Source organism: Abramis brama (assembly GCF_963993115.1).
Source record: "Abramis brama genome assembly, chromosome: 16".
Classification (NCBI taxonomy): domain Eukaryota; kingdom Metazoa; phylum Chordata; class Actinopteri; order Cypriniformes; family Leuciscidae; genus Abramis; species Abramis brama.
Genome location: NC_139978.1, coordinates 34,973,263 through 35,042,571, shown reverse-complemented (window position 1 = coordinate 35,042,571; position 69,309 = coordinate 34,973,263). Strand labels below are relative to the sequence as shown.

At 37.5% G+C, this 69,309-nt stretch overlaps 1 protein-coding gene across 2 annotated transcripts; it reads left to right on the top strand.

The window, feature by feature from the left end:
* The first annotated feature begins 9,053 nt into the window (after positions 1–9,053).
* Positions 9,054–45,866, top strand: crb2b (crumbs cell polarity complex component 2b). 2 transcript variants are annotated; one of them, XM_084087194.1, is made up of 13 exons: positions 9,054–9,263; positions 18,005–18,700; positions 20,820–21,015; positions 21,870–22,009; positions 24,104–24,286; positions 24,360–24,473; positions 30,737–31,660; positions 34,049–34,599; positions 35,385–35,550; positions 36,999–37,869; positions 39,943–40,047; positions 41,627–41,753; positions 42,988–45,866. In XM_084087194.1, exons 1-13 carry the CDS (start codon positions 9,197–9,199, stop codon positions 43,207–43,209), a joined length of 4,362 nt encoding a protein of 1,453 aa, XP_083943320.1. In that variant the 5' UTR covers positions 9,054–9,196; the 3' UTR covers positions 43,210–45,866. The 2 variants fall into 2 exon arrangements, with proteins under 2 accessions (XP_083943320.1, XP_083943321.1); XM_084087195.1 differs by lacking the exon at positions 39,943–40,047.
* The last annotated feature ends 23,443 nt before the right edge of the window (positions 45,867–69,309 follow it).

The following is a 69,309-nucleotide window of genomic DNA, read 5'->3' as shown; positions in this document are numbered from 1 at the left end:
TGTGACTGACAGTTACCAATAGAGGGCGCTAATAGCTGACAGATTAATGCAACAGGGAAACAATAATAGACATGGTTTGATAAGAGTTGGAGTGCATGATATGAGGTCACTGTCTGCTTTCCTTCTGTGGGCAAAAGGCAGCATGAAGGTTTGGCTAAAGATTTGTTTTCCACAGTGGAAAGTCTGTCGAATGCTTTCAGAACAACATGAGGGTCAGTAAATGACAGATTATCCAGGTCATTGTTCCAGTGCAATTTGTTATTCTGTCTTTTTTTCTTAAAGTTAAGTAAAAAAAAAAAAAGGTTTTAAAGTGGATTATGTTAAAAAATATTCTTTACTGAATAAAAGTACATAACAACAACGTCAAGCGATTATTTTAGTCTGTTTCAACGCTTTTAACAGTTTCAAAGCAGCTTCATGGTAATAAACAGGTTTGTTTTGTAAAATTAATCAATTGTAAATCAAATTCAGCTGTATGGTAGATCTACAGAAGATAAGTGTTATTGTTCAGCTCACTTTAGTTCAGTATTTGTTTCAATTCAAATGCAAAGTTAGTCTTTATCCAGCAGCTCAACTGCAGTTCTCATCCAGTATAGTGTCAATGCAGTCTAACTGATAATATTTCTGAAGATTAATTGTCATTTAAATCCCTTTGCACCCTCAGAGCTCTGTGAGAATCTGAGTCTTTTTATTGCCCTTTTTAGTTTTATAAATGATGGATTATTTGAAAGCTTAAGCACTCGAAATTCATCCTATGAAACGTTTTTGAAATTGTACATGGAAATTGTCAGTTTTTGTGATTTTTTTTTTTTTTTTTTTTTTTTTTTTACTGATAAACTATTTAATTCATAAAATGTATGAATTAAAACTAATGATGGAACTCCTAAAAGAAGCAGCTGACAGGAATATTTAAAGGGAAATTCTGTCATCATTTACTCCCTCAAGTTGTTCCAAACCTTTACACTGTGTCCTAACTACACGCGCCGTGACGCCGCGACACACGATACTTTTCCATGTTAATCAGAGTGTTTGTCCTAACCAGGCACGACGGCGACGATTCTATTTTAGAAACGGTTTCTATTTTTCTGCGACGTTGCGCTGGAACAACAAACACAAAGTGTGGCGATGATAATCTCAGGTACTGTTTATGTGCTTTATTTAATGTTAAAAGCGTGTAATGTGACTTTGAATATCATTTAGTGCTCCAGCTTTGTAGCTGTAAAAGCAACAGTGGATAATTCACCTCAGATCTTGAAATTAAACAAATGGAAACAAGAACGTTCTGTGAACAAACAAGTGTATTCTTTAACAAAGATTGTTTTAGTAACTCAGTAGCCTATGTATTTTTAATAATGTTTAAATGGTGTAATATTTGTGAATTTGATTATGTAGCTACTTATCCATTTTCTTGCGAGTGCCGTCAGGATTACTCTCTGGTGCCATGCACTTGCCGCGAGACTCCGCCCACACGCTGTTCTGATTGGCTGACTCCGCCCACACGCTGTTCTGATTGGCTGTGGGTTTTGATTGATTTTGACGCATCTCGCAGTCGCGTCGCGTATAGTGTGGACAGACAAATTATTTGTCGCTGGAATTTTACCGCATCGCGTCTGGTTAGGACACGGTGGAATGACTTTATTACTATTTACTTTATTACTATTATTACTATCGATGACTATTTCGAAGAATATGTGTAATTAAACATGTGATAGTCCCCATTGACTATTCTATAGAAGTCTATGGGGTCCGCCAACTGTTAAGGTTATAAACATTCTTCAAAATATCTTCTTTTGTGTTCAGCTGAAGAAACAAATTCATACAGGTTTGAAACAACTTGAGGGAGTAAATGATTAACTTTTGGGTGAACTGTCCCTTTAAAGGATCCGAGTGTGTAAGAACACGATGGGCCCTATCATCCCACCCACCCTATCTTACCGACTTTTCCCTCCACAGACGCACGTCGGTAAATTAGGGAATGAACTTGCGCTCCCGGGGCGGTTCAGCGAAAAGAGGAGGCGTGTTCCGGCGCAAACGTTCCCTGATGCTATTTTGCAGTTTCAGAAAACAATTCCACCACAGACCAGGAAAAACAGTCTAAAGTCAGTGGCGCGTTTTCAGTGGCGTGTCCAGATGCTATTTTAAGGACGCATGCACTTTGCTTCTCTCATCTACACAGACGCAGCAGTTGCCATTTTTGCAAACCATACATAATTACAAGGAAAAATATTCCACACAAGGGAAATCATTGTTGTGTCCATGAAGATAGGCATAAAAAGATAGGCATAAATCTAGCTTACACATTTACCCAAATTATCATACGCCTGTTTAACCGAAGCTAATCTGGGTGTGTTTCTCCATCCCCAATGTCACTTCTCTGTGTTTTACGGCCCTGACGAGAACGTCGGTCTCCTCGGCTGTGAACCGCTCCTGGCAAATCCGCTGTTATAATAGCAATCCGCCATGGAACAAGCGCGCCTGCTCTTAAAGGGAATGTGAGATGACGCTCTGATTGGTTTATTTCACGTTACGCCCAAACCACACCTATGAGTAATGAAGCTACTTCAGACCAACACATTTTAGATTTGCGAGATCCGCCCACAAAGTTATTTGTGTTTTGCGTTTGATACTTGCGTTTCAGATCGTTAAAATAGGGCCCAAGCTCTTTCAGAAGCTGATTTCCTCTGATCTCCAGGTTTCTGAGTGAGTGTCCGTATCGAACACCATCTGACTCAGAGATAACTAAACCACTGCTACAGCATATGATCTCTAAACACTCACCGTGACACATCATGAGTCAGTTCAGCTCCTCATTTTACCTTGAAATTCACACACAATCTCCATCTCTGTGAAACTGCTGTTCATTATGAACGGATGATTCGGCTCCTTTTTGTTGCTCTTTGAGTTAATCATGCCAGTGAAACCTCTTTTTGTGGACTTCTTCACAACAACTAAAGCCTATAAGCAGATTCATTCATTTCCCCTGTTATTAAACCAGACCTTTACTGTAAAAATACAGTCACAACATTTAGGTTTAACGAATTTAACTTATATATATTAATATGTTAATAACTACCGTACTACTAAAATCAGTTTTTCACCTTTATAATGTGCTGACAACCACCATAATAACACATGTGGTAAAGAGCAAGTCACATGATGAATCAAAGTAGCTGTTTTCACAAACTGAGATTAATATTAATATGTAGAAGGTGCAGTGTCATAAACACAAAACACCATCATGGGAACAAACACTGCAAAATGATGCTCTTTCTCAGAGTTTTTCTCTTGTTTTAATATCTAAACATTCTTAAAATCAAGATGCATTTACTGGAGAAGCAGAATGACTGAAGATATTAAGTCTTGTTTACTGAGAAATGTGTCAAAATGAAGTGAGTTTTTGCTTAAAACAAGAATTTTTTTTTTTTGCCAATGGGGTCAAAAATAAACTTAATTCAAAGGGTAAACTGTGTATTTTTCTGACCCCATTGGCAGATATTTGTTCATGTTTTAAGCATGAACTCACTTCATTTAGATTTTTTCTTCTTCCAGAAATACAATATGCTTCTCCAGTAAATGTATTTTGATTTAAGAATATTTCGATATTTGTACTGAAATGCAAGACAAAAATACTGAATACGAAAATCTTATTTGCAGCGCATGACACCAAAATAATGCAAAAAACATTCAAGATGTTACATAAAAAAAAACCCTACTGATATGAAAAAAAAAACATCTAAAATTATAAATGAATTATAAAACGGCTTGTTCTTTTTCACATCTAAAAACTGTATTTTAACAGTATTTTATTAAAATGTCTTATTAGTTTGTTTTTCACTTAATATAGTGAACCAATTAACAGGTTTTCACTGTATTCCTACAGTCTTTCACTGTTGAAAGTACATGTACATTGGCTGTTTTACCTCATATGTTGATGCAACGGAGATTCAGTAGATGCAAACGTCGAGTTTGACATCTCGTCTCAGGCAGTGATTCTGCTTTGTGATCAACAAAGGCTGTATAATATAAGAAGTTGGAGTGCAAAGCTCCAGAGATGATTAATGAGGTGAAAGATCCCTGCTGGAATTCCTTCAGAGTGACGTTCATGTGGGATGAGATTGTGTCGTTACATTCGGAGGTTAAGAAACATCATCAATCTGTGAGCAGGAGAGCGGATAAGAGAGTTTTCACTGCGAGGAAACATGTTTCATTGTTGCGTTGTTCTGACCACAGATTATTGGGAGTATGTTTTGCAAAACGAAAAAATAGTTCAGTCTTTACATAAGAAACTGAACTTTATTATAAAGTCTTACAGAGGAAATCTATTGAAAATGGCCTGAAATAGTCACTTATAGTAACTATAGAAATATAGAAATATAGTAACATATTTATTTATATACATTAAGCATTTTTTTTGCCAAAATATATAATTATATTCAAAAAGTTTATAGTCTTCTTTGTTAACCACTGAAACTGATTGAGTCTTTGCTATACTTTAAAATTTTCACATTTTTACTTTCTATTTAATTATTTGTCAAATTAACTAGTAATTTCTTGAGAATTGTTGCACAGGAAAATTTTCTTTCAGTGTATAAAGTGCATATCTTTCTACGATGATCTCTGAGACGCTGTATGATTTTATTCATGTCTCAAACCTTTATAAAATCATGTTTAACCATATAAAACTGCTGTATCAGGCCTTCCATCTAATCCCGTCCGAATAGGGCTTAAGACATTATTAGCAGATATAGAGTAGGCCTAACGACTGATATTAATATGCATTTTATGTAAGAAGTCTGTTATACTGAGATAAAGATCTCTGTGATTTACATTACAAGCATCAGAATTTCATCGCCGTATAAATATCAGTGTAACGATCAGCAGTGAGAGTGATAACCATCAGAGGCACTCCAACCCGGACAATCACCACACAGCCACAAACTACATTTCCCATAATCCTTTGCCCAGACTAATCAGCCATGATCACATTCACCTGTATGTCATTGCCTTGTTTAGCTCACCCCATATAAGCCTGGTTTTCACACTCATTCCCTGCGAAGTCTTGTTTAGTGTCTCTACTGCAATTCCGAGCTTTCTCTCTGTTCTTCCCGTGTTCTTCCCTTGTTCTTCCCGTGTTCTTCCCTTGTTCTTCCCGTGTTCTTCCCCTGTTCTTCTCTTGTTCTTCCCGTGTTCTTCTCTTGTTCTTCCCGTGTTCTTCCCGTGTTCTTCCCGTGTTCTTCTCTTGTTCTTCCCGTGTTCTTCTCTTGTTCTTCCCGTGTTCTTCCCGTGTTCTTCTCTTGTTCTTCCCGTGTTCTTCTCTTGTTCTTCCCGTGTTCTTCTCTTGTTCTTCTCTTGTTCTTCCCGTGTTCTTCCCGTGTTCTTCCCTTGTTCTTCCCGTGTTCTTCCCGTGTTCTTCTCTTGTTCTTCCCGTGTTCTTCTCTTGTTCTTCCCGTGTTCTTCCCGTGTTCTTCTCTTGTTCTTCCCGTGTTCTTCTCTTGTTCTTCCCGTGTTCTTCCCGTGTTCTTCTCTTGTTCTTCCCGTGTTCTTCTCTTGTTCTTCTCTTGTTCTTCCCGTGTTCTTCCCGTGTTCTTCCCGTGTTCTTCCAGTGTTCTTCTCTTGTTCTTCCCGTGTTCTTCTCTTGTTCTTCCCGTGTTCTTCCCGTGTTCTTCTCTTGTTCTTCCCGTGTTCTTCTCGTGTTCTTCCCGTGTTCTTCCCGTGTTCTTCCCGTGTTCTTCTCTTGTTCTTCCCGTGTTCTTCTCTTGTTCTTCCCGTGTTCTTCCCTTGTTCTTCCCGTGTTCTTCCCGTGTTCTTCCCGTGTTCTTCTCTTGTTCTTCCCGTGTTCTCTTGTTCTTCCCGTGTTCTTCTCTTGTTCTTCCCATGTTCTTCCCGTGTTCTTCCCATGTTCTCCCCGTGTTCTTCCCATGTTCTCCCCGTGTTCTCCCCGTGTTCTCCCAGTGTTCTTCCCGTGTTCTTCCCGTGTTCTTCCCGTGTTCTTCCCGTGTTCTTCCCTTGTTCTTCCCGTGTTCTTCCCGTGTTCTTCTCTTGTTCTTCCCGTGTTCTCTTGTTCTTCCCGTGTTCTTCCCGTGTTCTTCTCTTGTTCTTCCCATGTTCTTCCCGTGTTCTTCTCTTGTTCTTCCCGTGTTCTTCCCGTGTTCTTCCCGTGTTCTTCTCTTGTTCTTCCCGTGTTCTCTTGTTCTTCCCGTGTTCTTCTCTTGTTCTTCCCATGTTCTTCCCGTGTTCTTCCCTTGTTCTTCCCGCGTTCTCCCCGTGTTCTCCCCGTGTTCTCCCCGTGTTCTTCCCGTGTTCTTCCCGTGTTCTTCCCGTGTTCTTCTCTTGTTCTTCCCGTGTTCTCTTGTTCTTCCCGTGTTCTTCCCGTGTTCTTCTCTTGTTCTTCCCATGTTCTTCCCGTGTTCTTCTCTTGTTCTTCCCATGTTCTTCCCGTGTTCTTCTCTTGTTCTTCCCATGTTCTTCCCGTGTTCTTCTCTTGTTCTTCCCTTGTTCTTCCAGTGTTCTTCCCATGTTCTTCCCGTGTTCTTCTCTTGTTCTTCCCGTGTTCTTCCCATGTTCTCCCCGTGTTCTTCCCGTGTTCTTCCCGTGTTCTTGGTTTTTGATATTTGCCCGTTTCTTGGATTCCCCTTTTTGCTTGTGTCCCTTGCCTTTTTGTTTGTTTGTTTGTTTGTTTGTTTGGACTGCTTACTTTGTGTTTATGACCTCTTGCCTGTTTTCTGGATTATGTCTTTGGATTACCCTTTCAAATTAAACTGCATTTGGATCCTCAACCTGTTGTGTCTCAGAGCAGTTTGTGACAATCAGCATCTGCACCAAATTTCATATTTTTGCTCTGTTTGAGCCTCTGAAGAAAATTTAGCTGTTTTTCCACTATAACATGAATGGTTAGTTGATGTATTTATGTAGCTTATGTGTAGTTATCTTATTAGTGTAGTTACATTATGTAGTTACATTATTTCATATGTCAGGCTTTACAAGGTTATAGATTAGAGACAGGCTGCTGACAGAGTGATTGTTGCTGATGAGCTGAAAGATGTCTAATTCTGTCAAATTTGAAGAAGAGGATGAGAAAATCCTGACGGCACAATCTCAGTCTTTCTGTGGTCACTCCTAACAGTGATCCGGTCAAGTGTGTATGTGTGTGTGTGTTTTCACTCATCTTCATTATCTGCTGACTGCTGTTTTATCCTTTAATTAAAGTTCATGCTGTAATAATACTGATATTAGTCAGATGTAGAGCTGAGTGAGACGGGGATTCTTCCAACACACGTCATCCTGCCAGTCACACAGGACTGCTTCCTTAAAGCGGCCTTATTATGCTTATATTCTATTAAATGATATTTAATCATTTAATATCCCCCATATATAATGTTATATATATATTATTATTATTATTATTATTATTATTATAAGTGTGAACAGCACAAACCACATGGAATCTGATCTTTTCGATTCTGATGTGTTCCACTTCCATATGTCAGAGACAGGTCTGATGTTTTGCAATGGGACCTCAGTCTTAACAGTCTTATAGGACTCATAATTCAACATTAATAATTCATATGGTTTTTATGCTGTATAGGAACAAACATTGGGTCCATTTTACAACTTTTCAAGCCGGTTGATTTGAAGTGAAACACCTTACACAAGAATGTGTTGTAAAGCTCTTAATCTCCCTCATTTGAATAAAATGTCTGGAACTTTTCCAGGCCGTTTAGACGGATCCTGAAGAGGAAAACCCCGCTGGGATTAATGTGTGTCCCGTCAGGAATGCAGACTGGAGTTGTTGAATGAAGATACCTGTGTTTACACCATCAGCAGAAGTCGTTCATGAACCAGCATGAGTGTTTATGAGATCAGATCTGTATTAATGTCAGAGCCGATCAGAGTAAAGACAGCTGACGGCAGCCGTGTTCACAATCATGTGCACAATATATATTCCATCATATATATATATATATTTGTTTATGCTGTTAAACTATATTTTAAATGTATGTGAAAATAATAATAAAAGTTTAAAATAATATATTTATTTTTTGACTATATTACTAGCATGTTAACTGAGTAAAGATAAGTGGTTTATCTAGGAGATAAAGATATAAAAAATACATTATTTAACGTTAAAATGTGTGTTTTTTTTACTCTTAACCAGGGATATTAAAGTTAACTAAAACTAAAGCCATACTTTTTTTTACTTTACTTAAAATAATATACATATACTGTATATATACACTAATTATTTTGTTTAAATTGATTGAAATAACTAAAACTGAAATAAATTAAAAATAAAACACTAAAGTAACAACAACAAAATTACAACAAAATTACTGAGCAAATTAACTAAACTAAAAATATTCAAATAAAAAACTAATTCAAAATATTAATAGCATCTTAATGATAACAACACTGCTCTTAATATTTGAGATTTTGGTTCAAAAATTTACTTAATCTGAAACTACTTTAAGCAACTTTTTCTGTTTATTATTGTTATTATTATGCATGCAGTTTTGTTATTATTCATGCATTTCATATTGAGAGACGAAATGATTTAAAAGAAATTGTGAACAATTGCAACATTTTGTCTCTCTCTCTCTCTCTCTCTTTCTTTCTCTCTCTCTCTTTCTTTCTTTCTCTCTCTCTCCCTCCCTCCCTCTCTAGGCTATTTACTATGTTCTTTCTTCCCATTTCTGTCAGGTTTAACAGCGGAATTAGCTTAAACTAACACTCATTTGTTATGAAGGTCATGTAAAAGTGGTCAGAGGTAATGGCCATCTGCTCCTAGAGAGAGAGAGAGAGACACACACACACACACACACACACACAGAGAGAAAGAGGGAGAGAGAGAGAGAGAGAGGGAGGGAGGGAGGAGTTCTTCAGTGACAATCATAGTGAGTGAGAGCGAGAGATACACACACACACACAGAGAGAGAGAGAGAGAGGAGCGACAGAGATGAAGATTTGACAGATTGTGCTCCTCCATCCAGCAGAAGAGAGTTTGATAGGAGCAGGATAAAGGATAAACTTCCACGCTGTGTTTTCCATCATCCCAGAGAGAGAGAGAGTGAAGGAGTTGAACTGATCGAGACTCAGAGAACACACAGAGCTTCCCTCAGGATGAAAACACGATGATCTGGGAATATTTCCACAAGTGTCCGCAGGTTTAGAGGCTGGAAGTCAAGCATCACTTCAGGACATGGAGTTTGGACGGATTTATGTACGATATAAAAGAGCAGTCCTGCTGTCGTTCATGTTCAAGCTGGGTAAGAGACACGTCTTTATGATTATGAGTTCATATTTTACTTATTTCTAAAGCGCATTTGAGCAATGAAAAACCTGTGTGAAGGGTTTAGTTAGATTTATTTATTTTTAATCAAAAGTGACAGACTAAAGACATTTATAATGTTTCAGAAGATTTATTTTTCAAATAAATGCTGTTCTTTTGAACTTTCTATCTAAAAAAATATATTTTTTAAATCATGGTTTCCACAAAATATGAAGCAGCACAACATTGATAATAATCATAAATGTTTCTTGAGCAGTAAATCATCATATTAGAGTGATTTCTGAAGGATCATGTGACACTGAAGACTGGAGTAATGATGCTGAAAATTCAGCTTTGATCACAGGAATAAATTACAGTTTAGGCTACAATATATTCACATAGAAATTTGTATCAACTTTCCCCCGAACTTTTGTACAGTAGAATAGAGCTTATAGTAGAAAACAGTTCATGTATAACATGTCCATAACATTTGTATATAGAAGAATTAACAAATACAGCAATAAATATTGAATAGCATGTCACACTACAAGACACCGTTGTGACGCACATTATTATATTATTATTAGACTTTATATATAGTCTGTGTTTTGTTTGGATTCTCTAAATCCTGTAATTAAAGGATTCAGTGCAACAAGTGTCTCAGTGAAGAGTTCTGCATTATGAGGCTGAGCATCTGCAGTTGACAGGTTGTTTTGTCCTGTAAGCAGATGCGTTTACTGAGTGTGTGTGTGTGTGTGTGAGAGAGAGAGAGAGAGAGAGAGTAGTGGCACCATCTGCGGTGGGGTGTCCTAAGAGAAGAGGTGCAGTAATTGGGAATTAGCGCATGTAGAGGACGAGTGCAGCCAGCTGGCCGTCAGATCCTTCAGAATGAGTGAGAATCAGAAACACACACACACACACACACACTCCTTCAGCTGCTGCTGGGCTCCTGAGGGGGAAACTAGCATGAAAACATGAGTTTGGGTGTAAACTCGAATGCATCCTTTAAAGGAGAAGTTCACTTTTAAAATGAAAATTCTGTCATCATATAATCACCCTCATGTTGTTTCAAACCTGTATGAATTTCTTTCTTCTGCTGAACAGAAAGGAAGATATTTAGAAGAATATCAGTAACCAGGCAGTTTTTGGGTCCCATTGACTTCCATAGTAGGAAAAAAATATACTATGGAAGTCAATGGGACCCAAAAACTGTCTGGTTACTGACATTCTTCTAAATATCTTCCTTTCTGTTCAGCAGAAGAAAGAAATTCATACAGGTTTGAAACAACATGAGGGTGATTATATGATGACAGAATTTTCATTTTAAAAGTGAACTTCTCCTTTAATTGGAGTCAGTGTAAAGCTGCGCGACTAATCGTTAAAAGATTGTGATTTCGATTCAAAAACTCACGCGATCTGATTACTAAATGACAATGATTAAAGGGATCGCTATTGATTGCTAGGGCATTGCTAGGCTGTTTCTAGGTTGTTGTGGATGATTGCTAGCATTGCTTGGTGGTTTATAGGGTGTTGTTGGTGGCTGCTAGGGCGTTGTTAGGCTGTTTCTAGGGTGTTGTGTTTGCTAGGGCATTGCTAGGCTGTTTCTAGGTTGTCGTGGGTGGTTGCTTGAGCATTGCTGGGGTGTTTCTAGGATGTTGTGGATGATTGCTTGGGATTGCTTGGTGGTTTATAGGGTGTTGTTGGTGGTTGCTAGGGCGTCGTTAGGCTGTTTCTAGGATGTTGTGGATGATTGCTAGGGCGTTGTTAGGCTGTTTCTAGGGTGTTGTGTGTGATTGCTAGGTTATTGCTTTGTGGTTGCTAGGGCATTGCTTGGTGGTTTATAGGGTGTTGTTCGGCATTGCTAGGCTGTTTCTAGGGTGTTGGTGGTTGCTAGGGTGTTGCTAGGCTGTTTCTAGGGTGTTGTGTGTGATTGCTAGGGTGTTGCTTGGTTGCTAGGGCATTGCTTGGCTGTTTCTAGGATGTTGTGGGTGATTGCTAAGGTGTTGCTTGGTTGCTAGGGCATTGCTTGGCTGTTTCTAGGATGTTGTGGGTGGTTGCTAGGGTGTTGCTAGGCTGTTTCTAGGGTGTTGTGGGTGGTTGCTAGGGCATTGCTGTGCTGTTTCTAGGATGTTGTGGGTGGTTGCTAGGACGTTGTTTGGTGGTTTATAGGGTGTTGGTGGTGGTTGCTAGGGTGTCGTTAGGCTGTTTCTAGGGTGTTGTGGGTGGTTGCTAGAGCATTGCTGTGCTGTTTCTAGGATGTTGTGGGTGGTTGCTAGGACGTTGTTTGGTGGTTTATAGGGTGTTGGTGGTGGTTGCTAGGGTGTCGTTAGGCTGTTTCTAGGGTGTTGTGGGTGGTTGCTAGAGCATTGCTGTGCTGTTTCTAGGATGTTGTGGGTGGTTGCTAGGATGTTGCTTGGTGGTTTATAGGGTGTTGGTGGTGGTTGCTAGGGTGTTGCTAGGCTGTTCCTCCTTTAATGTGCATCTGTGGCATTTTTCCACCTGTTTTCTGGTCCAGCAGGTGAAAATAGTGCATCTAATCATTTAGTAAAATAGCAGCACATTCTCCTCAACAATACATGATTTGAGGAATCATTCAGGACTGGATGATTCACACTCCGTTAGCTTGAGCAATAGTAAACTTGATGCTTGCAACTAATGAGCTGTTTATCACAGTTCATCATTAGCTTATGAATGAAACAGTAGTGTGTCATCATGCCATTCGGATGAGTGTGTCTCTCATTGTTCTGGTGGGAGTTTCAGTGCAAGTGATTTCGGGAGCTCCACCCTAATGAAGCCGTGACCTATTTCTGCACTTGCGGGAAGCCTGAATTCTGGGTACTTTTGGGCAGATTGAAAGCGCAGGGCAAGATGTGCAACATAGTTGACCATCGCCATGGAAACCCCGCTGGAGAGCGCTGCCACTTCACTCTTTGTGTTTAAGTGGAATAGCAGCTCACAGTTGTTTTGACTGAATGTATTTTTAAGCTGTGATGAAGCCGTGACCATGACTGGAGGAACTTAGTTTGTGTTTGAAAACAACACGTAAAATTCTTTCTCCAGGGAGTTATTGTTGTTTTCCAAGGATTTAGTTACATTAAACCCATGATCTCCAGAAAAGTGTTTGTGTTTTCCAGTATAGAGGGATGTTTTCTGGAATTGCATCAGAACAGCACAGAGACACTTATCTCAGATGGATGAAGTGAGACTCAAAACACATAGTTTAGAGTATATATATATATATATATATATATATATATATATATATATATATATATATATATATATATATATAAAAGAGCAAAAGAGAAAAAACCTGAAAAAATAAATAAAAAATAAATAAAATGTATATATATATTCTCTTTTGCTCTTTTTGGTTTAAAAATCAAATATATATTTTATTTTATTTTAATTAAAACATTTTTAATATGGTTTTACCAAAAATAATGGATCAATTTAATGCATCCTTTCTCAATAAAAATATTAATTTCATTAATTTATTCATTAATTGAATTTAAAAAACAAGTCATAATGACTCCTTTTGAACGGTTTTGTGTGTGTGTGTGTGTGTGTGTGTGTAAGAGTGTGAGGGAGTGTGTGAGAGTGAGAGTGTCAGTCTGTGAGTGTGTGTGTGTGTGTGTGTGAGAGAGAGAGTGAGGGAGTGTGTGTGTGTGAGTGTTTCCCCCCTGCTCTCTGCTGTTGGTGTGAGTCTGTACCAGGCTCAGGATTCCTCCGTCTCTCTGGAGATCTTCATCTGTCGGACACACAGATGTCAGAGGGCGTCGGGTCACACACACTAATGTGTGTTGTGTCATGTTTCTCCAGTCATAATGAGTGTTTGATGAAGTCCAGGACCAGCACTCCTTCAAACATTATTCCTTTATCTTTACAAACCAGATCAAATATGTCATATATCAAATATGTAATTTTAGGTCCCACTTTATATTAAGTGGCTTTAAGTACAATGTACTTATTGTGTTCAGATTGTATTGTAAAACACATTGCTGCTACTGAGGTGTGATACGGGTAAGGTTAGGGACAGGTGTGTGTGGTATGGGTGGGTGTAAGGAAAGGGTCAACAGTGTAATTACAAATGTAATTACATAAATTAATTACAGCTTAATTACACGTAGGTATTTTCAAAATATAAGTACAATGTAAAAACATATATATATATATATATATATATATATATATATATATATATATATATATATATATATATATATTTGCACAAATGTAAACTGTATTATCGCACAACTCTATATGCATACATACAGTAAACTCAAACAAATCAAAACAGAAATTCTCAACTGGCCGATTTTTATTTTGTAAAATTATACAATATTATCGTTTAGCAGTTGGATATATAAGTACGTACAACTTTATCCGAATACATATAGTACACTCAAGTAAAGTGATATATATACTTTAGCAAATCTTAACTGCATAATTGCTTGTATCATAGCATTATATTATAACTATATTATCGCCCAGCTCCAGTGAAGATATTAGGATATTATAAACATTAACATCATGATTTTCTGTAAAGCTGCTTTAAAACTGTGTGTATTACATAAAAATAACTTCAATGTCTTTTGAAGATTCTAAAATGTTGAACATGGAGCCACATATTTGATTCTCATTTGTTCAGGAGTTGGTAATAACAGCAGTTGGTTGAAATATGCAATATATTTTTGACTGGCTATGACAAAGAAAACATGACAGAAACAGCCTGAGAATGAAATGCCTTTAAGCGAGAGACTGTACCTGTGTGTTCATTACGGCCGCTTTAGAGTTTCATCAAAACAGGATTTGGGGAAACTTAAGCTCAGGGCTGTTAGTGTGCCGTTATCTGTGTGGATTGTGGTTTTAGGGTCACTTATACTTCACTTTTCTAATGGCTCTTTATTGCTCTGCTGTAGTTTAAATGCAGACGATCGCAGACAGAACACAATTCAGTAACCGTAAAATATGATTACAAGGACATATGTTTGTAAGGTTAGAAAAATAACATTGTTTTCCCAATTTTTTCTTGTTTTAAGTACAAACTCACTTAAGTTTGATGATTGTTTTTCAGTAATTTTGCTTGTCAAGTAAATTTATCTTGATTTAAGATTTTTTTGTGTGGTATTTTTTATGGAAGACAAGACAAAAATACTAAGCAAAAAAGCTATTGCTGTCATATCGGTTAATCGCAATTAATCGCATCTGACATAAAAGTTTGTAAATATATATATATATGTGTGTGCGCGTGTGTGTGTTCATATATATATATATATATATATATATATATATATATATATATATATATACATACATATATATATATATATATACATATATATATAGAGATATACAGATATATAGATATAGCCTATATTTTTACAAACTTTTATGTTCGATGCGATTAATCACAATTTTTCCAGTTTATGCATGTGAAAGGTTGAGTTTGCTGATTAGACACACTGGCTTGTAGAGAAGCAAATAATATTGAATGGTATGTGTTTATTAAAGGATCTATAGTGGTTTTGCTCGGGACGGGGGTCTGAGACAGTCTTCTGTCCTGAGGGTTCATACCACACGTCTCTTTGAGGGGGTTTGAGGACTCTTCTGCTGCTCTGAGATGTTTTTCACTTGACTTTATTGTAAAGTGAAGCTTCTGAAGCCCATCGTAAGCTCTGCCTGCCCCGTCTAGACTTCAGATCTACGCTTTTATTTCAACAACAACATCAAAATCTATTCTTTTTATTGATGATCAGTGTTCAAGTCTCTTTCTAAAGCTCATCCCCCCCCCCCCGTCTCCCAGAGCAGATGATCCTGGATTAGAGAGACTGTAGGTCATTCACAGTCACTAGACCTCTTGACACAGTTTCTCTCTCTGCTCTTGTTTACTGAAAGTGTGAAGGCTTACGTTTAAAGACTAATGTTTAAATGTGTCCTTCACTTCTTATTCAGTATTTTTGCCTTGTTTTCCTGCAAAACAACTTCCAAAAATCCTTAAACAAAATTGCACAGGTGTGCCTTAGGCTAGCCACAATAAAAGGCCACTCTAAAATGTGCAGTTTTATCACACAGCACAATGCCACAGATGTCGCAAGTTTTGAGGGACTGTGCAATTGGCATGCTGACTGCAGGAATGCCCACCAGAGCTGTTGCCCGTGAATTGAATGTTCATTTCTCTACCATAAGCCGTCTCCAAAGGCGTTTCAGAGAATTTGGCAGTACATCCAACCGGCCTCACAACCAAAACCACGTGTAACCACACCAGCCCAGGACCTCCACATCCAGCATCTTCACCTCCAAGATCGTCTGAGACCAGCCACCCGGACAACTGCTGCAACAATCAGTTTGCATAACCAAAGAATTTCTGCACAAACTGTCAGAAACCGTCTCAGGGAAGCTCATCTGCATGCTCGTCGTCCTCATCGGGGTCTCGACCTGACTGCAGTTCGTCGTCGTAACCGACTTGAGTGGGCAAATGCTCGCATTCGATGGCGTCTGGCACTTTGGAGAGGTATTCTCTTCACGGATGAATCCCGGTTTTCACTGTAGAGGGCAGATGGCAGACAGCGTGTATGGCGTCGTGTGGGTGAGCGGTTTGCTGATGTCAACGTTGTGGATCGAGTGGCCCATGGTGGCGGTGGGGTTATGGTATGGACAGGCGTATGTTATGGACAACGAACACAGGTGCATTTTAATGATGGCATTTTGAATGCACAGAGATACCGTGATGAGATCCTGAGGCCCATTGTTGTGCCATTCATCCATCATTTTCGGACGACCCCCCCCGGACCCCCCCAATACAGTAAAACTACACATTTTAGAGTGGCCTTTTATTGTAGCCAGCCTAAGGCACACCTGTGCAATAATCATGCTGTCTAATAAATATCCTGATATGCCACACCTGTGAGGTGGATGGATAATCTCAGCAAAGGAGAAGTGCTCACTAACACAGATTTAGACAGATTTGTGAACAATATTTGAGAGAAATAGGCCTTTTGTGTACATAGAAAAAGTCTTAGATCTTTGAGTTCAGCTCATGAAAAATGGAGGTAAAAGCCAAAGTGTTGCGTTTATAATTTTGTTCAGTGTAAATGGTAAAAAGCAGACATAAAGAGCTTTACAAAATTTACAATCAGGAAACCGTAATAAATCAACCACAAAATACACCATAAAGCATAAAATCCAAAAACTTTTCACAGTTTATATACAAATACTTCCATTTATTATTAGTTAACTACATTAACTAACAATGATAAATACTTTAAAAGCATTTATTAATCTTAGTTAATGTTCATTTCAGCATGTGTATGTTAATGTTGTTTAATGGACCTGAGTTGACATGAACTAACAGTGTATTTTTATTGACTAATGTTACCAAAGATTAATAAATACTGTTAATGCAATAACCAACATGAACTAATTTAGACTATTCCATAAATCTAAAATTGACTGATTCTCGAAATAACAAAAACAAATAGTGGGATACAAAAATGGTTTAAGTATAACATTTGCAGTGATTTCTCAAATGTAGTCACCGGTAACCAGCATGGAGCAGTTATTGGGGGTTTGCAGGCTTTGTGATTGACACAGGTATATTTAGCATCACGTATGTGAGGACGGATTAGTCTCGGTGACTGGTGGTCGGTCAAGCTGACACAATCCATTGACGGAGCATCTGGTGGAGGTTAAGTCAGTGTGTGTAAGTGTGTGAGTGTGTAAGACGGTTACGCCGCTCGCCCATCTGCCGGTGGAGGTGCTAGTGAGGACCAAAACCCCTTTATCCCAATTCAATCCCAGTCTAAATCTGCAGTTTCCAGCCCGATGTGTGTGTGTGTTCAGGACTGCTATCACACAACACACTTGTCCTGAATGTCGTTTTAAAGGCTCTTGCAACTCTCATCTGAGATCTCGGTGACATTAAAGGGTTAGTTCATCCAAATATGAGAATTCTGTCAGTAATTACTCTCCCTCATGTTGTTCCAACCCCGTAAGACTTTCGTCCATCTTCAGAACACAAATTAAGATATTTTTGATGAAATCTAAGAGCTGTCTCACTCCTCCATAGGCTTCTATGTAATTGAAACTTGCCGGCCCAGAAAGTTAGTAAAGACAATGTTTAAAATAGTCCAAGTGACTACAGTGGCTCAACCTTAAGTTTATCAAGTGACGAGAATACTTTTTGTGTGCAAACCCGTCAAAAAACAAACAAAACTACCAACTTTATTCAACTCTCTGAGTGAGTTCACGTAGTGTAACAGCGCAGCGCTTCTGGGTTGAACGTCAGAACGGAGGCTCACTATTGGCCGACGCTGGTCATGTGTGTGATGCGTGTGATGCTGGCCAATAGTGATCCTCCGTTCTGACGTACAACCCAGAAGTTACACTACGTGAACTCACTCAGAGAAACACAGAAGAAAATGAAGAGTTGAATAAAGTCGGTAGTTTTGTTTGTTTTTTGCGCACAAAAAGTATTCTCGTCTCTATCTATCTATCTATCTATCTATCTATCTATCTATCTATCTATCTATCTATCTATCTATCTATCTATCTATCTCTGTCTGTCACAATCCTGTTCCACAACTGGAATGTGAAGAATTCCATAAAAACACCTCACACACTTGACCTTTAACCTCGGCTTGCTCTAGGGTCACAGTCCCTGCAGTGTGTGTATGCAAGTCAACTTTGCATAGAAACATCTCCTAATGACTAATTCTAAATCGTGGTTTGTACCCGCAGGTGTGTTCTGCACGGTCACGTCTGAAGTGTGTGTGTCTTCTCCATGCCAGAACAACAGCACCTGTGTACCGACTGTGAACGGCTACGAGTGTGTGTGCTCTCGCTCTCCGCCTCTATACACAGGTGTAAACTGTGAGCTTTTATACGACCCGTGTAAAGATGCAGGCTGTGTCTCCAGGTGCAACAGCATTTTAGGAACGGAGAACTACACCTGTGTGTGTCCCGACGGGTTCGATGGACTCAACTGCACCCTGGACATCGATGAATGTGAGAGTAGCCCCTGTCCAGGGGTCAAGAGCTTCTGTGTGGATGAGGTTAACGGATACTCGTGTCACTGTCCCATCGGATACAGCGGGGAGGACTGCAGGACGAGGGTACGAAACTGTGCCGATGACCCGTGCCACAACAACGCCACCTGTGTGTGGGCGCCAAACGGGTACGAGTGCCAGTGTCCCGCGGGGTTCAGGGGTCAACACTGTGAAGAAGACGTCGACGAGTGTGTGTCGCAGCCCTGCAGGAACGGAGCCATCTGTCAGGACGGTCCTGGTGTGTATCACTGCTACTGTGTACCTGGTTTTCAAGGTTACCACTGTGACATTGACATCAACGAGTGCGCATCCCAACCCTGTGAGAACAACGGGACGTGCATCAACGGGAAGGACCGCTACATCTGCGAATGTTTTATTGGGTTTACAGGTAAGGACTGTCAAACATACTGTGGCTAGCAAGCAATATCTGTTATTTCTCCGTCTCGGTTAACTATAGACCCGATATAGTCCGGCTGTGAGTAACTCGCTTCTAGACAAAATAACCTTGAATTTGGTTACATGTCGTTTTTGCCAAAATAACTTGTGAGATGTTTGATATTCCATCATGTAAGCAAAGTCAACAGTGATTACAAGGTGTTTGGTTTCATTTCTTCACTCATTTAATTTCTTTGTTTTCTAATTGATGACTAGTCTATTCTTGGGCTGTGGTTTAGACTTCTATTCAGTTTTCACTGACAGCCCAAATTTTGCCTTGTTTCAGCCTAGACGTCTGGGCTGTGTTTGGAACAGTGCTTGAAGTGGGGCGGTACTCACCGGTACGCAGTACCGGCACTTCTGCATTTTACTCCAAAGCGTACCTGCACTTTTTCTTGCGTACTGCTACTTCTCGCATGTAGCCGGTACTCTACCACTGACAAAAAAAGCGTCAGTGTCACGCCCATTTCACATATACTCCTTTCCCGCACCCATATTAACAGGTTCGAGCTTTCACATGCGGTCCGGCAATGCGTTCCAGGAGCGGTGCGTATACAGCAGTGCAACGATCATTTCTGCACCGAGTCTATTTTCGCTGTGCTGCACGCGCTGAATTAAAGTGACAGCGCGTGGTTCGTGGTCAAAATTAACACAGAATATGACATGAAAATATAATAATCTCACTATAAATGCATTTAATTAAATAAAATGTAGTAATCTCACCATAAATGTTTTTTTGGACTTGCAGACTTGGAGTAGTTCCGTTTTCACGCACGCACACACACACACACACACACATACACAACTTGTTTAAATACATTTATGTTGTTAATAAATATCAATAAATTGTTGTTGTACTAGCAATATCTCCAAGTTTTGTTTTTCACTGTAGAAATCTCAAATGCCATGCAAGAGAGTACGGCACCTTTTTTCCCCCACTTCAAGCACTGGTTTGGAAGGCTATTAGACGTCTTTTAAACGTCTTTAAAAACGCAAAATTGCTTGCTGGGTACAGTGCTAATCTACTTTAATATACACTTTCAGTCAAAAACATTAATTTTGCAACAAAGAACACATTTACAATCATGAAGACCATAAACAAAACATTCGATTACAAAATAAGATGGTTACAATACATGAGATTCTGGAATAAACTAAAGCGTATTATATTATCTTATAAGCATTAGAACATAGAAGAGTCTGCTCTTTCTTTATGAATATTTTTTACATATTTTCAAATAATAATAAAGTTGTGAATATGTATGAGTTATATTATTGACCAAAAAATCTTTAACAAATAAAAAATTTGTATATTTGAGTTTCTTTGGACATTCTCTCTGACGACTTTACTGCTAATAGCTGTTTATTTATTTAAAATTATTTAAAAATATTTTTTATATTTGAGTTTCTTTTGACATTCTTTCAGCCGAATGCACTGAAAATATTTATTTATTAATTTATAATAATTGTTTTATAATATTCTTATATTTGAGTTTCTTTTGGACATTCTCTTAGCCAACTTGGATGCAAATATTTATTTAGTTCGTTATTTATAATAATTATTTTATAATATTCGTATATTCGACTTTTCTTAGACCTTCTCTCAGCTGACTTCACTGCAAATAAAATGTATTTATTTATTTATTTATAATAGTTATGTAAAAAATCTTATATTTGATTTTCTTTGGATGTTTTCTCTATCAATTTATTTTTAATTAATTATTTAACTAGCTTATTTTATATTTATTTGTTTATTTATTTATTTATATAATTTTTCTAAAGAGTAGATGTATAAAGAATTCTATTTATAGACAATTTTTATTTGTCATCAAAAACAATTTCAGACATTTAAGCAGTTTTTTGAACGGCATCTAAAAAGATATTAAATAAACATCATGAAAAAAGTTCAGTCAAGCTTGTCCAAATTTGACTGGTACTAGTGTATACCATGGTACTGAATGATTATAATTTTCAAACTGCACCATTAGAAGATATACAATGTCCTAAAACAATGTTTAAAAACTCTGTTAATGTTAAATTGGAAACACAGTCTGCATGTGTGTGTGTTGTAGGGGTGAACTGTGAAGTGGACATTGATGAATGTGACGAGGATCCCTGTAAGAACGGCGCCACCTGTCATGATCATGTGGGTCTGTACACCTGTGCGTGTGTGCCGGGATACGAGGGCATCAACTGTGAGCTGGACATCAACGAGTGTGACAGTTCACCCTGCCAACATGGAGGGACGTGTGTGGATATGGTGAACAGGTGAGTGTATTTGATCAATCTGAGGTTTGTCATCTGATTGGTTGAGTTCTACAGGAACAATGAATATGCAAATTAGCCCCCGCCTCCACTCGATCAGTGACGACCTGATCCACTCGCTTGACTGATGAATTTGCACATGGTTTGTCTTAAAGCATATTAAAAACATATAAACAGTCCCCCTGTGGTGAAATCAAGCTTTTAATGTTGTTTATACGTCTATATGGTGTTTTTAATATGCTTTAAGACAAACCATGTGTAAATTCATAAGTCGACACCATTGCTGAGTATTTTCTCCTTAAAACTGCAGTGAACCAAAGACAGTCTCAAAAACACGCTTTGAAATCGCTGGTGTTTCTGACGTCACAAACTGCCTTGTAACCAATCAGATCAACGTGTGATCGTCAACCAGTGGATCTCTGAGCTGAGTGAGTGAGTGGAGGCGGGGCTCATTTGCATATTCATAGAACCGCGCATACTAAATGAGGCAAGGGTGTCGAGTTACATTCAGGCTATTTGAAGGAAAAAACTTTTAAATATGTCCTTTTGGTGATCAAAGATGAGTTTTAAGAAATAAAACTATTGACTACATGGGGACATTAAAAGTTTTCAAATAAAAATAAATCCAGTTTGCTTAAATACTGTTACCGTATTCCATATGTATTGTGAAGTATTTAAGGCGGAAATATTAAAGCATTAAAGCAGGTTTTAGCTACATGGAATGAGTTAAAAAGCTTTTGTACATCATTAAACTGTAAACACTAAAACACTATGTGAACAGAAATGATGTTTGTCCTTTAAAACAGTTCAAACCACAGTTCATTTCTTCACACATCAGACTGTGCTTTGCATTACAGCTATGTGTGTGACTGCAGTGGCACTGGATTTATAGGCTCTTTCTGTGAAGAAGACATCCCCGAGTGTGTGTCTGACCCATGTCTGCACGCTGCCACCTGCCAGGAAGGAGTTAACCAGTATTCCTGCCTCTGCTGGCCAGGTAACCAGTCTGTAATTCAACCTATTCATCATATCTTTATTGTGTTTATTCATGCATTCAAAAGCTCATTTTGTTGCTAATCAATTCCATCATTATAGTGTGATGAAATCAGTGATGATCTCTTACACCACACTGCCACCTAGAGAAACATGGAAGCAATTGCAAAGAGAACCATGAGATCTAAATGGACATTAGCATTGAATAAATACTATTTGTGGTCTTCTGCTGCTGGAGATGCTGTTCTGCTTCAAGGTTTGGTGTGTTGTGTGTTCAGAGATGCTCTTCTGCTTCAAGGTTTGGTGTGTTGTGTGTTCAGAGATGCTCTTCTGCTTCAAGGTTTGGTGTGTTGTGTGTCAAAGTCACTTAAATTACCTGATGCTCAGTTTGAACTTCAGCAGATCATCTTGATCATGTCTACATCTACATTGAGTTGCTGCCATACGATTGGCTGATTAGATATTTGTGTTAATGAGCAGTTGAACAGGTGACCTAATAAAGTGTCTGGTGAGTGTATTGTGTGTATACAGTATATGAAAGGAATGGTTTTATTGAAGTAGATGTACCATATTGTCCATAAAAGTCGCATCATGTCAAAATTGCATTGTTGACAGAAAAGAAAACCGATTAGTCACATTTTATTAATTTATTTTACACTATATTTTATATTATATTAAATGATATTATATTAAACGGATAAGTCACATTTTATTATTTTATTTTACATTATATATTATATTATTTTACATTTTATACATTTAAAAATGATATAAAATACTGGTTTAAAAACATTATAAACTTTATAAACTTGTGTTTTATTTCCTCACTCCACAACAAATCCTTTACATTTAATAGTATTCAGGAAAAAAGCTATATAAGTATAAAACAAACAAATTATAGTGGATTCAGATTATAAAAACTGTGACAAATAAATAAATAGGGTAAAGTGTTTTGTGTCAGTCCATCTGTTCAAGTCATAATCTTCTCCACGGAGCTTCTAACCTCACCCAATTTTTTAATCTTTCTTTAAACAATTAACAGTTACATTTCCCCTCACTAATGAAGCAGAAGCACACGAATGCTCTTATAAATGCTGCTTAATAGGGCTTAGAGGTTAAAGATCTGGCAAGGCTTGATTGCTCTTCACCTCTGGTTGATCCAAGTGTGAAAGTCGCTTCGGATTAAAGCATCTGCTAAATCACGACAAATGAGATGTTTAATGCTGCAGCCAGTGTTATTTTAGGACCGTTGAGATACTATTATAGTTTTAATTCATATTTTGAATCAGTTTTTATTTTATATATTTATATTTAATGTACAGTTATAGTTTTGTAACTTTGTTGTGTATTTTTCTGTGGGTGTTTATTTCAAGTAATGAAAATGTTTTTTTTAATGGTTTTAGTTTCAGTTTTAGTTCAGTATAAAATCCCTGAGCTGCAAAAACCGTATGTACCTATAACGTATTTTGACTGTATTTATAGCCTACTGCATTGCATTAGATATTTGTTTTTATATCTTTTCTATTCACTAACTTCCCTTATATAATAACAATAATAATATTTTTTTTTTTGTTCGTAATTGTCTTTTAATCAGCTGGTGATTTTTAGTGGAAGTATGAAATCGGGTTATTTTCCTTAACTAAATCTATTAAAAACATTTCTGTTAAACATTTCTGTGAAATAAAGCTGAAATAAAATAAAATAAGCCTATCGATATTAGTTGGAAAACTTAAACTAAACAAAAAATAAAAATGTTTGTCTTGGCAATAAACTGAAAAAAGTTTAAGTTGAAGCACTAAAATGATCAACTGGAAATAAAAATAAAATAAAATTGAAATAAAAATAAATTAAACCTAAATAGCAATATTTGAAAAAATAAATAAATAAATAAAATGATGAAAGCACATAATGAAACTAAACTTAGCATGAACAGTAAAAAATTTGTGCTGTCAAATCAATTAATTGCGATTAATCGCATCTCACACACTTGTATATATTTACAAACTTGACAGCACTACTAAAATATCAAATAAAAGCTAACTGAAAATATGAAGTATAAAGTCAGTTCTCCTCGAGTTTCTTCTGTTCTGTATTTCAGGCTATGAAGGCGAGAACTGTGAGGTCGACGTGGACGAGTGTGACGCGAGGCCGTGTGTGAACGGCGGTGAATGTTTCCAGCGCTCCGACTCGAGACACTACAGAGTTCTGCCTGAACTGGACCAGGACTTCAGCTTCGAGAAGGCGTCTGGATACCTGTGCCACTGTCCCGCTGGGTTCACTGGTGAGAAACACCGCTGACCGCTGCTCACAGAGCATCGAACCGCATCAGTAACCGCAGCGTCTCTGTTTCTCAGGTGAAAACTGTTCAGTGAACATCAACGAATGTGAGTCGGCACCGTGTGAAAACGGAGGAACCTGTGAAGATCTCGTCAATGCATTTCAGTGCTGGTGTCCGCCGGGGTTCACAGGTGTGTACGTCTGCTCTGTATGACCCATATCCTTTTCTGTAAAAAAATCGAAATAATTCACCGGTGGGGATGGTGGGTACGCGTTCCCACCAGATTTCGTCATGAGTCATTTTGTACCCACTTTTAACTTAATGTCCATAATAATTGGACTTTGGGTTCGATTTTTTGACAGTTTTCAGTGGTTATGAGGAGCAATATGAGAGAGATATTTGGTGATCGTTGTTTAGGTACATTAAACCACGTAACGCTTTTTCACGTTAGGACTTCTATATAAAGCCCATGAGAACCGTGGGGAGTCAACCCACAGCCGCTCCGCTGCCCTGCTGAAAATGTGAAGCAGAAATGCTTAATGTCAGATTACGTCCATAATAATTTGACTTTTGGTTCGATTTTTTGACCGTTTTCAGTGGTTATGAGAGAGAAATTTGGTAATCAATGTTTAGGTACATTAAACCACGTCATGTCATATTGTCAACATGGTACTTATGAAGCAGAATTGTGGGTCATATGTCTAATGCTTTTTGTAAACTTAAGGCTTTCTTCTTCATAAAACGTGTCGGACATCATCACATTTTTGTATATATTTTATTTATTTACATTATTAAGCTACAGGACATCGTCTTTCAAAACATGACCTGCGCGAAAGAGAAAAAAATGAATGCGTCATTGTACCCAGCACTTCTGAAAATGCACTTCCGAATGCGTCTCTGTCCCCAGCACATTTCAAACCGAACTGACGGCCATGATAATGCAAATATATCCAATTGCTAAATGCACAACATAGGCTCAAAAAATAAGCTTTTCAAAACTCAGAAAATGTACCTATACACACAATTCACTGCAGTTTCCAGCAGAAATGAACACTAGTGCCATTAAAACATCAAGAACATTTCTTTTCTTTTCGCACAATGGGGTGCAGATCATCGATTAACAAAGACTTATTTGTTCACCTCAAATGACCTCTAAACTCTTTTACCATAATGCATAATTTTCAAACTAGTGCATCACTTCACCAGCTCCGCATGAGAGGCTTTTCCGACTCGGTAAACTTGCTCGTACAGCTACACTGCAAAGAAAGATTTTCTACCTCAGTATTTTTCTCTTGTTTTCCAGTACAAATATCTAATCATCCTTAAATCAAGATGCATTTACTTGAGAAGCAAAATGACTGAAGATAACAAATGTCTTTACACTTAAAGAGGCTACATGCAACTTTTTCCCCAAAATAAACGTAACAATAGCCTTTTTATTTGACCATTTATGACTCAAACATCTCCTGATGAGCATACTGACACCTTGTCAGCTCACAGTGGGTGCACCTATAAGCCTGTATCCTATTTTTCCTATTTTCTGTCGGGTCGGATTTTTCGCGCGTTGTCTGCGGATGTGACATCAAGCGCGTTCATGTTAAATGTTTCAGATCACTCTGCCACCACCGCTAGTCAGCAAACAAACTTAGTTTCTCAAACAATATATGTATTTGACTTTTCTTACCTCTGTAAACATAATGTTGACTTCTTTGCAGCGGATGACTTGTGAAGTGTGCACGTACGAGAGCGAGCAGAAAGGAAGAGCAGTTCCGTTTTTTGGCCACAGGTGTCAGTCGCGAGTTTAAATTTCAGAAAATCGCATGTAGCCTCTTTAAAGTCCCCTTGTAGTCAATCATTTTATTTTATCACTTAAAACTCATCTTTGATCACAAAAATTACATATTAAAATGTTTTTTCCATGAAAAAAAAATTCTTAATGCCTTAAAATATCTTGAATGTAACTCGACACCCTTGCCTCATTTAATATACGCGGTTCTATGAATATGCAAATTAGCCTCCACTCACTCACTCCGCTCAGAGATCCACTGGTTGACGATCACACGTTGATCTGATTGGTTACAAGGTAGTTTGTGACGTCAGAAACACCAGCGATTTCAAAGCGTGTTTTTGAGACTGTCTTTGGTTCACTGCAGTTTTAAGGAGGAAATACTCAGCAATGGAGTCGAGTTATGAATTTACACATGGTTTGTCTTAAAGCATATTAAAAACACCACATAGACACATAAACAACATTAAAAGCTGGATTTTCACCACAGGGGGACTTTAAAACAAGAAAAAATGTCTGCTTTTCAGAAGAATCTGTTTTCCCTTTAAAATCAAGCGTAGCGTCAGTTCTGGCAGGTCACGTTAGTCAAGCTCGCATCAGCTGACCCTCAGCTGATCCACATCTACCTATAGGAATACGACGCCTATCACCATATACATATATAAGCTCCTTCAGTATTATCAGCAGCTATCGCGTTTCTCAGGAGCTAATTACCCTCCTCCATCCCCAGCTCCTCCTCTTGCCCAGTCAGGATTTGGCATTCTGATTCCCCTTGAATCAAAATAATTATCGAATAATGTTGTGCTTTAAAATCTTGAATTAAATATATTTGCAAATTTTCATGATGTTGGCTCTGTTCTGTTTACCCCAAGGGGGGATTATTGCTGCTCTCCCTGCTCTTATCCATGCTAGGCTGCGCAGGGAGTTCTCGCTCAGAACGGAACCATACCGCCAATCCAAACTGTATGCTAATTGTCAATCATATTTGACGGTAGTGGTCCTGACAGAATTAATGGGATAGTTCACCCCAAAATTCACTTCAACAAATGAAGTGGTACTAGATATTCAAAACACATTATTTACTCTAATAAATGTGGGAGTAAAACTGAAGAGCTCTGTATAAACTCTCACTCCCAGTCTTAATCACAGAGAGACGGTTTGAACTAGGGCTTCACGATAATGAAGAAAAGTGCGATATGTGATAACTCATTAAATAATGCGATATTCGATATGTGATACGATAATGCTAAAATTGTGTAAAATAAACTTAAATTATCTTTAAAATATATTTAAAATCATATAACCTACATATGTGTTTCACATTCTTTTTGTGACTAGAAAACATCCCTAAACTTCTGACAGTGAACATCAGTGTTTTACTGTGGCATAAGAAGTGTTATTTTAACGTCAGTGTAAACCTCGGGGTTTAGGGGTTCAGGTTATCCTACATTAGGGTTATTTAACAACAGAAACTGAATAATCAAATGTAAAAATAAAACACTGCTTAGTTTTCACTGTATGAATTAAATATATACTGATTCTTATTAAAGCTACAAAAGTTATTCAGCCCTTTTGTCTTTTGTTCATGACCCTAGTTATTGCATATATCATGATGTATACATTTGCGATATTTCGATAATTTCGATATAGGCCTAGTTTGAATCATAGACATGCTCCAACTTTAAGAAAACAAATCCTGTTGTAATAGTGTTTTAGTGTGAAGTGAGGTGAGACGCTTACAGGAGAGCTGCTTAAGACAGATGATCCTGACAGACCAACAAACACCCACAGCTTGGACTAATAACTTCAGGATGCCGGATTTCAGTCGTCTAGTTGAGTTTAGTTCATTTCCAGCGCTCATTTTCCAGAGAAAATTCAACTCTGATAGCTTGTAGCGTCACTTTTGGCCAGTGCTGTATATAATGCATATAGCTTTTAAAAGTGGTGTAGTGCGTTCCAGGCTTCCTGAAACCTTCCCACACGGACACAGACTCAACCCACATCTCCAGTAATGAGTTGGCAGAAACATTCCTGATGTCAGCACTGACAGGAGCCAGCTGGGAAGGGAGGGAATCTAGATTATTATCACTCATCCCTCGCACTCGCTCCGGGACGCTCGGCACCGAGAGCTCCGTCCACTGTGAGTGTGTGTTTGTGCAAAAGGGAAAAATACAAAGACGCTGGAAAGAAAGGAGCAACGAGAGAAGTAGGAAGAAAACATTGGAAACTGTCACTCGTGTCAGGAGGAGAGTGACTCCGCCGGGATGAGAGGACTGATAGTGAAAGTCATTTGCAGTGGGATGCTTTTCCTGACAGGTAAAGTGTCGGAGCGTTCTGGAAGTCATGTGGGAAAAGCCTGCAGAAAACTCGGGATTCTCCTGTCCACGAAGAGCGACTGGTTCCTTCCTTTGAAATTCAATTTATCATGAATATCATACATAAACTGTAGAATGTGTTCTGGATTTTCAGGCACATAGTTATTAATTGAAAAGCACAAATAAAGACACTCATGTTCAACGCAACGAGTGATTTGCTCACTCAGTATTTTTGTTTTGTATTCCAGTGCAAATATGTACAATGACACATGACAAGAAGTCTTGTTTTCTGAAAAATATGTATCATAAATAAGTAAGTTTGTTTCATTTTTTAAATGGGGTCAGAAAAATAAACTTGTTTTTCCTCTGAATTAAGTGCATTTTTTCTTTAGAAGAATTTCTCCAGAAAACAAGCCTCTTATTTTATGTTATTTTGCATATCTTTATTTAAGAATTTGAGATATTTCTGCAAGTGGGGTCAGAAAAATAAACGTATTTTCCCTTTGCATTAAATTTGTCTGAAAACAAGACTATTATTTCATTGTATTGCATCTCAAGTAAATGTATCTTGATTTAAGAATTTAGATATTTGTACTGGAAAACTACTGTAAAAACTACTGTATGTCCGCTCTAGGATTGTATTGTTCTAGTTTACTCTTGAAATTCAGTATTGTGGTATTGCTAACATTGTTGGTTTCAGTATATTAACTTGTTTCTTTTCCCTCATATACTGTATATATATATATATATGCATGATAAATTTAACTGTAGTGCAACTTTTTGCATTCTGCATAACATGTGCTAGAATTCAGAAGTCAGTTTCATTTGTATAGTGCTTTTCACAATACACATTGTTTCCGAGCAGCTTATCCGTAATCTTATTTGCAAAATGTATTACAAGCAACTACTAGAACTCTTTACAGTTTGCACTGACATTGATTATAATGGTTGCTCAATAACAGAGCGCTCTAGTTGTTGTGTGCTGGTGTAGTTTGGTCATATTTACAGGTGCAGTATTATTATTCACAGCGGTAGTTAACAGTAAATTAAACACACTAAATAAACTTCAGTTAAGTAGAAGCAACCGTTCCAACCATACGCTGGCATGCCAATCCTTTTACCAGGATTACATTGCTAAAAGGCTTAAAGTAAATGCAGTTAAAGTCAATTTATTTGCTTTTATCTCACTGTGCTGTTAGTAATTGATCAAGGTTGCAGTTGCTTCATAAGTTTCTGCTTAAGATTTACATTGTCAGTTGCATTTTTTTTGGTTTGTTGGCTTTCACTCAAATGAAGTCTTATGTTTTCTTCATTTGTTTGATATAATTAGTTTAAGTATAACCAATCACTTTCTTAGTCACAGGATCTCTAAAATCCTCACATAAAAGAGTGTTGCGTAGGGCTGCACAATTCATCAAAATAAAACTGGAATCATGATATGGCTTATTGCGATTATAATTTAATTAAATAAATATATGTGTTGCGTATTTCAAAAAGTGTTGGCCATAATATTAGTAAATTTTACAACTAAATATTACAATAGTAGTATTTTTTATATTTAGTATTATTGTATATTTTATGTAATATTATCAACAACAAAAATAAAACTTAGTATATTGTTATATTATATTGCTTAAATATTTTTTTAAGTTTACAGTGAATTATTACAATAGTAATAGTTGTCATTTTTTATAGTATTGCTATTATTATTATATGATCCACAATAATAATAATAATAAAATAATATTAATATTTTCTTACAATAGTAATATTTCTTTTTTCTTATTTTTTATTTAGTATTATTTTGTATTTTATTTATTATTATAGTATTGTTATTATTATATTATCAACAACAACAGCAATAATAAAATGTATGATTATATTTTTTATATTGTATTACTTAAATACTACATTTTTATATTATAGTGAAATATTTCAATAGTAATAGTAGGCTACTTAATATTATAGTATTATTATTATTATATTATCAATAATAATAATAATAAAACATTATCTTTTTATATTTGTATTACTTAAATACTAAATAATGTTTTTTACAATAGTGATAATTCTTATTTTTTCTTTAGTATTATTATATATTTTATGTATTATTATTAACACTTCTTCTTTTTCTTCTTCTTCTTTATAGTCATATTGATACATAATCATAAAATTGTTGCCGAATTGTACAGCATTACAAACAAGCAAAGCAAACCATGTTACATTTTAAATCCTAATTTAGATCAGAAAAACTGTGTTGCATATAAAAAGCTTTTGAATAAGACTAACAGTTTTGTAGAACAGCAGTCCAGCAAGCCTCACATGACCTGTGTGTGTGTGATCCCCCTGCAGGTGTGGTGTGTGAGATTGACGTGGATGAGTGTGAGAGCGAGCCGTGTCGGAACGGTGCCCGGTGTGAGGATGGCATTAATGACTACGTGTGTTACTGTCCTCGTCCTGCGCGGGACCAGTTGCCCTGGGGCGGCCGGGACTGTGACATCGAATTGACCGGGTGTGTGGACGACCCCTGCCTGAACAGCGCCACCTGCTGGCCGTCACTGCATGGAGAGGAGCATCGACACACCTGCACATGCCCTTCTGGTTATCATGGGGACCGATGCGAAACCTCCACCACCTTCTCCATGACGGGTGGAGGTTATGTGGTCTTGGAGGTTTCACACAGTAACCGGAGTCGCCGGGATGCGGGATCACAGGCGCCCAGTGTCCAGATGAGGTTCAGGACGACTTTACCAGATGCAATCCTCCTCTACCGGGGAAGCCAAGAGCACTTTTTTACACTGGAGCTGAGAGGTGGGAATCTTCTCTCCAGAGCCGAATCTGGAGATTTAAAGCTTGCTGTGACGTTAACCGGGGAGTTCAGTGACGGCCTCTGGCATGAAGTCTCTGTTAGTGTGGATGAGAGACTCGTTCTGACCCTGATTTCAGAAAACAAGACCGCCGAGGATGGAGGACACAACCAGCTTCTGTCCTTCCAGCCGAAGGGCTTGGAGAAGACACACATCGGAGGCGTTCCTCAAGAGTTCCTCAACAACACGGCGTCCGGGACGGCGTTCGTCGGGTGTTTGGAGGATCTGCGTGTAGATGCTGAGCTGGTTTTACCCAGAAACCTCAGCTCTCAGTATGTGCAGATGGGCTGTGAGAGGAGCGAGCGGTGCCGTCCCGATCCCTGCTCTGAGCGAGGACACTGTGTGGATCTGTGGACCGACTACATGTGCCAATGCCACACGCCGTTTCACGGACACAACTGTTCAGAAGGTGAGCTGACTTTTTAAATAACAGCTTGCCGTAATGAATTATTAAATTATGTGTCAATGATACGACTTTGATTTGTAAGCCTTAATTTGGTAAGCCTTAATATAAGCCTTATTTGATGCCTCTATTTAATAAAAAAACACATATATATGTATATATATATATATATATATATATATATATATATATATATATATATATATATATATATATACACACTACACACACACACGCTACTGTTTATTAATTAAATTTAAGAATAGTTTTTTTGTGTGAAAGAAGTCTCTTCTGTTCACTAAAGGAAGGCTGCGTTTATTTGTAAACAGTAATATTGTGAAATATTTTGTTCAATTTAAAATAACTAGAAATCTTTTGTGACATTATACACTACCCTTCAAAAGTTTTTTTTTTTAGTTTTTTTTTTTTACAGGATATCATTCTAATATGCTGATTTGCTTATCAAGAAACATTATTATTATCAGTGTTGAAAACAGTTTTTTTTTCAGGATTCTGTGATAAATAGAAAGAACAGCATTTATCTGAAATAGAAAGCTTTTCAAACATTATAAATTACTTAACTGTCACTTTTGATCAATTTATTGCATCCTTACTGAATAAAAGTATTCTGCTCACCAAGCCTGCATTTAGGATGAAAATTACAGTAAAAACAGTAAAATTGTGAAATATTATAATAAAAACTGTTTTCTATATGAATAAATACAAAACTGTAATTTATTCCTGTGATCAAAGCTGAATTTTCAGCATCATTACTCCAGTCTTCAGTGTCACATGATCCTTCAGAAATAATTCTAATATGAGGATTTGATGCTCAAGAAACATTTATGATTATTATCAATGTTGAAAACATACAAGCTTCATTTTTTTGTGTGGAAACCATTATACATTGCCACCCAAAAATTTGGTTTTAGTAATATTTTAAAAGTAAAAATAGAAATTTATACACCAAATATGTTTAAAATTGACAGTAAATACATTTATAATGTTCCTAAATATATCAAATAAACACTGTTCCCTAAACTGGATTTTGTGAGGAAACTACAGGTTGTTTATAAGTTGAGTAAAAACTAATTATTTACTAAATCATAAAAATATAAAATTGATTAAAAAAATATTTTATTGGTTTACCTGCATGTCCTGTGACCATTAACTAATATCACAGAACTATGAACATGTTGTTCAATTATTGAAATATTAACTTAAAATAGTAAATATTTTAAATCAGAGGCTGACAAAAAAAGTTTGCGAATCCTTGATCATCATTAATAGCAAACAAGAATGAGAATGACCAAAACACTACTGTACAAACACATGGTAATGATAATTTGGCAGGACTGTGTTTCATGAGTCATATTTTCACACGTTAAAGCTGCAGTCCGTAGTTTTTCCTCTTTGTCGCCATCTCTGTTCGAAATCTGCAATTGCAGTTGTTCGCGGAATTATCAACTTTACGTGGGTTGTGCCTCGGCACGGCAACAGCGCGGATGAATCCGATGTTTTGAGGGGAATGTGTGGCTGTCAGTCGCCGCCGGTGTGGATACTGGCATTCGCAATCACAGATTCTACTTTTGGGAAGTTTGACCAACATAAGAATTTTCACTGGAAAATGTAATCTGAACAAGTAACATCCACTAATGTTCTGACCAACTAAGGAAAAAAAAGCATTGCAGTAAATCACGCTGATTAAATCTAACGATCGCTTATCATATCACGTCAAACCGTGCAAATTATACTTTGTTCTCAAATTGTTAATGTTAACAACATCAGCATTGCGTGACATTTAATGCCCTTCCGATATTATCCTTGTTTCCGCATGGGCCGGTTGCAGTCTCTTTTTTTCTGTAGCCGCTCCGAAGTCCGAAGTCTTTTGCATTTTACAACGGGTGAATCTCCAGTTGGTGATTGTCGTTTGAACCTTTCTGGATCCGCCATCAAATTGCTAAGTTTAATTATATCAAGTGCTGTGAGAAAAGGCTATAAATCTCCAGCATCCTCACACTCATAGCTGACTAGCCAAGACTCTTCTTTATGTGGACAGATGTGACGTAATGACGCAAACACATGCTCGAATTTCCCGCGGAAATCCACCAGTACCACTGGAGTTAAAAACATTATTACAAGCTTACCGTTTTGAGTCGAGCTACGGCAAGCAGAGAGTTTTGAACACTGGCTGGTTGTGTACTTGCTCAAAAATGTATTATGGATCATTTTTAACCCAAAAAAGTTACGAACTGCAGCTTTAAACAAATCTTAAGTCTCCTAAAGCAGGCCTCATCAACTATAAATTCTTAAAAATATTTTTAAGGTGTACATGTTTTCTCTCGTATGTTCTGGATGCTTTTCACTAAAACTTTTAAGCGTTCTCCCCAACAGAGCACTCTTCATGGACGTTCAGTCACGAGCGCAACAGAAGCTTCGCTGCGTTCCCCATCCTCCAGAAGCACGACTCAAACCTGAGCGTGTCGCTGTGGCTCAGATCACGGCATTCGGACGGCCTGGTCTTTCAGCTCCAGCATGACAATCAAGCTTACTTCACTCTTTTTCTGAAAAATGGCTCAGTATATATTGCGATATACAACTCCATCATAAAGGCCTCCAGATTCCTAACCGATGGGGAGAAGGCCTTTGTGGCTATTAAAAAACAAGGTGTTTTAGTGTTTAATGAAACGCAGCAGATTTCTGCCAGTCATGTTGATTTTGAGGTGGAGGCGGGAGATGTGGCGTATCTCGGTGGGCTTCCCGAAGGAGAAAACACTGTACAGTGGGGCGGATACTTCAAGGGTTGTTTGCAGGACGTCCGGATAGACGACACACAACTGTTCATGTACTCGGGGAGCATCAGCCAGAAACCACAGCATTCAAGCTACTTACCCAGAAACTCCTCGAATGTGCTGGAGGGGTGTGTGGGCGACCAGACGTGTAAGGTGAGACACTACCGTTCAAAAGTTTGGGATCAGTTTAAAGAAATGAATACTTGTATTCATCAAGGGTGCAAATTAATCAAAAGTGACAGTAAAGACATTTATAATGTTACTAAAGATTTGATAAGCTTTAAATTTAGTGAAGTGGAAAGAGAAAAACACTGCTAGCATGAATTAACATGTTTTAACACATTGCTAGCATGAATTAGCACATTGCTAACGTCAATTAGCATATTGCTAACATTAATTCGCATATTGCTAACATGTTTTAGCACATTGCTAGCATGAATTAGCATATTGATAGCATGTTTAACACATTTCTAGCATTAATTAATGTTGTTAACAAGTTTCCACAAATTTAACATGAATAAGAATGTTTTAGCAGATTGCTAGCATTAATTAGCATGTTGTTAACATGTTTAACAGGTTGCTAACATGAATTAGCATGTTTTGGCTCATTTCCAACATGAATTAGCATGTTGTTGGCATGGTTAACACGTTGCTAGCATGATTTAGCATTTTAGTAGCATAACTTACCATATTTACATGTTTTAACACATTGTTAACATGAATTACCATGTTGCTAGCATGTTTTATCACATTGCTAACAGTAATATCGAGCCAGTTGTTAACATTTGTCAAGCCAACATAATAAATGCTGTTCTAATGAACTTTCTATTCCAAAAACAAATCTTTTCTACTGTACTAACATCTGCTGAGTGTTACACACTTTTCTGGTGTTTGCCTCGACTCCTCAGATGTTGTACTATCACACATTGTGTTTGCAGATGAAGCCCTGTGAGAACGGCGGGAAATGCCGGGTCATCTGGAATGACTTTGTGTGCTCCTGTCCGCTGAACTTCTCCGGGAAGACGTGTGACACGCGTGTGTGGTGTGTGAGCGATCCGTGTGACTCCGGGACTCAGTGTGTGGATCTGCCTGATGGTTATGAGTGTGAGTATCCGACTGACTGAGCTTCAGTGTTCCCTGTTTTATTCTTAACTAAACTCAGACGAAACCCAACAAGTCATATGAAAAAAATAAACATTTAACCCTTATATTTTGTTTCAGGTCAGTTTGACCCACAATGCATTTTTTGAGTTTGTTGGAAAATCTAGGATGTTTTCCTTGAAATCTTCTTGAACTTGACCCATACATTTAGTGGTTAAACGCACAGACCCAAAATAAAAAATTTAATAATAATAAAAAATAATGTATTTTGTATGTATGTGCATTGAAGGTGTACTTTTTTTGATCTTGGCATTTCTAGTGGAATGCTCTAATGTTAGAACTTCAGGAAAGCTCATAAAAAAATAAATAAAAAAAAATCTATAAAATAAAAAAGAATGTAAATAAATACAGTTTTGTTTTTGTTTTTCATTGTGTAATTTTTGGTTCATTGATTTGAATCCAATTGGATTCAATTTGAACCGGAACAGAGTCGGTATAGTTTATTTTTGCTACTTAATAAAATAAAATATGACATAATTTCACCAGTATTCTGTCAAAATAAAAGCTTTATGATTTTAAATGTTCACCTTTGAGGGTTTCAAAGTATTGCGTCAAAGAATATTAACATATTGAGAGAATTTAAGACATAAATATTAGTATTTTAACTTTCATTTTTTATTGAATCTTCATAGTTTATTGTAATTTATAAGAGTAATATATTTCTGTCATATTTTTTTGTTACAACAATAATAATAATAGTAATAATAATAATAATAATAAAAACAACATTAACAGTTCAAATTGAAATATATGACAAAATAATAATTTAGTGGCTATCATGTAATATTTAAACTTTTAGTGTAAAATACACATTTTAATATTAAGTACATTTTTATTGAATAGTCAGTTTTTTTGTAATTTACAACAGTAATATTTTATATAATATTAGAGTTAAAACTAATAATGATAATAAAACAGTAAAAGTTAAAATTGAATTTTTTGGCAGTCATGTAGAATTTTTACTTGTAGTGTAAAAATATTTTTTTTATATTATCACATACATTTTTTATTGAATAGTCATAGTTTATTGTAATTTACAACAGTGATATATATCTGTCATTTTTTATAATTAGAGTTAGAACTAATAATAATAAAATGATAACAGTCTAAGTTTCAATATATGACAAAATAATCACAATTACATTTTTTGGCAGTCATGTAGCCCTATATGAAAAATCATTTTAAAATATAAACAATTAAAATAAAACACTAGCTAAAAAAAGATCAGTTTACTTACGCACCATGACCAACATCAAAGAACCATGTGACCATGCAAATGTGTTGTTAAATGATTGACATTTCCAGTGTATGTCAAGTAAATAATTGGATTAGTTCAAGTAAGTGTTAACACACTTGTGACGCCCTGTGTAACACACTCCTCCTCACTCCAGGTTTAGCCAACGCCACATTTGAGAGCAACGCTCTGAGGTTCAGTGCCAACGGCTCCCTGTTGTTCCCGGTGACGCGGATCTCCATGGATCTGCGAACGCGCGAGGAGAACGGGACGCTGTTGCGCGCCTCGGACCGGCTGGAGTTCTTCTGCATGGGGCTTCTGAACTCCTCGCTGATCGTGAAGTTTCGTGAGGGGAACAGTCTGGATGTGCACGCTTTCACCAGCGAAGTCCCTGTTTCGGATGGAGAATGGCATCAGGTGTTGTTGCTCTACACATCCGTCTCGAGGAACTCCGCTTCCCGTTGGACGCTGGCCGTGGACGGCCGGATATCGGGATCCAGTCTGGCGTCTGGCAGCTTGAACTTCTTCAACTCCTCCACCGTGTGGCTGGCGGAGAACTACACCGGCTGTTTGGGAGAGGTGCGGATCGGTGGGGTTTATTTACCGTTTTCCGGACGCCTGGAGGGCGAGGCGCCGCAAACGTCCCAGTTCATCCGAGTTGGCGGGACGGCAGAGCCTCAGCTGGGATGCTCCGGCTCCCGTGTGTGTGTTTCCGAGCCTTGCCTGAACAACGGCTCCTGCGCGGATCTCTTCAATCTCTTCGCCTGCACATGTGTCCCGGGATGGACGGGTGAACGCTGCGAGGAGAACGTGGACGAGTGTGTCCAACAGCCCTGTGTCTTCGGCGTGTGCCGGGATCTGCCCGGGGACTACGTGTGCGAGTGTCCTGATGGATACGCTGGGAAGAACTGCCAGGAGGAGGTGGACGGGTGCCAGGAGCATCGCTGTGAGAACGGAGGCTCGTGTGTGAAGACGGTCCCGGGATACACCTGCGTCTGTCCACCTGCTCACACGGGCCCGTCCTGCGAGTGAGTGATGTCTGCAGATGATGGGGCCCGGGGCCGGTTGCAGAAACAGCCATTATGTTAACACGGTGTCTTAAGTTCTAGCATGACCCACTAGCAGTCAGTCTGGGGCAGTCAATCTTCCTTTTCGGAATCAAATTAGGCCAATCTTGTTTTTTTTTTATGTAACTGATTTTAAAAGCTATGAACAGTTTTAGGCCGTGTCCACCAAAGCGTTTTTTACAGGTAGCCGAGAGTTGAAGAATGTTCAACTTTGGGTAAAACGCAGCGCTCATCACTGTCACTTTACCAAACCGTCCAATCACAGGCGGGACTAATACCACACCGACCAACCGCCACATTCTGCTTGTACAACGTCAACAGACGACAACAACAAGCATAATAACAGAACTAAATCATTTAAAACAAGAAGCAGAGAAAATACGTTACATTGTATCGACATTTTAATATAGAATCAACACTGAAACAAAATATGTGTGAAATGAGATACTAGTAACACTTTTGTGGATATTCCGTATCATAACAAGCAAAGCGTCTCAACTGAAAAAAAACGTAACGCTGCCAAAACGCTCTCAAGCGCTCATAGCTAGGCGTTTTCGGCAGAGCGGCTAGTGTTTTCAGCGCTTTGGTGGACACATGGCCTTAAAGAAAAAAAATTGAAGTCTAACTTGTTACACTAGTCTTAGAGGTTTATGCAACCGGCCCCTGATCTTTGAATGCTTACTTGTTTAGCTTGACACTTGGCTAACACACACACACACACACACACACACACATATATTGAAAGAAGTCTCTTCTGCTCACCAAGGCTGCATTTATTTGATCAAAAATACAGTACAAACAGTAATATTGTGAAATATTATAACAGATTTAAATAACTGTTTTCTATGTGAATATATGTTAAAATGTAATTTATTACTGTGATCAAAGCTGAATTTTCAGCATCATTACTCCAGTCTTCAGTGTCACATGATCCTTCAGAAATCATTCTAATATGATGATTTGCTGCTTCTTATTATAGTTCTTCTTAATATTTTGAATGTAGTTTTTATTTTTATATCTTCCATTTTACTTTTAGTTAAAGTTTTAATCATTTTATTATTTTGTCATTTTTATTGTTTTTTTCCCCTCAAAAATAGTTTTTATTTTTTATTTCAGCTTTAGTTTTAGGAGATCAAGTTAAACGGCATGAGAGTGAGTAATTGATGACAATTTTCAGTTTTGGGTGAAATATCACTTTAAGACTTTCGTTCATCTTTAAAACACAAATGAAGATATTTAAAAAGAAAATTTGGACTAAACCGCTCGATTAAGATTAGTTTTACAATCTCTCTGTAAGGGAAACAGGTAAATTTAGCTCAAAGGGAATTATTAATTAATTTTACAGGGAATTTTGACATAATGATTCTTCATGCTTCTCACAAACATTCTTTCACAATCTGAGTCTGAAGAATCTTGACATTATCATCCTGGAATATGACCATCATGTGTCTTCATACACGGGTGTTTAAGAAATGAAAAGTTAGACACTCCATCAATGAGGGTTACAGTAGAAGAACTGTTGCCAAACATATAACACAGAAGCATATAATGCAATAATGATCCGAACATAGACTCTTAAGCTTTTGCTTATTTAAGTCTAAACAGCGACTTGAATAATAACAAGGTCAAAGTCAAATGCGTTACTCTATTAATCAACACTGCTGGAAGAACTTCGAGTTTGCTTCAAAGATTTGTGCCGAATTGTACCAACTGATTCAAAACCATATTCAAAGAAAAGGACCCTGGTTTGATTGAGTTTAATATCTATAAAGCCTTGTTGTATTTTCACATTAAGGATTATGCACTCTCAGAAAAAAGGTACAAAAGCTGTCACTGCGGTCGAACCCTTTCAAATGTTGCATCTCTGTACCTAACGTGTGCATATTAGTATCTCAGAGGGACATATTAGTACCTAAATGGTACATATTAGAACCTTTTGAAAGGGTACCGTCCCAGTGACAGCTTTTGTACCTTTTTTCCTGAGAGTGTGTCATTTCTTTTATTGATCATTGATAATTAAGTGTGTGTCATCAGATGGCGTCAGTGTGTTGTGGATTCAGACTGTGAGAATGGAGGCGTTTGCACTGAAGGATCCTGGGGAAGGAACTGTACCTGCAGACCAGGCTTCAGCGGAGAGAGGTGAGATCCTACACACACACACACACACACACACACACACACACACACACACACACACACACACACACACACACTCTTGTACATCTATCGTTATGAGGACATTCATTGACACAATGCAATCTGTAGCCGCTTACCCTAAACTTACCCATCACAACTAAGTGCCTAACCCGACCCCTGACCCTAAACCGACCCTTGACCTCATTATAACCTTATCCCTAAAACCAAGTCTTGACCCTCAAACAGGCCTTTAAAGGCTCTCAGAAAGTGAGGACCGGCCAAAATGTCCTCACTTTACTCTCTTTGTCCTCACTCCAATGGTCTAAAACTCAAACGGACAAACGGATCCTCACAAAGATAGTTGTACAAGTACACACACACACACACACACACACACACACACACACACACACACTCACTCATCATGTGGGGATTATTACACCTAATGGACTTATACTTTACCAAAACATGTCCCTGGATCAACACTCCTTTCAATGTATTCAAGGGACTAGGAGGAAGACGACTAGTGAAAGGAATATCGTTTCAGTGCCAACAAAGCAGTGCTATATTAAAATGTTACTTACTGAATGTACTGTACGTTGCAGCATTGCCACTGTTAATGAACTGAACTGAACTGATCTTAATCTTGACATGGTTATCTTCTCTAGACCTGCTGAGTTTATTTCATAAATGATCAACTTTGGAACATTGACACGTATTGAACTATATAAGTTGAGCAGAATAATGACACTTGTCTTCTGTAGAGCTGAAACTGAATCTGTTCTATTATTTAAAAATTAATTTTGCAACATTAATTAAGTTAATTTCCTATTTATTAATGTGAAGCTGCTTTGCAACAATCTGTATTGTGTAAATACATGTGGTTTGTCTATTCATTAATATTTTGAATTGGCTTTTATTTTTATATTTTCACTTTTCATTTTAATTTAATTTTAATGTTTTTAGTAATTATATTATATACTTTTTGGTCGTTTTATTTGTTTAAAAAAATTCTATTTAGCTTTAATTTATTTGTACTAAGTTTTGATAGTTTTAGTACTTCAACTTCAACTTATTTATTTCAGTTTATTTTTTTAAATTTCATTTATTTTTTCATATTTAGCTTTAATCTATTTTTATTTCAGTTTTAGTTTTGTTATATTTATTACTTACTTATTTCAGTTTATAGGCATCATTTCAAAAAAAAATAAAAATCATTTATATATCTTTTAAATCAATTAACAAAAAATACTTTTTATAGTTTTAATTTTAGTAACAATAACAGTGCAACAGAGGATGTTTATTCAGAAACCAATCATGCTTATACAGGAAAAATATTGAACTTGCCAGATTCGCACACAAATGTCTGTCCACTTTGTCCACAAAATATAAATAGTGAGCAACATCTGCTTGTTTGCTCTGCATCTGTAATCAGGTTTATGTAAATCTACCAGAGAAAAAGTTTCTTTAGCTTTGATTCGTCACTTTAATGGTGGCATCTTTTAATGCAGATATACAATTCTTGCCACAAAAAGTGGAAATGTGTAAACTATAGTTAGACTGAGGACTTTTTGTTTTCCAGATGTGAAGTGGATATAGATGAATGTGAGTCGGACCCGTGTCTTAATGGAGGCACGTGTGTGAACAGAGCCAATCACTACCTCTGTGAGTGTGTGTCGGGCGTCAGCGGAGAAAACTGTGAGAACACGGTGAGATCTTCTCTTCGTTCAGCTGGTTAATGCTTGGGCCTTTTGTTTCATCCATCTTCTTCTCGGGCCCTACCAAATCTGTCAGTTTTCCCAAATTCTTTTTGTGTTTTTTCTGTTTACATTTTTCTGGATTTTTTTTTTTTTTTTTTCTTGTTAATATAACCATGCCTAATTAATTTAAATCATGGAACATATACAATTTAACAACAATTTATTCAAAGTTTAACAAAAATTACTCTTTTAGGGCTCTATGATATGTGTTTTATTTTTTCCCCAAATTCCATTTTTCTGTTCAGTTAGCCTACATCTGGATTCAGTTTCATTTTAATAGTTAAATTAAATGTCTAATGAATTTAAAAAATTTTTTTTACGTTTAACAGAAATTAGATTTTTAGGGCCTCTATGAATTTTTTTCCCAAATCATTTTTTTCCCCTTCGAAATTAATTAAAAAGGTTTTTTTTCCTAATTTTTCTGTATTCTGTTTTATTTACAGAAAAAATATTTAACCATCAAAAACCATGTCTAATTAATCGAAATCATGAAATTCAAGTTAAAACAGAAATAAAATGTTTAGAGCCCCATGAAATCCGTTTTATTTTTTTCCAAATTACGTTTTTTGTGTTTAAATTTTGAATTTAAGTTAAATTTTAGCAATCAAAAAGCATGTCTAATTACACGAAATCATTGAACTTATACAATTTAACAGCAATTTATTAAAAGTTTAACAAAAATTAAATTTTTAGGGCCCTATGAAATCAGTTTTATTTTGTTCCAAATTTCAGTTTTTCTGGGTTATATTTTTTTCTGTTTTAATTTTTCGGTATTTCATTTTAAAGGTTAAATTAAATTTTAGTAATGTATGCCATTTAACAGCACTTTAATAAAAGTTTAACAAAAATTAAATTTTAGGAAAAGTTTAACAAAAATTACATTTTAGATTGCATGTTTTCCATCTTAGTTTCCCTTGATTTCATTTTAATGGAGTAATTACACTTTAAAAAATAAATAAAAAAATTAAACAGCATATCTAATCAATTGAATTCATAAAAGTGTAACAATTTAAAATCATATTAAAAATATTTACAATAATAGGGCCCTAAGAAATGTTTTTATTTTTTCAGAAATCCGTTTTTACGTTAAGTTCTATTTTTGTGTGTGGATTCCGCGATTTTGTCCACATGTCCTGCAATGAGTGAATGCCAGGGCTGTAATGTTCTCCGTGTGCTCCTGTAGAAGCAGCTGCAGACGGAGCGCGAGCCGTGGCTGCTGGTGGCCGTCCCGCTGGCGTGTCTCGCTGTCCTGCTGGGAGCGCTGGGATTGGTTTGCCTGGTTCTCACCACCCGGAAGAAACGCCAGTCTGAGGGAGCGTACAGCCCCAGTCAGCAGGAGGTCGCAGGAGCTCGGCTAGAGATGGGCAGCGTGCTCAAAGTGCCTCCGGAAGAAAGACTCATCTGACACACATCTCACCCTCATCATGACATATGAAGGAGGCAAAGCCAGCAGGAGTGGCTGTTATGAGCCGAGGCACGTTGAGCAAAGCTTTGTGTGCCTTCAGTGGAGGGATAGTGGAGAAAAACCTGGCGTTCTCCACTAAAAAGAAAGCAGTGGACTACTGTACTTCATCTCGGGACATTTACATCTACAGCCACTGTGCACGGCAAAAGAAAGAGAGTTTTTGTCTTGCTTTCCTCTACAAATACCTAACTTGAGATTTACAATTACTTGAGAAGCAAAATGGTCTTTTTTACTAAAAAATTGAATCAAAATTAAGTTATTTTATGCTTAAATCAAGAAAAAGAAAAAATCTGTCAGTTAGATAAGTACAATAATCTTGTTTCAGGGTTTAGACGGTCGTGAAAAATCTGGCAAAGTCATTGATTTTTAAAATAGCAATTTCCAGGTCTGGAAACGTTTTGGAAAAACAAACAAACCCAGAAAGTTATATTTTACATGAATACATAGACTTTCGTGGAATTTTAGGTCATGAATATTTGCAGAAAAGTTGTTTTCCCTATTCTTGTTTTAAGCACAAACTCAATTCATTTTGATGATTTTCTTCAGAAAGCAAGACTTAAAATCCAAGTCATTTTGCTTCTCAAGTTAATGTACTGTATCTTGATTTAAAAAAAATCAAACATTTTTGTATAAACTGAGAAATATAAACTGTGACCACTTTCCATATATAGAATCATTGTTTCATTCATAGGTTTCAGACTGATCACAGGCCTGTCAATCATCTGTGTCAAGCCACTAAAACTTAGATTATCTCTCTAAAGAAGAAAGACAAAGACGTGAACAAACACAGTTTCGGGCGCTTGTGATCCATATACAGCAGCTTCCTCACTAAAAACAGCGGGACAATCTAAAACACTTACCTTGAAGAGTGCTGAACGTGTCCTAATGTCCAAAGACTGAGATTTTAAAAGATCAAAGTCAATATACACGTTATTTATGATGCATTAAATTGCACATCAAGCATTTCTATGGGAATATGCTTAACATCCAAGTTAGCGCATTGTGTTCATATTCTGGGTTTATCTGTTTGTCTGTACATTGTATGTTTTATTAATAAGGTCGTTCATAAACACATCTGTTGGCTTATATGTGACCCTGGATCACGTCACCAGTCTCGAGTCGCACGGGGATATCTGTGGCAATAGCCAACAATACATTGTATGGGTCAAAATTATCGATTTTTCTTTTATGCCAAAAATCATGAGGATATTAAGTAAAGATCATGTTCCATGAGGATATTTTGTAAATTTCCTACCGTAAATATATAAAACGTTTATTTTTGTGAGTGAATGCAGCACAATCGCCAACATAAATGCACAACTTTAAAGGAGATTTTCTCAACGTTTCGATTTTTTTGCACCCTCAGATTCCAGATTTTCAATAGTTGTATCTCAGCCAAATATTGTCCTATCATAACAAACCATACATCAATGGAAAGCTTATTTATTCAACTTTAAAAATCTCAATTTAAATTTTTTTTTTCCGATGTGACTGGTTTTGTGGTCCAGGGTCACATATATAGAATGCATCATCAATATCAATCAAGGTCTTTAAATATCACTGTCTTACTACATTAGTACTTAGTACAAACCTGGTAAAAATAACATTACATGAAAACTATGAATAATGCGGCAATAATTCCAACGACAAAAAAGCACAGAGTTTTGGGCTTTCAGAGACCGCAACGAAGGCTCTGTGTTTCAGTGAGAATGATGGTTTGATGAGAACTACAGTTACCGTGTTTCACAGCGTCAGGGTTTCATTCGAGGTACTTGTGTACAGTGTAGCTTGTGGATAAATGTGTAAATACACTGATACTGTACCTTAATGTGGCCATCGTTTAATATTTTTCTTCCTCGTGTGTAATGAAAAGCATCTATTTATGATAACATGATATCATTGAAAATGAGACACAAATACTAAAGCTGAAATGCTATATTTTGTTAATGATTGTAAAGAAGAGAAAGATATTTTACACAGTCAACGCATTGTTGTCCATAGCAGTTTGTATGTCAAAAAGAATGTGTTTTATATAATATAAAAATCGGTTGAAGCATACACTGTGTGCCTTGCTAATATACCCCAAAAATCAAGAATTTTGTTTTCAGAATCCACTTTTTTTCTCTTTATTTCCTTTAGCAAGGTTTTTATCGTGTTTGTGTTTTGTGACTAGTTTTGTGCTACACTGGACTGATGTTAGAGGAGTTAGTTACGCTGTAGAGAAGAAGGTTTTCTATATAAACGGTCAGTATTTTGGTTAAAATCCACTTGTTGTGTTTCCACTGGATTGACAGATACAGTATTGTGTGTCTCTGCTGTTACAGTATTACCGTGAGATGTGATGACTGTATTTGTATTTTTATATTATGTCGTGTCATTTACTGTTTCTTTCTACTTGATGTACATTTTTAAATCTATGATGAAATATCATTTTATATTGCTGTATGTGACATTACTGAATGTTTGAGTGGCTGAAAAACACACATCAAATTAAAATGTATTTTGTCATTTTATTACATGAACCATCCATCTGCAAACAGCTGAGCTCATTACCTTTGATTTTTTTGCTATATTAAATTTGATCATTTTTCAGTCAATCTGTGATTCTTAATACATTTATGAAGGGAATAAGTAAAATGTAACGGTGCAATAAGGTTCTATTAATTAATGTTGGTTAATTGGCAGAAGAGCAATACAAGTATTTATTAACCTTTGTTAATGTTTGTTAATAAAAATACAGCTGTTAATGTCAGCTCAAGTCCATTAAATATTATCAGATACAACTTTTGATTTTAATTATGTATTAGTAAGTGTTGAATTTAACCAACTATCTCCACACATCAGATAATGAGTCACACAGAACATTCCACAGAGAGAAACTCCCTTAGACAAAGAAAACATCTCACACCTCCTCAACTCATTATTGGCCATTTCACAAAAGACGTGCTTTCATTTTATATCATGAACCATGAACACAATATATGCTGAAATGATGTTTGAAGTCATTAAAAGAAGTGATTCTTAAGGCCCGTTCACACCAATAATGATAACTGGACAAAATCGTTCAGTTTATTCTAAGAAGTTTATTCTGCTCTTTAAAGCAGGATGGATTCTGATTGGCTTTCATTGTTTTTATCTTTCATCAGCTGGAAAAAAAATCATTCTGAAAGTGTTTCCGGTGATATTGTGTCTCTGTGCCTTTATTGTTATAAAGTATATGTGGACTCTGCTATTCTATTTTAGTTATAGTATCTAAGTTATACTCACTTATATTACACTACTCACTTGCATCACATTACTCACTTTACTCACATCATATTACTCACTTATATTACACTACTCACATCATATTACTCACTTTACTCACATCATATTACTTATATTACACTACTCACTTGCATCACATTCTCACTTTACTCACATCATATTACTCACTTATATTACACTACTCACATCATATTACTCACTTATATTACACTACTCACATCACATTACTCACTAAACTCACATCACATTACAAACTTATATTACACTACTAACATCACTTTACTCACATCACATTGCTCACATCCCATTACTCACTTATATTACTCTACTCACATCATATTACTCACTTATATTACACTACTCGCATCACATTACTCACTTTACTCACATATATTACACTACTCACATCACATTACTCACTTTACTCACATCACATTACAAACTTAAATTACACTACTAACATCACTTTACTCACATCACATTGCTCACATCCCATTACTCACTTATATTACTCTACTCACATCACATTACTCACTTATATTACACTACTCGCATCACATTGCTCACATCCCATTACTCACTTATATTACACTACTCGCATCACATTACTCACTTATATTACACTACTCGCATCACATTACTCACTTTACTCACATATATTACTCTACTCACATCACATTACTCACTTATATTACACTACTCGCATCACATTACTCACTTTACTCACATATATTACTCTACTCACATCACATTACTCACTTATATTACACTACTCACATCACATTACTCACTTTACTCACATATATTACTCTACTCACATCACATTACTCACTTATATTACACTACTCGCATCACATTACTCACTTTACTCACATATATTACTCTACTCACATCACATTACTCACTTATATTACACTACTCACATCACATTACTCACTTTACTCACATCACATTACTCACTTATATTACACTACTAACATCACTTTACTCACATCACATTACTCACATCCCATTACTCACTTATATTACACTACTCGCATCACATTACTCACTTTACTCACATATATTACACTACTCACATCACATTACTCACAACATATTACTTATATTACACTACTCACTTACATCACATTACTCACTTATATTACACTACTCACTTACATCACAATACTCACTTACATTGCAATACTCATTACACTACTCATCACATTACTCACTTTACTCACATCACATTACTCACTTATATTACACTACTCACATCACATTACTCACTTTACTCACACCACATTACTCACTTATATTACACTACTCACATCACATTACTCACTTTACTCACACCACATTACTCACTTATATTACACTACTCACATCACATTACTCACTTATATTACAATACTCACTTACATCACATTACTGACTTTACTCACATCACATTACTCACTTATATTACACTACTAACATCACTTTACTCACATCACTTTACTCACATCACATTACTCACTTATATTACACTACTCACATCACATTACTCACTTTACTCACATCACATTACTCACTTATATTACACTACTAACATCACTTTACTCACATCACATTACTCACATCCCATTACTCACTTATATTACACTACTCACATCATATTACTCACTTTACTCACATCATATTACTTATATTACACTACTCACTTGCATCACATTCTCACTTTACTCACATCATATTACTCACTTATATTACACTACTCACATCATATTACTCACTTATATTACACTACTCACATCACATTACTCACTAAACTCACATCACATTACAAACTTATATTACACTACTAACATCACTTTACTCACATCACATTGCTCACATCCCATTACTCACTTATATTACTCTACTCACATCATATTACTCACTTATATTACACTACTCGCATCACATTACTCACTTTACTCACATATATTACACTACTCACATCACATTACTCACTTTACTCACATCACATTACAAACTTAAATTACACTACTAACATCACTTTACTCACATCACATTGCTCACATCCCATTACTCACTTATATTACTCTACTCACATCACATTACTCACTTATATTACACTACTCGCATCACATTGCTCACATCCCATTACTCACTTATATTACTCTACTCACATCACATTACTCACTTATATTACACTACTCGCATCACATTACTCACTTTACTCACATATATTACTCTACTCACATCACATTACTCACTTATATTACACTACTCACATCACATTACTCACTTTACTCACATCACATTACTCACTTATATTACACTACTAACATCACTTTACTCACATCACATTACTCACATCCCATTACTCACTTATATTACACTACTCGCATCACATTACTCACTTTACTCACATATATTACACTACTCACATCACATTACTCACATCATATTACTTATATTACACTACTCACTTACATCACATTACTCACTTATATTACACTACTCACTTACATCACAATACTCACATTGCAATACTCATTACACTACTCATCACATTACTCACTTTACTCACATCACATTACTCACTTATATTACACTACTCACATCACATTACTCACTTTACTCACACCACATTACTCACTTATATTACACTACTCACATCACATTACTCACTTTACTCACACCACATTACTCACTTATATTACACTACTCACATCACATTACTCACTTATATTACAATACTCACTTACATCACATTACTGACTTTACTCACATCACATTACTCACTTATATTACACTACTAACATCACTTTACTCACATCACTTTACTCACATCACATTACTCACTTATATTACACTACTCACATCACATTACTCACTTTACTCACATCACATTACTCACTTATATTACACTACTAACATCACTTTACTCACATCACATTACTCACATCCCATTACTCACTTATATTACTCTACTCACATCACATTACTCACTTATATTACACTACTCGCATCACATTGCTCACATCCCATTACTCACTTATATTACTCTACTCACATCACATTACTCACTTATATTACACTACTCGCATCACATTACTCACTTTACTCACATATATTACTCTACTCACATCACATTACTCACTTATATTACACTACTCACATCACATTACTCACTTTACTCACATCACATTACTCACTTATATTACACTACTAACATCACTTTACTCACATCACATTACTCACATCCCATTACTCACTTATATTACACTACTCGCATCACATTACTCACTTTACTCACATATATTACACTACTCACATCACATTACTCACATCATATTACTTATATTACACTACTCACTTACATCACATTACTCACTTATATTACACTACTCACTTACATCACAATACTCACTTACATTGCAATACTCATTACACTACTCATCACATTACTCACTTTACTCACATCACATTACTCACTTATATTACACTACTCACATCACATTACTCACTTTACTCACACCACATTACTCACTTATATTACACTACTCACATCACATTACTCACTTTACTCACACCACATTACTCACTTATATTACACTACTCACATCACATTACTCACTTATATTACAATACTCACTTACATCACATTACTGACTTTACTCACATCACATTACTCACTTATATTACACTACTAACATCACTTTACTCACATCACTTTACTCACATCACATTACTCACTTATATTACACTACTCACATCACATTACTCACTTTACTCACATCACATTACTCACTTATATTACACTACTAACATCACTTTACTCACATCACATTACTCACATCCCATTACTCACTTATATTACACTACTCGCATCACATTACTCACTTTACTCACATATATTACACTACTCACATCACATTACTCACATCATATTACTTATATTACACTACTCACTTACATCACATTACTCACTTATATTACACTACTCACATCACAATACTCACTTACATTGCAATACTCATTACACTACTCATCACATTACTCACTTTACTCACATCACATTATCATCACACAAAAACAGTATCTGACAAATGAAGTATGTCCGAAATTCACAGTACTCATATAAAAGAGTAGGCAAAAAGTGTCTGTAACAAATGTTAACAAATGAGACCTTATTGTAAAGTTGTACTTAATGGTACGAAAAGGCTTAATTTACGACATTTTTCCTTTCATTTTGGGGTGAAATATGAAAAGGTCAACAGGTTTCGTGAGATTCAACTATATGAGATCTTTGCATTGCATCGTCCAAATCTTTCACTTTGGGAAAGACACCTATACAAAGCCTGTTCTCTCACTCTTTGTGGATGCGCTGCACACTTTTCCCTAAGAAAGAGAGAGAGAGAGAGAGAGAGAGAGAGAGAGAGAGAGATGGGGGGGCTTGATATGACAGGCCTGACAGACTCATGGATGAGGGTGGAGGGGTTTCAGCTGGTAAGTATCATGTCAGATATGATGGCTCTCGCTCTGTCTCTAATGAGGGAGATCACCGTCTCCCACACCGTGTCAGGAAGAACCGACAAATCATCGGCGCGTCACGCCGGGGCCCGGAGATGATATGTTGACAAATGCAGAGAGTTCACTCTTTTAATTGACACTAAGAGAGGGAAACGCTCCCGCTGCCGGGAGACAAGCGTGGAAAACAATGCAGAGGAGGGATCTGGAGGGAGAGAGAAGTGTCGGATGTGCATTGTTGGCACGGGATGTCATTCTCGGTGTTTGCGTTCAGACACCCTGCCATGATTAGAGGTGCGTTCCTCTGGGGCTGTCAGCCGTAAAACAGCACTCGCATTGATACTGAGGGGAATACGCGGATGATTGAGGGATTTTATAAACATACAGGCATTGGTCGTTCATTTGCGAATGTGTTTGAGGTAAACTGAGAGATGTCGTTGTGATGACACACGTGGAGCTTGGAAATTCCTTCAGAAGAACCGTATTCTCAGACAGGCTTGTGGAAGATAAAAGCGACCCTATAGAAGTGCATATTTTTTCCTTCAGGCACAGCACTTTTTACAATAAAATCCTAGTAGCTTAAACAGCATGATATTTATACAGTTGCAGATGTTGGAAGTAGGGTGACCATGCAGTTATTGATCTGTTGCAGGACAGCAGATGAGGAACACGAGGAAGAGAGACAAATTTAGGCCTACTTTTAGATATTAATATTGATTTACATTAGTTGGGAAGCCTATTTGCAGTGACAATATGCTTTAGGCTATTAATTGTGACCGGCTTTGACTGGCACCAATTTGCCCAGGTTGATACAATGTAACTGACCCACCAATTCAGTCTATTAAATATAGCCTAATGGAACTGAATATAACATAGAATTCCATTTGATAGGCCCTACTAAAATAAATGTCTTTAAAGCTGCAGTCCGTAGTTTTTCCTCTTTGTCGCCATCTCTGTTCGAAATCTGCAATTGCAGTTATTCGCGGAATTATCAACTTTACGTGGGTTGTGCGTCGGCACGGCAACAGCGCGGATGAATCCGATGTTTTGAGGGGAATGTGTGGCTGTCAGTCGCCGCCGGGGTGAATCCTGGCATTTGCAATCACAGATTCTACTTTTGGGAAGTTTGACCAACATAAGAGTTTTCACTGGAAAATGTAATCTGAACAAGTAACATCCACTTTTGTTCTGACCAACTAAGGAAAAAAAAGCATTGTTGTAAATTGCGCTGATTAAATCTAACGATCGCTTATCAAATCACGTCAAACCATGCAAATTATACTTTGTTCTCAAATTGTTAATGTTAACAACATCAGCATTGCGTGACATTTAATGCCCTTCCGATATTATCCTTGTTTCCGCATGGGCCGGTTGCAGTCTCTTTTTTTCTGTAGCCGCTCCGAAGTCCGAAGTCTTTTGCATTTTACAACGGGTGAATCTCCAGCTGGTGATTGTCGTTTGAACCTTTCTGGATCCGCCATCAAATTGCTAAGTTTAATTATATCAAGTGCTGTGAGAAAAGGCTATAAATCTCCAGCATCCTCACACTCATCGCCGACTGGCCGAGACTCTTCTTTATGTGGACAGATGTGACATAATGACGCAAACACATGCTCGAATTTCCCGCGGAAATCCACCAGTACCACTGGAGTTAAAAACAGTATTACAAGCTTACCGTTTTGAATCGAGCTACGGCAAGCAGAGAGTTTTGAACACTGGCTTGGTTATGTACTTGCTCAAAAAATTATTTTGGATCATTTTTAACCCAAAAAAGTTACAGACAGCAGCTTTAAGTAGTGACTAGGTAATGTTCCTCTTTAGGCCATACAAACACTAGATGCCTTTTACTGGATTCAGTGCATCTTGAACTTTTTTGTTGTTGTTGTAGGATCTGGCAGCTTTGAGCAGGACGTTCTAATGTGTCTAGAAGTCCTGATGTATCTATCCTTAACTTTTTAGCACTGCACCTTTTTCACCAGCAGAGGGCAGAATAAACACATGCGATCACTGGCCTGTGTGTCTCATGCCTTTAAAGTTACTCAGTGGGGGAAAAGCTCTGAAGTTACTCTTAAATCATGCTATTTTGGAGTGTACCTTTGTAATGCAACTGTGAAGTAGTGAAATAATGACATGCTGACCATCTTATCTGATACCATGGTGCAACCTCAGTACTCTAAGGAAGAAAAAACACAATAGATTTTAAATATTCTCAGAAAAATGTACAAAACAAAAAATAATCACAGTAGTAACAATAGAAGAGAAATGTAATTTTGCCTGAAATATATATAAAAAATCTACTTTTTAGTCACAATGAGATCCGACCTTTACAACATTTAATAGTTTCACATTTAAGCTGAATTGCTAACCTTTCATTTTCCTCATTACCAGGTAAAAATACCTCCGTCAATAATAATAAAAATATTCCTGAGTTTCCATCTCACTAACATGAAGCTGGACGGCGAAGCCGCGGCCTCACCTCGCCAACCTCTTTCCCGCCTATTCGCAGATTTCCATTGTTCTCGAGCCTCATTTTGCCCACATATGGAGATACCTCTCGTCTTATTTGAATACATACATAGGGCACGATTTCAGTCTAATGGTTTCGGGTCAGTCCAGCATATAATTGTATATCTTATTATTATGCTGCTCCCCGGATGCTAAATTGGCTCAGTGTGAATGTGGCGAATGAAGCAGTTCTGCTGCGACTGTGCTTGATATGAGCTAACCTTAAACATCTCCTGTCATTGCTGTTGTCTTAAGCTCCACACACAAAGAATGCCTCTCAAAACACTGAAACCTAATGTAAAACTGTTAATGCCAGTTCAATCGAAGTATTCATATTGTTATTTCTGGTTATTCCTCCAAAGCTGCTGAAGGTGCCGGCCATGCATACTCTATAAACAAACAAACAAAAAACTCACTCTTGCACCTTTGTCTTTTTGTCCGATTGTCAAATTCTTTTTTTGCTTCAAATAAAAGGTTGTAATGCTGTGATTCACCAAGGCATAGTTCATGTCAACTCTTAATGAAAACCTTCTTGAAATCCCTGTGGGAAAAGTATTCCAGAACCTATAGGCAGCTGAAAAAGTGAATAGTTGATGTGTCTATATCGAGACTTTTTATCCAATCAGTTCCCAATCCTGCCTCATATCATGTTTGCAAACAGATTCATTTATAGGTGAGTTTCCGTACAACGACATAAATCGATGCATCTTTGAAGAAATCAACTAGTCACGACTGTTTCCCGAAACCGTATTGTCGCAAATTTGTCGTTCAACCATGTTGGTTAATGATGTCACACAGGTGGTGGAGTAATAACTTATTTTAATCAATCCGTTTGAGATCAAATTACAGACATGGCATCTGAGGACTAATTCTCTTTTTTTTCTCTCAGTTATTTTGCTTTATTTCCAATCCATATTCAATCATAGGCTCGTTCTTAAGCACGTACGCACATGCGCACTCTTCAAAAACGGTGCTTTAAATATCTTAACAAACTAAAAGACGTAAATGACATTTGTATGTATTCTAAATAAAAGATATAGATTGTACTGAATGTTAGCTTGCTTATTTTGCTCAAGATAAGGATTTATTGAGTCCACATGTCATGCAAACAAGAAACTCTGCTTTTAACCACAAGGGCTGTCGTTCCAAACACACAACTTTGCGATGCTGTTTGCGAATGTTCATTAGAACGATGGTTTCAGGAAACTCGCTGAACTGCTGATAAAGACGGAACTTACGACCATAGTTGCCAAAGAATACTTTTGGAAAACGCACCCCATGTTTAGCTCTTATCAACACTGATTAAAAGCAAAATACAAAATTCACTCCCGTCCACTCCAAACATTCTACACCTATGTGTCATTAAATATGGTGGTAACATTTCAATAAAGTTCCATTAGTTAGTCTATAGATTATATAACCACACACAGTAATACAGACACACTGAGCACTCTTTACACGAAGACGTGTCTCTCCGCTGTAGTGTGTTTCGGATGTAAGGACGGGTGGCAGTTGTGTTGCTATATGCCTGATCCAGCCCTCTTTGCATTTCCCTCCTCAACATGAAACAGGGAGGAAATCTCAGGGAGGCAAAAGAACAACAGAGCTAATTAGCCGCGCGGAGCTGACAGAGCGAAGCCAAATGGCTGCCAGCCAACCCAGCAGTGGAAGAGACCCAATGTTCAGCAGGATCGATGGAGGAGACCACTTCATTAAAGAGAGAGAGAGAGGTCTGTTTAATTAAGTCTGCGCTTCAGGGTCTAACGGCAGCCGTACAGACACCGCTGTCACTGATTCGGCCCTTCAGTGTGGCTCTCTTCTCTACACCAGGGCCCTCCTGAAAGTGTGTGTGGGAACTAGACTCACTCAGGTGGCCTGAGGCTGTATACATCAATCTATACTGTTATACCACTGTATATGTGTCATCCAGCCTTTTTTTGTTGTTGCTTTGTGTCCATCAAGTTCCAAAAGATAAATAAATAAGTAATCAAATGAGAAAGTATTGAAGACAACATGGTCTGAAGTGCAAATGAAGATGCTCTGAACTTGTGTCCTATAATCTAGCAACAGGTGGATGTTGAGTCCTGCAAATGACACAGGGAACAAGTGTATATCAATATAAACTATACATAAACCATATTCACTTATTTATATTAAACATATAAAGCATTTTTGTGGGTTTCCACATGCATTTACATATAATAAACATACAATTATATATTAAACATACAGTTATTTAGTAAATTCATTAAATGTAGGGGTTTTGTGTAGGGGAGAAGAAAACACTTTTGTTCATCAAGCACGCATTAAATTGATCAAAAATGACAGTAAAGACATTTCTGTCATGACAACTTTTGGAGTGTTTGGCATTTGTAATGGATATGACAATGTTGATGTGTTTGGTCTAAGTTAAAGGAACACGCCGACTTTTTGGGACGTTAGCTTATTCACCGTATCCCCCAGAGTTAGATAAGTCCATACATACCCTTCTCATCTCCGCGCGTGCCGTAACTCTGTCTGACGCACCCACCGCTAGCCTAGCTTAGCACAAAGACTGGAGGTAAATGGCTCCAGCTAGCATACTGCTCCCAATTAGTGACAAAATAACACCAACATTTTCCTATTTACATGTTGTGATTTGTATAGTCACAGCGTGTACAAATAACAAGGTCACATGAGACACAGCCATCTTCTAACCCGTATACATACTGGGAACTATATTCTCAGAAGGCAAAGCATGGCTACTTCTGAGAATATAGTTCCCAGTGAACATGTAAATAGGAAGATAGGAAAATGTTGGCGTTATTTTGTCACTTATTGGGAGCAGTATGCTAGCTGGAGCCGTTTACCTCCAGTCTTTGTGCTAAGCTAGGCTAGCGGTGGGTTGGTCAGACAGAGTTACGGCACGCACGGAGATGAGAAGGGTATGTATGGATAAGCTAAAGTCCCAAAAAGTCGGAGTGTTCCTTTAACTTAGACCAAACATATTTGTCATATCCATTACAAATGCTTTATACCCTTAAATAGGGCATTATTTGAGGGGACAGCCATTTGTATTGGTGTTTCGAAACCATAGTGGACGTTATCGAGTGTACTCATTAAATCCCATAATGCACCACAATAACGAGTGTACAGCTGATGTACGCTCAACAACTGTCTGAATTCGCTCACTCGTTTTCATTCACTACCTTCAAGCTCATTGGCTACTGATACAGCAGGAACCAATCAGCTGTGCCCTATATAGAGAACAATGTGATTGCAAGCAGATTGAGTTAAGGACCGATCAGCCTGCGTTTCAAATAAATGCTGGTCTTTTGAACTCGAATGATTTCTGAAGGATCATGTGACGCTGAAGATGATGCTGAAATAGAATCTTTGATTCACAAGAATAAATTCGATTTTAAAATGTACTAACATGGAAAACAGTTATTTGAAGTAGTAATAACATTTCACAATATTACTGTTTTTACCATATTTTTGATAAAATAAATGCAGGCAGACTTTTTAAAAGAGAAAGATAAAATTTAAAACATATTGAAAATATAGCCTATACTTTTTCTGATGACGTTACAGGGAAATGCAAACACATTTTGTGAAGTTTTCTACTACATAGGCTATATAAATTATGCTCTCAACCCATATAGTGTTTCTTGTGTCAAATTAAAAGTCGTTTAAGTAGATCATCCAAACTTGAGCCCAATTTGAATATCTTCAACCTACAGCAACGTAACACTATTTGAGGTTTTGTTGTGCGTGACTCCTTCAGCATGTGAACACTGTGCTCAGCGTGCCAGCCTTACACTGACCACCTCATGCCACCTACAGTGACAGACAAAGAGAGCGAGCGGCCCACATGAAAAGGGCTTCATGCATATTGAAACCACAGCAGGTTCTCTCAGTCAAGAAAAAGCAAGGTGGAGAAAAAAAGGCAACGTCTCAAAGCTATCTGAAACACCTAATGTATCGGCCCTATGTCTAATCCATGTTTCCCTAAGAGCTTTATGGAACAAATTGCTGCTAGACTTTGCATTTCAATGGAGTTCATTAATGCATATTCAGTTTGCTTATGGTAGAGCGGAGAATGCACCCGCCGGGACTCTCTCTCTCAGCGCTCCGCCAATGAGAACGGCTACATCGTGTTTCCATTTTAGTTTAATGCAGCCAACGCTAATGCATTTGAGCGGCAGGGATTCCCTTTGCTTTAAATCTTTGCATCGGGACAATTAGTATTTCTTACGTCTGTCGGTGTGCGATCATCAAACACTGTGTCTTGTACCGTAGCGCAGAACGAATGTCGTTCAATGTCTGCAGTGTCGTGAGTTTCATCTGATCTCATGGGAAAATGTAGCTATTTTACGAGGTGGCGATTTCATATGAATTCGTACAATGCATGTGACGCATATGAAAACATAGCTTATTATTAAAAAAAAGAAGAAAAAAAAGAAAAGTAGCCTACACATGAAGGTCTAGATCCATCCCTAACATAACCGTCACTGAGGCTGTACGATTTCATACGATTTGCCACCAATTAGCCAAATAGTAAATAGCTATGAATTGCCATGAGATTGTGTTGGTTTCATAGTTGTTTTTTTCCACACAGGTCAACCTCTAGGCCTACACTAAATCAGTCTTGCGACTCGACAAAGTTGAGATGTGTTTATAGGTACAATGTAACTTTCGGCCCTCTAGTGTTTAAAAAACAAAACTGGATGAATTTTGCGGAAGAACATTGTTTTGGTTGTGCTTCGGCTCTGTGACTGTGCGGATGAATACGGTTATCCTAATGCTCATAAAACATTCACTACTAGGCTTAAGAGATTTAACCAGTTTAGATGGAAAGAATCTCAAGCTGACTAACTGAAGACGTTACTGTATCTTTAAAGGGACAATGTGTAGTTTTTTAAGTATTTTATTAACTAAAATCAATATTTTTATTCATAAATATGTCCTCAATGGTGTACAAATACCTCTGCCAATGATCTGACTTATCCTCGTAAACGAAGATTTTATTATCTTTATATACATGGGACGGGTAGGTCCACGGAGGCTTCATATCGTTCCGCCATCTTGAAAAACTATAATAGCAGAGAGGGACAAAAAGTACTAGGCCAACGCGTTTCCACAACGCGTTTTCGTTCAGAGCCAGCATCACGTGACTGAAAGCAGCTGAACCGGACAAGAAGATTTGAGAGACGCTTGTCACTGCCCCGGCAACTTTAAAAGGCTGCACTGCACGGTTATTTATAATGGAGGACCATACTTATATGGAGCCACAGGACCGGAGATTGCAAAAAACAAGGGTTAATGTCGGGATAGCTTTTTCCAGGTGGAAAGAGTTGATGCAGGAGAAAGCTTTCAAAAGAGACACTGAACTTGCCTGCTTTCTTCTCAACAGGTAAGTCAATGTTATGGTCTAAATTACAAGCTTTTTTTCATTGCTTGGTCGCTTCTCTGCCTTTGGAAACTTTCAGTTCTATCAAACATCCGTTTGTTCGTTGTGTCAAGTTGCAGTTTGTTTGAAATAACTGGTTTCTACTGGCAGGAAAACTCGATGAAGTGCTATTAGAAGACATCCTTTCATAGCTTTTTGGTACATAACGGCTACCGTAGAAGCAACATGCATTTGAAAAAGCGAGGCGCTGTAGAGCACTATTCGTTTGAATGCAAAATACAATTTCACCGCTAGATGGGAGAAATTCCTACACATTGTCCCTTTAACCATTAATAGAAATGGTGCTTCCTAGAAAATAAACTCCAGCACAGCGCTATACAACCATAATGAAATGATCTTCACAATAGATAATGCTTTACAGTGAACTCTGTTAGAGAGATACATATGGCAGTTTATCTGTTCAATAAAACACCTTACTGACCTGTCGAGTAATAAAAACACCATCATCTCCATGTCGCTTTTACAACATTTTAAATCCGAAAAGCCAAGCCGATGTTGATTCTTGTTTATTACGAGCTCTGTCACACTGAGATTTAGCTGCTTTAGCTGATTAATATGCTTACCATAGTAAATCAGGGTAAGATTAAAACACGTTTTAGGATTGATGATGTAGTGACTCATTTAAATGTTAATTTTGAACAAAAAAAAGTTACATAGTGCACCTTTAACTTTATGCAAATGAAGAGCAACTTAAGTGATTGTCACTATATCCGGTAGTGAAGTGTTGGCGGCAAGATGGAGAAACTTTTTTAGCGGTCAGCAACTTTCCTATAACTTATGATATGTCAGTTGTACTCGCATGATGACTCTGAGCCTGAATGGTTTCATGAACACAGATGGACTGGCGCTTGCACTTTTGCTGCAGAAAAACAGCCATGATGGCAAACAGCACTCGCTGTTTCTTGATCATCTTTAATATCAAGCATTTTATGTACTGACTCCATCTATATTTAGTCATTTCCTTCCAAAATGTTTGTTTTTTTTTAGCGGCAAGAAAACTGATTTGTTGTCTACGACGTGGAATTTACAAGCAATTTCTGAGTGAATATTGATTCAAAATACACTAAATTTTCAAAGTTCACATTTCAAGTGTCTACAATGATGAGGGAAAAAACTAATCAGAAGACCTTAACATGCTTCCTCAGCTGACGAAGACTTCAGTTGCAGACTTCAGTTCAGTGTGCGCTGAACATTAAGTGGACGTGAAGACAAAACGAGAGAGCGAGAGAAAGAGAAGAGAGGAGTATGAAAGCATTGGATCCCCCTCCTCTCAGAGCTGTCAGCATCAGGAGACGAGCCTCTTTTCTGTCGTTCTCTGAGACGGAGAGCTGATTAACAGCACTTCTTCTCTGCCCCCTCCATCCACAGAAACCCCCTCAACACACTCACCATGCAAATGTGTTTGTCACTATGACAGTATGTCTCAATTAAGGCAGACAGCGAGGAATCTCGGCACGGGGGACTCCTGTCTCCGCACGCCTGACTGACCCCCCACACACACACACAACACAGCCACCCGTCCCAAACACAGATTCTGACGAACGCAAAGGACAAAGAAAAAGTACAGAGACTAAAAGCATAGACGGAGTTGGTCGTGACAGCGGAGCAAACACCTGAGCAGAAGCACGGAAACAACGAGTGTGTGAAGAGACAGAAACAGAACGAGTTGACAAGAGCCTGTTGCTTCAGTAAAGACGACACATCATTATGATAAGAGCAACATCATAAACCAGAACGGACTAAAATCAAGTCTGGCTGAACCGACCACTAGAACTAGTCAGTGTTAATATAATTATGCTGGTTAAGGTCATGTTTAGGAATGGGAATCATTGGAAAGATTGAAGAATTCTGGGTCAGTATACACCAAATATCACAGCCCTGCATCTTGAAAAAAATTTGCACAGACGTTTTTAAAAATGTTTTTGAAAGAAGTCACTTATTCTCACCAAAGCTGCATTTATCAGATCAAATTTTGTTCCAGTCTTCAGTGTCACATGATCCTTCACAAATCATTCTAATATGCAGATTTTCTGCTCAAGAAACATTTCGGATTATTATCAATGTTGAAAACAGTTGTGCTGCTTCATATTTTTGCTAACTATGATACATTTTTAAAGGATTTTTAAGTAATATAAATCATCTTCACATATTACTTAACCATTAGTTAATAGTCATGTGCCTCAACAAGTCATAACATTGTGATATCTTTGCAAATCATTAACTAACGATTAATTAAAGCAGACAACTGGAAGATGAAATACATGGCTTCGACCCACTGCGGTAATTAACACATTCATTTACACTATTAGTTAATACTATTAAGGAATTAATACATTATGACACATATAATTCATAGCAATTCATATATTACTTAATCTATTAATCATATAGAATCCTTATTAATTGCTGATGCAGGAATCATTAATAAATGGTTTATTTAACATTAACACGTGATTATCTATGCATTAGTTAAGCATGGATTAACGCATATTAGTGCACCCGTATTGTAAAGTGTTACCGAAATGTCTTTACTGTCATTTTGATCAGTTCATGGTGTAAAAATCATATTCATACATTTGAACCACCATCCAGTGCTATTAGATGCTTCTTTCATATATGATGTCCATGTTCATATACCATGGTATCTAAATGTTATATAAGGTTCTTGATGACCCGTCCCTGGCTTGTATCTTGATGTGAGATGTGAGAAGAAGGAGTTAAAGAAAGAGAGCGAGCGATGGCACTTTCCCAGGGGGCCAGACACTGATCTGGCAGAGAGAGAAGAGCTGACAGGTGAGATGACTGAGATTGTGTTTAATTAAACTCCACACGTCATTAGGGGAGAAGAGCGGAGACACAGGACTGACAACAGAGACAGAGGAAATGAATTGTGGGTGGGCGGCTCAGCGGATGGGATTGAGTTATGGCAAGCCGTCGTTTCAAATGAACAATGGCACATTTACTATCTTTCTTCTTCTGCTGTGTTAATGTGGCAGTGAAAGAACAGAGGGACTCTTATATCTACAGAGTTGTTCTGGATGGTTGCTGGACTATGTGTTTTCCAGTCTAGCAGGTGAAACTGGTGCATCTGATCACTTAGTAAAGTAGCAGCGGACTTTCCTCAATGATTCATGTGTGGAGCACAATGGCGGGTGTGACACTGTTTAATACTTTGTGTATGAGAAAAAAAGTATGCAAATAGTGATACCCGCCTTAGTATGCTTTTAACTATTAACCATAATATAAAGCTGGCAAAGTGAGCAGCTCGAGCAACATGCTAGTATAGACATCACTGCACAACACCGGCTCATCTGGCACTGTTGTCCTGGTGACGGTGGAGCGCTGGGTGTGCAGACCCACGGGGATATCAGTACACTAACAGTGTGAGTCACCAGCAGCTGGGCACACACACACACACACACACACACACACACTCACGCACACGGTCACACACTCACACACACACACACACACACACTCACGCACATGGTCACACACTCACACACACACGGGCACACACACACACTCACACTCACACACACACACACACACACACACTCGCGCACACACACACACACACACACACACACACACACACACACACACACACACACACACACACACACACGCACACACACACACACACACACACACAGCCAGGGGATTTGTCTTTACATGTAAAGCTTCAGTGCTTTGTTTATTTCAAATGTCTTCATGCATCTCTGAAATATGGCTAATGTGTTTGTTTTTTCCCATTTTTTTTAAAGTTTAAAGGTATAGCGGAGAATTTTCTTTTTCCGGGTGGATCATCAAGACTATTGGTCCTCCTAATTGTCAATCATTCTGGTGATATGTTTACGTAAGGCCGTCGTACGTGCTCGTCCTTTCTGCGCATGCGCACTTTCAGGTGTATTATGTGTGGTGAGCTGTCTATGGGTGAGCTACGGTTTCAGCCATTCATTGAAGCTCGCCGTTCTCAACCGGGTTTTTTCAAAATGTCTGAGGGTCGTAAGAGAAAAAGTGTCTACGAATTGTATGACAAGAAGAGAAAGGCCTCTGAAGAAAGAAACAAGACCAGAGTGTTTTGGGGAGAATATTTCACACGCTGGCGTGCGCTAAAAGCACAGGTTGGGCTTCCCACTGATGCCTCAGTCGCGAAGTTTCTACTCGACAGGTAAAGTTTGGCATGCTATTTGGAGAAATCCATTTAAAATCACTGCTAGTAAAAGTTAAAGGGGTGATGAACTGAGAAATCAAATTTTCCTTGAGCTTTTAACATATAAGAGGTCATCATACTATAAGGATATCCTGTAAGTTTCAGAACTGAAAACGTCCTTGTTAGTCCAATAAAAGCTGTTATTGACACCAGGCACAGCGAACGACAGGTTTTTCAAAGTGGGGATCTATGACGTCAAAGGGTATCAAACACCGCCTCCGCAGAAGAAGATTAACGTCTACTTCAACACTGCCTGTTTAGCCCCGCCCACCGATTCGCGCATTACATGAAACTCATTATAATATGCAAAACTGTTATCCAATCATAGCAGTGGGTGTTTACTTCCAAGTCTTCAATGCGGCACGCCCATAAAAACCGAGCGTTTCAGGAGCTAGGCTCAAAACCAGGGTAGAAAATAGCCTATTACTTTTTCATTTTGATGTTTTTGAATGTAAAAACCAATCGAATGTCATAAGTTGACCTCAGACATCAATATAAAAAAATTAAAAAAGCCAGTTCATGACCCCTTTAATGTAAGCTATGATTAGTGATCTTGCAACTTGTAAACAGAGCGTGCACGAGGAAAACTAGGCTCGTGCATGCTCTCTCGTGTCGTGCACACGTTTAATAGGCGTTCCCTCTCGGGAGCAGGTAGAGTGTTGCGCATGTGTATTTTTTCAAAAAGTGTAGGGCGGTTCTTTTCTAAAATTCAGGAAAATCCTCCGCTATACCTTTAAGTTTTTTAATTAATATTTATTCTATTTCAGCATTATTCCAATTACTGAAAACTTCTTTTTTATAGTTTTAAATTAACAATAACAACATTGCACAGTAGAGTCTTACCATGGTACAAAAAAAAACTAGTTCTGTCAAATCGATTAATCGTGATTAATCACATCTAACATTAAAGTTTGTATGTATATATATATATATATATATATATATATATATATATATATATATATATATATGTGTGTGTGTGTGTGTGTGTGTGTGTGTGTGTGTGTGTGTGTGTGTGTGTGTGTGTGTGTGTGTGGGAGTGTATATACATATATATTTACAAACTTTAATGTTAGATGCGATTAATCGATTTGACAGCACTAAAAAAACATGATAAAATCAAGGTATTTTATGTAAGAGCTGCTCATCCCTTTATATTTTTTGTAGTGAAACACAGTTTGTGTTAAATATGCACACATGCTTCTTTGTGTTTTGGCTGTTTATGCAGACTTTGCCACTCATGCATGTGTGTGTAAAAGGTGAGTTAGTGTGTGTGTGTGAGTGCAGCTGGTGTAATAATAGAGCTGGGCGGGACCTGTGAGGTATTTTTACCTGCCGGTTTCTCCCAGGTGGCAGCGCTTCATGCTGAGTTCAGGTGAGGCTGTTAATGAGGCTAATTAGGTGTAAAGGAGGTTGGTACAAGGATCAGCTGTTCCTGGATCTGTTCTAATGATAAAGCTGCATAATCTCCAACACCACACAACAGATGACCGGCCGCTCAGACCCCCAACAGCCCAGCACAATACACCAGCAACACCACTCCCATGGGCTCCTCACCGAGACTGGGAACATATGCTGTGCAGAAGAACACATCATCAGAACAGACAATACTGTGAACGTCCAACACTCAAGCATAATGATGTTACTGACAGATAAATGATTGAAACAAGTATAAAGAGTGTCTTTACATTTACAATTTCTCAAAGATTAGCAGGATGTTCAAGTTGCTCTTTTTCATACAATGGAAGTGAATAGGGACAGATGGTGTCATAATATCATAACAGTAATCCGTATGATTTGTGCTCTTGAAGATGTTGTGAAGTCATATGATAAGAGCTGTGAGATGAACAGACCAAGATTTAAAGGGGTCATGACATGAGAAACCAAATTTGCCTTGATCTTTTGGTATATAAGAGGTCTTTGTAACATTAAAACGTCCTGCAAGTTTCATAGCTTAAGACGTCCTCCCCATTATAAACAAAGCACTTATTTAATCAAGATCTAATTACAGCTCGTTGGGGATCCATGGTAAGAAGTGACGTCACGGTACGAAGTGACGTACCAGTCGTTTGCATATGACCGCCTCCAGCGCAAGACAACTACGCCTCATTTTGCATCGTTGTCAGGCCCATGCCATGCAGATGTGCTGTTCCTGGCTGTGGACAAACAAAATGTTTGAATACGCTGCCGAACGATCCAGACGTCAGGGAAAAATGGATGCAGTTTATTTTTTGTGGACGTCCCAGTCACGGCAGTGTTAATTTAATCGTGTGTTCTCTACATTTCAAGGATTACTGTTTTGAGAACAAATCGCAGTATGATGCTGGATGCAAAAAAAAATTGCTTAAAGATCAGGCCATGCCGACTATTCTGGGTCCCAACGACGTCGCAAACTGTAAGTAATGTATTTCATCTTAAAGGTGCTCTAAGTGATGTCACTTCTTGTTGACGTTCGAAGTATTGTCAAACAAAACGGAGGCTAGCTAGACCCTCCCTCCTCCTCATTCGCGCATTAACCCCCCCAAACCCCACCCCCAAATCCTTCTTGTCGGTTATTGGCTGGAACAGTTTGTTATGTTTCGTGGGGCGGGTTAACCCAGTTTGTTTTTCTTGCCGTTTGTGGAGCCTGGGCTGTCTACAGAGACCGTGTGACAAAACATGTTTTGGCCTAAAAAAACACGTGACATCGCTTAGAGCACCTTTAAAACTACTTTTAGCCAATGACGTTAGCCAATCATAACAGTGGGTGTTAACACTGAAATTTAAAAGTTTAAAAGTTTTTTGTCCAAAAAACTAAAGTAATACTATAATTGCACCTAAGGGAACATAATAAAACAAAAACAAAAACCATGTCATGACCCCTTTAAGGCTTGAAGGTACACTGTAACTTTTGGCCTTCTAGCGGTTAAAAAACACAACTGCATGCTTTTTGCGGAGGAACATTGTTTTGGTTGTGCTTCTATGCGGATGAATATGAGCCTTCACAGATAATGCTTTACAGTGAACTCGGTTAGAAAGCTACATATGGCAGTTTATCTGTTCAATAAAACACCTTCCTGATCTGTTAAATAATAAAAACACCATTTTAGCATCACTTTTACAACATTTCATATCCCTCAGTTCTCTCCATCTCTGAAAAGCCAAGCTAATGTTGATTCTTGTTTTATTACGAGCTCGGTCTCGTTCTCTTTCTCCAGCAGACTCTGTTCTGTTCGGCGTTTGTTTAAACGGGTGATTTTCTGGATGTTGGAGATTTAGCGGCTCCATGTCAATCTCACACACACACACACACACCTTACATCTGCCGCTCCTACACCAGACACGCAGCAAAGCAGCCGGAGTGAAGCATGTATGCAATTTCCCACAAAAACAATCTTGAAAGATCTAAAATATAAACACTTGTTATAGCCTTACCATAGTGAATCAGACAAAAATATGTTTTGGAAGAAATATTGACTCATTTAAATTTTGTTGATTTTCAAAAACAAAAAGTTGCATAATTTGGGTTAGGGTTAAACGCAAGTGCTTGCACACACACACACACACACACACACACACACACACACACACGGAAATGTATCAATGGGTTTCATTAATCAGTCAACACATATAAACAAACACACACTGTTCGATATTAGTGTACTGCAGGCGGTAGGTTGAGCTGATTGATTAGTTTTGAGGCCAGAGAGGCCACAGGCCATGCGAAGATCAGGACGAGAGACCTATCGAAAATCACTATGGCTCCTTCCCTGCCTCCTGCTTTTCTCTTTCTCCCTCTCATCTATGCATCATATACACAGCCGTTAACGCCCACCATGGGAGCAATCTGTCAATCTTGAGTCTCTATTACTGTGACGGTCACACACAATCTCCCACACTCAGAGTGGACCAGCGGTTCAGACACTAAACGCAAAGCAACACAGTTCATTTACTCTGACTTGAGGTCAGTTATGTCCATTTTTATGTTGTTTTCATATTAATTAGTTCTGCTTGCAGGAGAAGCTTCACTAACTGCAGTGATTAACTCATATTGCATAATCTGTGCACAGATATGATAGAATTGTTGAGGAAAGTTGTGCTATTACTTTTCTAAGCAAATTTATAACTATTAATATATATATGTATATATATATATATACATGTATATATATATATATATATATAATTTATATTATTTTATTTAAAACACCCAGAGAAAACACCACTTACATATACTTCAGAAACTATATAAATATATCAATGTATAAAACTCATTCATTGACTGTTTTTTTAAAATCGGCATGAAATGGAAGTTGCAATAGTCTTTTGTGTCTTTTTATTCTTCCCTATTGTGATGTATATATCATTTACAGTGGATCTGCGCCTAGACAAGACCACAACGCATGATTTAGTCAGCCGGATCCAGGCCGGATCCAGACCAGATGGAGGACCTGCGCCTAGACACGACCACAACGCATGATGTAGTCAGCCGGATCTGGGCCGTATCCAGACCAGATGGAGGACCTGCGCCTAGACACGACCACAACGCATCCCTGAAGTGTCAGCAGAGATTGTGTCAACTAGACTCTCCGCTGTGAAGGCCTCATCAACACGACAGCCATGGGCTCTGATCCTCAACAACCTTGTCTCCATAACTGCGTGATGACTCTGATCTTCAACCAGATGAACTGGATAATATTCTGAATGTTCCGATCAAATCTGACTTCTGACCTATAATGCTGCCTGAATCATAATCATACACTGTTCGTTCGTTGGTCAGAGGAGAACTGAGCGACTGAGCCTGGTTTCTCCCAAGGCTTTTTTTCTCCATTGTCATTGATGGAGTTTTGGTTCCTTGCTACTGTTGCCTTTGTCTTTTGGCTTGCTTAGTTGGGGACATTTAATATTCAACAATATTATTGATCTGCATGCATTGACACCATTATATGAGAAACAGAGGCGGACAGAGTACACAACTAAATTACTTGAGTAAAAGTACAGATACCCCTTGCTAAATTTTACTCAAGTACAAGTAAAAGTACTACAGTCAGATGTCTACTTAAGTAAAAGTACTAAAGTACTTGTTTTTAAAAGTACTTGAGTATCAAGAGTACAAGAGTACATTTTCTAAATATTGCATTACTACTGCCACAGTGCTTACATTGGTAAACACAGCAAACACTTCAAGCGAAAACTATCATTAACTTGTTCAGAAAATTTAAATAGATTTTTAACTTTAACTTCCCTAATGAATATTCATGAGTCTTCCCCTACCATCCTGGAAAAAAAAAAAAATTCGCTCCCGGGATGGACCTGCACCTTCATCCATTGTTTCGTCCATGGTTTCGTCTCTTATCTAAATCTGACCATGGAGTTGACTTTGGCGGAAAGCTGAAGGTGATTGTTGATAGGCTGTCCCAATCAGTGGCGCCTGCACAATCCAATCACATTTGAGAGGGAAACAACAAATTGAGGGTTTCCGAGATGTTTTTTTTTTCCTTTTTTTAAATTTTTTTAGAAGAAGTAACGGGTACTCACAGTTATGGATAGAAATGTAGTGGAGTAAAGAGTACAATATTTGCCTCTCAAATGTACTTGAGTAAAGTCATGAGTACTCCCCAAAAATGATACTCGTGTAAAGTACAGATCCCTCAAAATTGTACTTAAGTACTGTACTCAAGTAAATGTACTCCGTTACTGTCCGGCTCTGATGAGAAATGAACTGAGCTGGATGATGACATCACTGTTTTCTCCAAAGCGGCTGTTTTTTTCAACAGAAATGAACCATCACTTAACTTAGGCTGGACTATGACGCTATTTTCTTCTAGATCTGCTGTACAGCCGAAACTAACTTTGCTGCATTATTTTCCTGTTATCTCTGTAAAGCTGCTTTGAAACAATCTGTATTGTAAAAAGCGCTATATAAATAAAGGTGACTTCACTTGACTAGTGTTTTTTTTGAAGATCTAAAAATCTTACATATTGTGCCTTTAATACAGTGTGAACAGTTTTACTGTAATTCACACATCATATAGCCTAAGTTCCTTTAAACAAAATGTATTTGAATCAAAAATCATCATGTTATTGATTGTGCTTTAAAGGTGCCTTATGTAAAAAT

What these genes read in the sequence shown, in the direction of transcription:
- crb2b (XM_084087194.1), top strand. Translation starts at nt 9,197, where the DNA reads ATGGAGTTTGGACGGATTTATGTACGATATAAAAGAGCAGTCCTGCTG. An exon ending in TGTGTGGATATGGTGAACAG is followed by an intron (nt 21,016 to 21,869) that starts GTGAGTGTATTT and finishes TTTGCATTACAG; the next exon opens with CTATGTGTGTGACTGCAGTG. An exon ending in CTGTCCCGCTGGGTTCACTG is followed by an intron (nt 24,287 to 24,359) that starts GTGAGAAACACC and finishes TCTGTTTCTCAG; the next exon opens with GTGAAAACTGTTCAGTGAAC.